The sequence below is a fragment of the Dendronephthya gigantea genome, unplaced genomic scaffold (genome assembly GCF_004324835.1).
Source record: "Dendronephthya gigantea isolate DGI-Jeju-01 unplaced genomic scaffold, DenGig_1.0 000201F, whole genome shotgun sequence".
NCBI lineage: Eukaryota > Metazoa > Cnidaria > Anthozoa > Malacalcyonacea > Nephtheidae > Dendronephthya > Dendronephthya gigantea.
In genome coordinates this window covers 96,987-169,075 of record NW_021163211.1, presented here as the reverse complement: position 1 = coordinate 169,075, position 72,089 = coordinate 96,987, and the positions used below count along the sequence as shown (strand labels likewise).

General features: G+C 37.2%; 4 protein-coding genes across 4 annotated transcripts in view; 1 reads left to right on the top strand and 3 right to left on the bottom strand.

Annotated features, from left to right (window-relative positions):
- The first annotated feature begins 19,903 nt into the window (after positions 1–19,903).
- Positions 19,904–21,025, top strand: LOC114539388. The gene is made up of 2 exons (XM_028560014.1): positions 19,904–20,250; positions 20,478–21,025. The coding sequence occupies exons 1-2, from the start codon at positions 19,908–19,910 to the stop codon at positions 21,023–21,025; spliced, it is 891 nt and encodes a 296-aa protein (XP_028415815.1). The 5' UTR covers positions 19,904–19,907.
- A 4,739-nt stretch (positions 21,026–25,764) lies between these two features.
- On the bottom strand, positions 25,765–39,867 carry LOC114539387 (cartilage intermediate layer protein 1-like). The gene is made up of 7 exons (XM_028560013.1): positions 39,844–39,867; positions 37,649–37,790; positions 33,892–34,203; positions 33,198–33,303; positions 32,402–32,454; positions 26,588–28,276; positions 25,765–25,850 (listed from the first exon to the last, which is right to left on the bottom strand). Exons 1-7 carry the CDS (start codon positions 39,865–39,867, stop codon positions 25,765–25,767), a joined length of 2,412 nt encoding a protein of 803 aa, XP_028415814.1.
- A 1,407-nt stretch (positions 39,868–41,274) lies between these two features.
- Positions 41,275–46,019, bottom strand: LOC114539372. Its single transcript, XM_028559996.1, has 3 exons — positions 45,971–46,019; positions 45,265–45,423; positions 41,275–41,909 (listed from the first exon to the last, which is right to left on the bottom strand). Exons 1-3 carry the CDS (start codon positions 46,017–46,019, stop codon positions 41,275–41,277), a joined length of 843 nt encoding a protein of 280 aa, XP_028415797.1.
- A 23,479-nt stretch (positions 46,020–69,498) lies between these two features.
- Positions 69,499–72,089, bottom strand: part of LOC114539378 (poly(A) RNA polymerase GLD2-A-like) — a 6,027-nt gene continuing 3,436 nt past the window's right edge. Inside the window, exon 3 of the mRNA XM_028560004.1 lies at positions 69,499–70,058. Coding sequence (XP_028415805.1) covers positions 69,589–70,058 — 470 coding nt within the window. The 3' untranslated portion in view covers positions 69,499–69,588. The remainder of the gene's footprint in view (positions 70,059–72,089) is intronic.

Sequence of the window (72,089 nt, the reverse complement as noted above, 5' to 3'; positions counted from 1 at the left end):
AATTGCTTCTATACTTTCTGTAGTCTAGTATAGTGGTTACACATGATCCTTACACGCGCGAGGTCCCCATGCAGCAATGATAGAAAAAAATAGATTAAGTGTTACTTTTTTACAAAACTAAATAAGATATTCGATACAAAAATCAAGGAACCATAGGAATTTGAAAAAAAGAATCATAATAAGCAAATAGATTGCAGCCAGGCACGATTTTGGCATTTCCGCAGTGCATTACGTCTGGTGCCTGCAAAGACGATACGATCATGGACTTAGTCCGGAAGCTCTTCCTTGTGGCAGCCAGGCACGATTTTCGCATTTCCGCAGTGCATTCACTTGGTAAAGAAAATTCAATCGCTGATGCTTTATCTCGATTCCACTTTCAGGACTTCTTCCGCCTGGCCCCCGAGGCGCACGAGGTCCCTCGTTCGATTCCACCAGAGTTGCAAGTGAAACTGACCTCAAATCTTTGAGGGAAAAAGCTACCGCCCTGCTTATCAACGGCTTAGCGGCGGGCAGTTTCACGAGTCGGGTTCTCCTCTCCCAGCGAGCGAGTGGACCTTAATCCTGTTTGTAACCGCGCTGTCTTCCTTCCTCAAGGCAAGCTCGATAAAGGTGTATCTGTCAGGAGTTCGTTCCTTACATGTCGAAAGCGGCTTTGGGAATCCTCTCTCTAATTGTCCCCGATTAGAACAGGTTCTTTGCGGGATAAAACGTACTCAGGGTCTCGCCAGTCGGCCGCGTTTACCGATAACAGCCTCCATTCTTCGTCGGATATACTCGCTGCTTGACCTGCGCAACTACCGGGACGCATTGTTCTGGGCGGCGTGCTGTACAGGGTTCCTCGGTTTTCTGCGTTCGGGCGAGTTTACCACGACCAGTACCCACGACCCTACAGTCCATTTGTCGTTGTCGGACATATCGGTGGACCAGCGAGTGAATCCGTCGGTTCTGTTTCTACGCATCAAAGCGTCAAAAACGGATCAATTTCGTAGAGGACATACACTGCGACTGGGCCGTACGAACACTCCGATCTGTGCCGTGCAGGCCGTGGTCCACTTCCTCCAGCTCCGTGGCAGCTCTCCAGGCCCCCTTTTCGTGCTCGAGAACGGCACTCCTCTATCCCGAAATCACCTCGTCTCGTGGACGCGCGATGCTCTCGCGCGCCTAGGTTTGGAGGGCAATTTTTCGGGCCACAGCTTCCGCATTGGTGCGGCGACTACAGCCGCTATGGTCGGCGTTCTGGACCATCTGATTAAGACGACGGGCAGGTGGCTAAGCGACGCGTACCAAGTGTACATTAGAACTCCGCCGAGTGTAATTGACAGCGTACCAGCTCCTCTCGTTGCGTAGACTATAGTTTTCGACAAAGAAAAAAGAAAAACAAAACGAAACAAAAAAAACAAAAAAACAACGTGTATATAAGTTTGGTTGTCAGTCACAATAAAAGATCTTGGGGTTTCTCGCTTTTCCTCATTCTGTCCGGTCCGCCTGCTTATCAATCCAGTGCCATTGGGACGGGACGGGTATGTCAGTTATCACACTTATACATGCGGTGCTTTCCCCACCTCGGGAAGGGTCAGCCCAGAGGATGGGCGAGGACGAACGTTGTGCTGCCATTCCAGCTGGGAACAACGTCCAGAGCAACACAGTGCAGGCATTGCCTTACCACGCAGTGTGGTGAGAAGTGCAGCGTCTTTGGGTTAAGGTTGTGCTACCATGTCGGCTAGTAACAACATCCGCCGCACAGTTGGCACAATCGTGATAACGATCACCGTTTTTGCTAGCTCGCCCCTGCATGAAGAAGGCTGAGTAAGGGGTAGTTACTTGGAGGGGTAATGTTTCACATCACCCTGCGTGCTCAGCTTAAGATACCGTAGGGATCTCAACCTGGCTCTAAGTAACAGCGCTCGTTCCAAGCCACCCCTCCCGCGAGCGACGAGCTAACACCTAACCATCCAATCGGGTAAGTAAGGTGGACGAAGGTGTTAACTAGCAAGCCTATAGGAGAGTTTGGTGGTCGGTACCATGTTGAGATCAAAAATGGTTTCATTTTATATTTGTTAATTTCAACAGTAAGAATCAAGTCAACAGTGAAGTCTGGTCCGAAAATTAATAGTATTTCTTATGTAGGAACCAACGCCACCGCCAAATCTATTCCTATTCCTCGATACCCAGGTGTAACCTTCAATTAAGTCCATGGGTACATTAGGGTCGAGTTTGGTTTCGTTGATCGCTAGGATATCAATTTGCTGATTACGCATGGATGCTCTTAATTCATCTATATGTTTTAGTAAACTGTTTATGTTAAGACTTGCAATTTTGAGACCACGTATATTGGGCACCAAATTTTCAGCCTTTATTGCATTAAAGAATTTTTATGACAAAAGCGTTCTGTCTGCCTATGTGCGTGTTTCCGGTTCAAGACAGTATGGCAAAAATAAATATAAATATAAAAATAAAAGCTGAGCGTAGCAGCGTTATCTTTATCCACTTTTACGTTGTATTATAGGAGATCAAATAGCGGAGCGGAAACGCTTTCGATGGGTTTCTTAGCAGTAGAAATTTTGGATGAAGACGTTTCAGAAGTCGCCAAGTCTCTACGCAATAATCAATATATTTATGCGAACGTAGATGGGAAAACACAGTCTGAAGCCGGTTTTCCACTAGCGATAATTTTCGCGCGAAACGACATTTTACTTTTGTTTCAGAACTGCAACCATCTGGAACGAATTGCTCAAATACAAAGGAATACATTCTCCTCGCGCGAAAAATATCGTTAGTGGAAAACAGGCATGAGATAAACAATTAAGGCTTAAGAAACACTTATATGCTCTCTAAATTGGATTAGATTTACCACATAATGAAAGAATACAATGCTTGCTATCATCGCCCAGGGGATATTTCAGATGCTCTGGACAATTGCCGCAACAAAGACATTTTAACATTGCGTCCCTTTATTTTCTGCATGCACGCAATGCAAAGGAGTCCTACTCCTTGTGTTTATTTATTTAAGTGTTTATGAATATGCACCACGTCCCAATTAAGAGGTAGATGGGGCTATACGGCCCTGCATTGATAATTCCGGGTTTAATTACGGAAACAGCAAATGAAATCACCCAAATTTTTATTCGTCATTTAACAAATAGCTGTCTAGAATTTGGGAAATTTTGACCATGAAAATTGAAACATGAAATGTGAACTAAGTTTTAGAAAGCCTGTAGGGTTACTTTCAAATGTGATTTAAAATTTGCCGCTTCCGGTTAACGGTTTGTCGTTAACTTCAATCTTAAGGCCGACATGCACAGACCGGACGCGATGCGGCAACGCGACGCGAATTTTGAGTTTTCAGAATTATATAAATTAAATCTTGGAAGTAAAATTTGGAAATTATGGACGCTAGAGGAGTCAAAATGCTTTATTGTTATGTAATCTACAAGAATATTATGATAGTTTAAAATTTATTTGATTTTGAAAAATTAAAAACGTTGAAAATTTGCGTTGCCAATTCGCGTCCGGTCTGTGTCGACCTTTAAGGTCTCTATTTTTTTAGGTATACATTACGATGAGTGATATTCAATTTTATCTTCCTTATGTGCGTAAAACGTATATAATATAAGCCTATAAATATTTCAAACGGTTGTGGTTATAGCTAAATCTACATGTAATGTAATCTGCCTGTATGCATACATATGAACCGTCTGGCAAAAACTTTATCTTAGCAGCTTCTGCAGCCATTATTATTTGGGTTTAAAACCCAACACCACCCCTACTAGCGACGATTCTGGCCTTATTTATGGTTATTAAATTTTTTTGTTATTATAGAACTTACGCTAAAAATATAAAAAGACGACCAATGGAAATAAATTATGAACAAAAATGATCGTGTTCACAATGTGTCCTTGATGTCTAGGTATGTTGCTGTATAATTATACAGTTATAGTAGCTACAACTATCTAAACAGTAATCTTTCGTATGTCAATCCTTCCAGAAATATCACTTGGAATTCGCCATTCTCTCGTCACTAATAATTGAAACATATACATATTAGTTACTAACTACTAGGTTTTTTTAATTCGGAGAGGTCTGGCACATTTAAAACTAATAATTTATTAAACCATTTCAGAATGGTTTTGCACTTTTAAAAAAATCCGGAGTGCATTTAACCCTGAGCAATCTTCTTCAAACAATGCAGAAAACAGGATTTTAAGGTAAACATTCGGATTTCTTGCCTTTCACGTGACGTGCAGTTTTAAATCAGATTCTGGAAGAGATGAACTTTGCGAAACTTGCTAAATAATAATGTGCTTGCTAATATTCTTCTTTCTAACTCTTTTATCAAATTGAAAAGGTTGTTTAACTTTGTATTCCCCATCATGCCTTTAATATTATTGAATTTGTCATATCGGCACCACACTTATAAACTAACCCATCTTCCTGCATTATTACTATAATCAAGTTCTATTTAAGTGTAGATACGTCGCAAACAAGGCATCCAAGTGATCTCAAATAGCGGGAAAAGACCGGGGATGGTTGGCGAATAAGAATCCATGATTGGGCTAAAATATACAATTAATTTTAGTATTAAAATTATGTCAGAGTTATTATGTCTATAGTTCTTTTAACTAACATACTGATCACAAAGTTCCGACTGGTTTCTTAAAGATGATGTAAAGTCCGTTCTGCGCATACATTCTGCGCAGCAACACATTCCATCAGTGGGGGAGCAATTTGGGAATATTAATGATATGCGATATTGGCGCGTTGTATTACAAATGGGGGATAGTTCGGGGGCACAATTATTTTATATCGAAAGGTGAAGAGGCCCTAATTGCGATTGACGAAGATAAGACTGCTGGAAAGAAGCAATATTATGCTGAGAGGAATGCTTCAAGAATTTATTTGTTGAATGAGATGGCGCGACGCTATTTGTCGTCGCTACTTTCTCGCTTGTTCTACAATTACAAATATGTAAAGTCTTAAATAACGGTTTATTTACAGGCTTCGCTTTATATTTTCTTCAAAATATAATATAAAATAAGCATATTTATCACAGCCGGTCGAGCGAGAACGAGAAGAATATAGGAAATTAAAACGGCATTACGTCATGTAAAGATTATATAACAAACGTGAACAAACTTTGTTAAGCGCAGAATATATGCGCAGAACGGAATTTACATAATCTTTAAAGCATAACAAAAAATAATCGATTAAAATACTGCGGAATTAATGAATTTTTATTTCGTCAAGCCCTCGGAACACTGATTAGATAAAATATGAGCACGCGAGATCAACTGCATGATGTTGAAAGAAAAAGGTAAAAAAACTTACGCGTACAGTGGATGATTTGGAGCGATGCATTTTTTTGTAGTTTGCCGGATCCATGTATATCTCTATAAAATTAATATTAATGTTACGGAAATGCGTTATACTTATGGTGCTAAGTAATGGATACACCCTTTCCCGAACCGACTCTCGATTTATATAGTGACATAATTATGTCACTTTCTTTCCCGACGTTGTGGAAAGGTTAGATTTTGGAATGACAACAACACTTTATTTTCAAAATATGCTTTTGGGTTTCGTGTAGATGTATATATGATTAAAAAATATGAATATAGTGAATGGGGTTTAGTGGGATTATCGATCAATTTAAACGACATTATGTAGCGAAAAAAATGGCTTAGTTCGGTTTCAAGTATATAATTACAGCATTGTAAACTCCGGTGGCGTCGTGGCGAACGCAACAGTAAATTAGGTATAGCCAACGTTTTTTCCGATTATGATATTTCCGATTGTGGCAGACTTCCAGATTGGTTTCCGCGATCGACTACCGAAATGGCATAATCAGTCCTTGAAATTTTGTTTATTCTATATTATTTGCTGCAAAACTACTGAGCCAGACGCTTGAGTGCATGGCGTTGCCAAAGTTTTATTTTAGGGGTTGGAACACTTTTAGGCGGGGAGTTTTCTCGATACCCCTCTCTAAAATGTTAGATGCGAGTTTCCGTGTGACGTTTCTCGACGTAAATATAATATATTCCCCAGGTCACCCACATGCAATAGATGAGGTGCTATATTTTTAGGATACCTCATCTGTTGTGGGTGACCTAGGGATTTCCATTGCGAAACAAACACATACGAACACATTTAAAATATAGACACAAACAAAGCAGAGTCGTATTCTGCATCCCAAACATTTGTTAGTGAAGTATACGACCCCAATATCTCGGTCTTTAAGATAGCATGATCGGAGGACTATATATACCTCAAGAAAAGGAAATTCGGCAGTCTCGAGGGTCACTGAAAACGCAGGGTCGAAAAACCCGCTTTGCAATCATGCACTCGATTATATATACAAGATCATACATTAGTTTAATAGAAAGAATTTTAGGGCATTTCAAATAACTCCTCTTATACTTTTTCAAGATTACATTTTTGAGCAGTAAAAAACATACCATCATCATCAAAAGTCACTGCAGTCAAATCGGAATTCAATACCAAAAACGTTGGTCTTTGATTTTTCTTTTTCATTGTCGACTCGATGATCTTTTGAATAACATCAGGCATTTTTGGATGAAGTTCAAGTTTTTTACCGTTGAGGACCTTCAGAAAAAAGCACATAAGTTTTTATGCATTTTTGTTCACTGCATGTAGCCTGGTGAAGGGATGGAAAAACCTTATGCGCAGACCTGTGACATTTTTCATGCAGTACTGGGTTTCTTCACCCTAACAACCACTTGTAGTTCTATAGGTTTAATACCGCACTATATTAAATAATATCACTATTAAATACGGCACTATATCGATCCTGTAACTAATTTCTTCATCAACTGTTACATATGATGCTAATTAGGGCTATTGACATATTTGAACGCACTTACATATCCTCGAACATCATCGTCACGTTCCAAAGACCTGCCGCTTGGCATATTGAAGTAGGGTTTAGAACCAAAAGTGAAAACTTCAAACAATAGTACCCCAAACGACCACACATCAGATGCAAAACTGAATTCCCCGTCTCGAAGTGCTTCAACAGCCGTCCAACGAACGGCAAGTTGGTTTTGAGAATATTCGTTTACCGATGATTTTACAGGACTGGCCTCCACAGGTGTAAGCGATTGGATTGCGAGGTGAAAAACCCCAAGTTTGATGAGTGGGACTTCGAGCGCATCTCGAATGAATACAAAACAGTTCTTGGCACATAGGTCACGATGGATTATCCCGTTCTCACCGAGATATATCATAGCTTTGCAGATATCTCGAGCAATGTGAAGCAGCACCTTAGCTGCGGGCGGTTTGGCGAAGCCTTGAAGGTACGTCCAAAGGTCACTTTTCGTTGTTCTCTCTACTATCACGTGCATCGGAGCCTCAATGCTTGAGCCAAAAAGGGTGACTATGTTTTCACACCGTTCGGGATTGCCATCTAAAATTTTGAGGATTTCAATTTCTTCTCGCAGGGGGCCGTGACCAGATTCACTTCCCAGTATTTCTTCTTTTGTGTGCAGGTGCAATTTTAGCAAGCATTTATTGCCACTCATCAAGGCATCATACGTACTGACGCGTTGCTCCAAGAACTCATTTCGTGACTCTTTTACAATCTCCAATATTTTATCTCTATGTTTAGAATATAACTCAAGAATGGATAAGTCCTCAATGCACCTACCAGCTAGAAATCCCTCGATATCCTGTGTTGTTGAAATGAACACCGCTCTCTCGCAAAGTTTCTCGCAATATTTTGCTACAGATTCATTTGGAACCGCAGTCGAGGATTTATTTTTTTCCCAGTTCCTAAAAACTCCTCCACAGCCATGTTCTCCATTTAAAATTTGCTCAATTATCACTACAAGATGAAAGAACACCAAAATTTTTTTTAACAAAAATATTGGAAATGTTTCCAGATAAATGTTGAGCTGTATAACCAAAATTATTTGAGTGAAACTCTATATTCAAATCTTTATGCTGTGTCCAGCAAGCGGTTGTAAATAAATTTCAAAATTAACTCCAAAAAATTTAAAAGAAGAAATTTGTAGGTTTACCTAACATGTATTTGAAGTAAGCTATAGTTAGGGCTTCATCTAAATTATAAAGAGTATTTTTATCATACATTCTAACAAAACGCGAAAGGAAATCTTTTCTCATTTTTCCTTTCGAAGTGCCAATTTTCCGCTGCAAATAATATTGAATCATATCGTTCATATCGATAATATGATTGTACTGCATTATATATATCGATATGAACGATATTTATGCATGAAATTATGGAAATTATCCATGCTGGCTACGCCACTGAGCTCAGTCTTTTTGGTTATTATAATAATTATTATATAAATATATCGCGATTGTCAAGTACCTTTGTTATTTGATGTTCTAATTAGTCTCAGCATCACCCGATAAAACAACACCTCGAAGAGCCAAGCAGGATTTAATATACGAAAGAAATCCTTGAATTTACGGTTACCGTAGCGCTCGCGATAGTGTGCAACCAGCATCTGTAGGAAAATTACAGGTCTTGGGTTGTCTTGAAACTGATAATGCTATATTGAGAAAAAAGATTACGCCTAGTACTCATCATTTGAACTTCTACTAAATGTGAATATTACACCTAATCTAATAATTTATAAGCCTCCCGCGTTGTTTGATCCCACAGTTAGAATCGATTATCAAAAACGATCGCAACAGTGGTAATGAAAAAAACACACAAATTTAGTGGTTTCCTGTGAACCAAGAAATCTGGTGGAAATAAATGGGCTTTTTCTACAACGGTGGCTCCCTAGAGTTTTGAGAAAATTGTTGAATGCAGGTTTGATGATGTAAGATTGAGCACCAAAATTGTAAACTATAGATTAAAATAAGCTTTAACGTATTGAATACTATGTTCGAAGTAAAAAAATATTGATTGGCCAATTACAGAAGCTGTTGCCATGGGAACAATGACGTTTAAATATGGCCACCAATTATCATTAAATTACCGTTATTTCAGAAACTCTTCGGTGAAATGTCTTTTTTTCCAACTGAACGTTTTGCCAGATGGGTAGTAATTGACAGGATAATTTTAAGAAAAAGTTATCGATAGAAAAAAATTACAGTGTGAAAACATGGTTTTACGCAATTAAAAAAAATCCTATCGATAACCTTTTTTTTTACTTTTTTCCGGTCGCTTACCAAATATCTGGCAAGCATTCAGTTTTGTGCGTATAATTATTACGAATATGAAAATTTGCTGCACAATACAACAGAACAAAAAAGAAAATGAAGCAATGTCATACGGTCATGCACTTGATATAAAATTATATTTCTGGACTTTGGAGGAGTATTCACAAATTTTTTTAGTTCCACAGAAATGAATAAGAGGAAAATAAAGATTAAAAGATATCTTGGACTGATATCAAACAAGATGAACAAATCATGTATTTTCCGATTCACAATTCAATTTTTTAATTATAATAAAAGTCATTTCTGAAAAAAATGAATAAGTAAGTGCAACCAGGTTTTCCGAAAATTTTCCTCTAACTGAAAATACACTTCGGTACTTTTTATGTCAACAAAAATAAGGAAACAAACTTTGGTTTCGCGGGCTGTTTTCTTAACTTTGTAAATATGTTTCTATACTATTATGCTATAGCAGGTAAGCTACATTTTAATATACTTATGTGTAAATTCAAATTTCAAAAAAAAATGACCCAGAAAACCATACAGTACCTTTGGCAAATCTTGCAAAAAAACAAGGCATACGTGGATATCTAGCCAACTGTCTGCTTCACTAAGCTCTCTACAAAACTTCAGCACTTCATTCTTGTTCAACTTGCTTTTCAGAAGGTTTTCACACTTTTGGATGTTAGGTATGAGGGATTCTTTACCATTCCGTCTTCGAAGAATTTGTCTAATGCTTTCCCTGGCAAGATGAATACCATACCGGTACAGATTTCGTTCCAAGTTGTCCTTGTGCCTTTGGAGGGCACCCAGATTTTCATCAAACTCCTTTATTTTTGATTGGATTGGACGGGGTAATTCCTCTTTACCACACTTCAGAAGGACTAACGTGACTAACCAGGCGTATGTTGTCATCCTTTGACACTTTGCTTCATAACTATGCACCTCTATAAACTTAAAAAATGTTGAACGAAGTATCTCTTCGGCCTTCAATATGTTTTGACACCGATCTCTTGATAAATTTGAAATGTTTAGAAATATTTCATTTAGCAGAACATCGAGGGCTCTTTGTACAACACGAGAGCTGTCACAGCAGGCAAGCATTGCCAGCTGGTCAAGTTGTCCATCCAATACTGGAGATCTATTTTCACGCGTTTTCAAAAGATGGAAAATGATAAAGGTTTCTTCTGCGGTTCTTTTCTCGTCTTTCATTTTTGTTAAATTTTCAATGAACTCTGTCGTGTTAGCTTTAAATCCACTTATTTTTTTGTCAATTTCTAAGCAGAAAGACTGGTGTTAGATTAGAACACGGTGTTTTTAAAAATCTTTAATTAGCTGTAAAATTAAGCGAATATAGTAACCCTAACCCTAACCTGAACCCTAACCCTAACCTGAACCCTAACCCTAATCCAAATGTCTTTTAAATAATATATGAGAATCAGAGTTGTGAATTTTTTAAATAATTATGTGAATCATCCCCGAACTCCTGGAGTATAACGTACCCAAACATGATTTTAAACTAAGCAGCTTTCCCAGGTACTCGATAATTTTTTTAAAAAAAATAATTTGTCACGAAGAAGCATATAATAATACTTTTTGTTATATAGGTGCTGTGCATTTTAAATGTGATTGGTTCATTCGTAGTCACATGCAATGTCTCTCGCTAGGGAAACAATGAAAAATGTTGCCTCCACTTTGTCTCGAGAAAACAAAAAACTCACTATTTCCCTCGGGAGCATTCCCTGGCTCAAAATCTCGTCGTTCTTGCTGCAGTTAAATACGGCAAGCTACTTGATGTTGCCACTCTGTTTTTTTTATAATCGTTTTTTAAGGTGAAAGTGAAATGCATTTGAATAGTTCTATATGGGGATTTAAAACAATTCACGTGTAATGGTTGCAATAATGCATCATTTGAAATGCTGGAACATCTTTTAAGCTCCTATCAAATAAATAAATAAATACCCAACCGGAAAAGTATTAAATTTAGGTGTCAAATTTAGACAAGCAGAAAACACATCTTTTGGCGTGTTCTCTGACACACCTTTTGGTGTGCATGAGAACACACGTTGCTATGTGGTAACACATCTTTGGAGATTCTATTTGCACACCTTTTCTGACACACCATTTAGTGCGTTCTTCACACTTTTGGTGTACATGAAAACACACGTTGCTATGTGGTAACACATCTTTGGAAATTCTATTTATTGCACACGTTATGGTGTGTTAAACACACCTTTAGGTGCATGTGTTTAAAAACCTACCTTTAGGTGTGTTGAATTTTGGACAAAAAATGTGTGCAAATTTTACACACATGTTTCACATGAATATTTCACATATGAAAAAGTATCATGAAATTATCAATTCCTTTAATAACTAGCTCCCCAAATCCCATGTTTTAAGATCTTATTATCACATCAAGTTGAAAATTTGCATGTAACGTTGTAGAAGATTTTAGTCGATACAATACCACTAAGACTTGAGTGATCCTCAGTGTTTAGGCCATCGACTCTTGATTGATTGTTGGTACTGGAATGTACTGCAGGTTGGTGGTTCTGTCTAGAACGCTGTAAAGAAGCATCGGTTATACACCTATTTATACGTAATCACAAAAACTACCAATGTGTTTTGATCACGAAATTATTAAGGGGGCTGGTCTCCTGAAAAGTGTCACTGTGTAGCTGAAATTTTAGATGCACTGGTCAGCAGTGTTAGCTAGTATGGTCTGGAACAGGTGTTGATTGGTACCGAGAACTCGGTACGCAATGAACGAAGTATTTCATATGTTCTAAATTTCGGAGAGAGAATGTTTTGCAATTCTAAAGGTGAATGAATAAAAAGATCGATTCTTGAGTTGTTTCGCAAGACTCACAACGTAGGTCCAGGTGGTTATGTAAGGGTATTTTTTGGCTTCAAAATAGCGAAGGCATCATTGCATTCCTAGTACACTTACCGAGCTATAATCCCTTTGTGGTAAGCTGGGACGGCCTAGATAGTGGTAAAATTTATGTGGTAAAATATTCCTCTTTTTTAAGTGCATTATTTATGTAGTAAAACGAACATACATGCTAGTTGGTGCTGAATGCCAAATAAATCGATTTAGTGCTTTGCAAAAAACGAGAACAATTGCATGATAGATGCTAATTAAATCATTCGTACAGTGTACCTCTTTCTTTATTTATAGGCAGTATCAAACCTTGGCGTTTAACGCGAGATTTTTCCACGAGATTAAGCAAACACCGCCCAATTTCTCACACTGATTGAGCCAAAATGAAAATTACGTTTTTACTTTTTGAAAATTTTATCTGTTATAAATAAAATTTCATCTATTATGACCCCATTATGTTACAATAAAATTTCATCTGTTATGACCCCTGATTAAATTTTCTAGTGACTGGAATCAGATAGCCGTAAAACTTTTCATTGAAAATTTTACGTCCGAAACCTATCGCATTCTTATCGGTGTCACGCGAAATTTCTAGGGCCGGTTGTATGAAAGCCGGATAAAGCTATCCACCGGAGAGTGATTTTTCAAATCACCTTAAAATCGCCCGTTTTTTGTTATAACTTTGATTAAATATTAGTATTCCTGAATTGAGGATCCTCTTTAACAATTGTTGGTTATCGCTTTTCGAGCATTTTTAGAACAGTTAAGAAATCATTATCCGGTGGATAGCGCCACCCAGTCTTCGTACAACCGGCCCCAGAGGTCGGGATCTGATCTACTGAAATTCCTGTCCTTCATGGTTTAATTTGTGACATGGTTTTGTGACAAGTGACATTAGTTAAGTTAACAAAGCTTTCTTAAGCTGACAAGGCAAGATAAAAAAAGTTTGCGATAGATAAAGGCTTCTTTTCAAGATCTAGATGTTCTGAACTTTTTAATTAAAGAGCTTTAAAGCGACGACGCCTTTCAAGAGAAATCCCAGCACACGCTCTGCGAATTCATATGACATTATCGAAACTTTTTCACATAATTATAGCCCCTAAGGAAAGTTTATACCATGTCATGATTTCGTATTTTATTCCATTAATAAAGAAAATAGCAACTAATTTGTTTTCTTTATACGTTTTTTTTTTATTTCTTTTATTCTTGCGAAATATCTGAGTCGGTTAAATTTTTAAATTTAGTTGTACTTTTATATTTTATTGCATTTTTTAGCAATTCGTGTTGGTATTGTAATCATTCTGATTAATTACGACTAGATACAGGTGTATGAATCCAGTGGCGTAGCCCGAACGATGATTCGGGGGGGTGGGGGGGGGTGGGGGATATTTTTATATATTATTCGTGATACGCAGGATTGATTTCTTGTCAATTAATCGTCTTTATATATGAATATATGAATATGCCTCCCTCCCAATTATCGATGCTGGCTACGCCACTGTATGCATAACAAAATACTACGGCACCACTTAAATAATTTATAATTAGTTCCACTCTATAATAATTATAGTGGAAAGAAATATTTTATATATTCATTGAAAAGAAGTATGTTATAGATTTTTTGGCTAAGAAAAATACTCTTGACACTAAGGTACTAATAAAAAAAGTATCTTCTAATATATATAATTTCACAAAAGAAACCTGTGTTACGTATCTGTGTACGTAGCTATAATTATGTGGCCTGTGATAAGCATTTCAAAGAAAAACTAATCACGTTAGTGAAAACAATATTTGCCCCCCATTAACATTAATGACTTTTCTAGTATTGTCATGATATAATTCGGAGATTGCTGCTGCTGAAAGACCAAATTAAGTAGCGCATGGTCAAAACTTCTCGGAGGTCGGAATTTCGCTTGACACCGGCTAATATTTCTCACGTTTCTCACGTCTCGATCAAGTCTGAAGTAGCTATAAAAAATTCACCAACTCTGCTTTGTATAGCTTTGTATACACGAAAACCTAAGTTTGCATATATTACAAAAATTAATAGCCAATCAATTATGCATCGTTGTTTTTAGTTAGGAAGTCCTAAATTTAAATATACTTTTCAATATATATCTCCATTTTTATATATTGCTCGACGTATTCGCTAAGGCGGTCTTCCACCAGGCTGAATTTTTCGATCAAACGAAGATTTCCCCCAAATTTCTTTTCAATTGTGACCGGTCAAGAGAATCCCTTACAATCAAATTATCACAATTAAATTAAAAAGGAAACCAGGCGTAAAATTCCGTTCGATAGAGAAATTCTGCAAAATGGAGTAAAACAATTCGGCTCGGGACATGCTACAAAAGCCATGGTTATATCCGGTTACCTTTCTGGACACAAGTTAAAAATTAATACAATACATACCAATGTTTGACTCATCACTTCTTGATTCAAATCTGATATTGTCATCTTTGTCATTCTGAGGGTAAACCTATATGAAACAGCCAATGCTAATATATAATTATGATTTGCATCCCACTGCGGGTTGTATTCGAACAGCAATTAAATCGTTCTGATCTAATCTAATTAAGCTAGTAAGTGGACAACTTGGTGGTGTTCTATATTTTCGTAAAATTCCATTAATAAACTGTTAGCGACGTTTCGAACCGCTTATATTTTAATCAATCTAGTTATTTCATTCGAACTGCCATGCAGAATTTGGAACGAACTACCATCATCTATATAATTATACAATTATCTGAAGTTTTATATGTCAGTTAAAATATAGTTTATCAAACTATTATAAAGATTATGTAACAACTACTTATGATATTGAGAATCCATGAACTTGAAAAACCGTCTGTCCAAAATGTCATAATAATATTGTCCTATGCTAAACACGTAAAAGCAATCACAGTGTTGCTGATTTTAGTATTATTTACGGGTCACTGTTATTCGGGTTCAACCCTGTTGTTGATCCTGACAATTTGTGCATGTTATGTTGTGTATTTATGTGGGTTATCCATACGTTTGTTATTAATTTTTCTTTTGTCAAACCGAAAAAATAAAAAAAATAAAAAACATGTCAGTGGTAGTGCAAACAAACTTACCTCTTCGTATGCATTGTTCTCAGTTAAATCACTGGTGTTTCCATCTCTTTGTTCTTCGTGATCCTCTATGTTAATTTAAATATATTCGGCTGAGCAAAAACAGACCACGTCGACGAAAATTGCTCACGATTTTGCGTAACATTATAAACACGAATTTTTTACCACTATATATAGTATATATGGCAGTATATATCCTTCACTTTAAAGCTTTTCCTGTCGACTGCATAAATAATTGTGCAATCCTTGGTCCTTGTGAGTCATTTTGTTCCGTTTTGATATTTGGAAGGTTAAACTTAACCCTTACTTAAACTGTGAAAGTCCTTATAATCTGCTTGCTTGATGCAGAGTGAAACGGCTGATGTTTTCTTCACTTTATATATAATTTGTCTCTGAATAATAAAAATGTCAGCTTTCGACTCATTTGAATAATTTAGTATTATAAACTTATAGCCTCAGGTCTGGCTAGTTGAGAAAATTATTTTGCTTTGATTGAAACAGAGAAGCCGAGGTGTCCCTGCATTCATGTATTTCTCGTTACAAGACTAACCATCGCAGCTTCTCTCATGACAAATTTGGCAAATTTTGTGATATACCTATGCCATGTCTGATAAAAGTAGACTTCGTGCACTAATGTTTCCTTTTCTCCGCTTTAAATGGCGACCAAAATTTATGCCTATGTCTGGGTACAATACATTTACCTTCATCGTTGCCTCTCTTCATTTTTCCTAGGCCTGTAATGAAATAATTACAATCTGACTGATTCCTTTCGAAATTAATTGTATTTACGGCCTCCAGAAATGAATATAACGATCTTCCGCTGTCTATGAAAACTCTTATTTTCTAGTCCTTTCTATTAGTAACTTCTGTAACTGCAGTGACATTTTTGAATTCGACATAATTATTTAGTTATTCACGCAATTTTTTTTCTTTTCAATGCAAATCTTGTTAAGGTGGCCTTATACCAAAAAATCACGATTTATTAAATGTCTCCCTAATCAATCCTAATTACTATTTCTCAAAAAAATGTAAAGAACGCAAGATCCCGATAATTAAACGAAAACTTTTATTAATATATAGAGGTTTACCTCGAGGAAACGAATGGGGTCACTTGTTAATTACTCTATTGTATTATAATTTATGAATATATGCAAAACTTTTTTCACTCGGAACAACTTGGCTTGCAGAATGGTATGAAATTTTTTTTATATTTTTTGGTATTAGACGACTTAAGGCCATATTCACTATAGTACTCAGACCAAACTCACCAGCCAATGACGGGACGATTTTTGTAAACACGATAACAAACTAGGTTTTAACGCTAAAACGAGGGAATTAGTTTTATTTAGTTCTAAATATTTTTGCCTCGAAGCTGAACCTCAAATAAATAAAACTATTTATTATAAACATTTTTTATTATAAAAGTCAATATTAAGTGACATCCCCCTCCCCCCACTCCTAGTTAGTTCTCCACACCCCTGCATTGTAAGTAGCAGCATCATTTTTGGAGGCATCGCACTTTGAAATCTTAACTAGAAGTCATTTAAGCAGAGATGGTCTATTTACTTCAATAAATGCTTTTTCTCAGTGTAACAAAGAACACTAGCCCGGGTAATGTTTACTTCATGTTACCTTAGTGGGAAATGGTAATGGTTTCTGCATGCATGTATTTCTGGTAGATAATATATTCACAGTGGCGTACTGGAGACAATAGCGAGTTTCCGAAAGCACAACGGCGACGGCGATGGCAACGCAAGAACGATATCTTAATAAAACTGCGCATGAGCCAGTCAGAGGAAACCCCAAATCGACGTTTTCGCTTCACGCGACCGACGTGAAATAAACAAATCTCACGTCGCAGCTAAAACGCGAGATCAAAAAGACAAAACTCACTAAACATGGCTGCTCAAGAGAAACAAAAAAGGTATGTATGTCTTTATTTTGATCTGTGCTTACACCCCAAAATCGTTTACACGAGAAAAAGTATTTTAGCAAGATTGCTTACCATTGAAAGTTGTGGGACAGATAGGGCAAATCTAGGCATAATATCCAAATACCTGCAAGGATATGCAAATCTTTTGAGAAGAACCGACAGAGTGCAGTCAGGCCCGAAACTTTAAAACCATTGGCACATTTCATTTCCTCTGGGAATTTCAGAACTTCATAAAGCGTGTATATGTCATTTTTTAGGAAGCGAAACTCAGCTTTACACTCGTCATTGCAAAGATTATCCAGGTCAAACTGTTCGTAGTCCCAATATGGCAAATCAAGATTTGTTGATCTGTTTACATCCTAGAGCATTAAGAACTCTTCGTCGTCAATGTAACCTTCATCGTGAGCATGCAGTAATGCTATTCTATTTTCTCTAAAACTCATCTTTGTTTAAGGATAGAACCACACAGTATTATAACATTTTTGATGACGTTTCGCGCCAAAATAAACATTTTACGGAATGAATGCTACACGAAACGGCAACGCCAACGCCATAAATGAAGTTGCCGTCGCCGTTGCCGTTGTGCTTTCGGAAACTCTCTAATAATTGGGGAAGGGGGGGGATATATTCATGTTAACAGCATGTAAAGACAATGGTTTAAAAATAAATTAATCTTGCACAACATGAATATATGAATATGTCAGCCTGGCGACATAACTGAAATTTATCCTCGCCGTAAAGTCATTTTGTCATTGTTGTAGTCTTTCTTTACAGCAATTCACAGTAGCACGTTAGCAGGATTTGGTGTTTCGGTTTATATTTTTTCACTAAAATGGGAAGTTTTATGCATTTTTATCACTATGAGTAAGTCCATATATGATCAACCGAACAACAAACGTACATTTCGGAAATTCTTTATGAAGCACAAATCAACAACGAGGAGGAATTTTTAGTACACTTTTCAGGCAAAGTCAATCAGAAGGTTGGGTTCTCGAAATATAAACGAATTCGCCCAGATCTTGATGATTTCCGTATTTCCAGTACGCAATCGTCTGTTTAATCTAGGGGCCGGTTGTATCAAGCCCGTTAGCTTAAACGGTGGATAAGTTCAAAATAGAAAGCAAGTCTTTCGTTTTATTACTATTTAGAACTACATATCCAGGGCATAATATTCAAGTTGACTCATTCAAGAAAGATGTAAAAGTGTTATTTAACTTTGACTTATCCACCGTTTAAGCTAAACGGGATTGATACAACCGGCCCCAGATGTTCATGTGTTATATTTACAGGTAGCCGCATGACGTGGTTGAGTGTATGGCGCGATCATAATTTTGTTTTACACTACTGGTTTAACTCGCATGGTTGAAATGCAAAAATCACACATCAAATATCTGCGTTGTCTTTTGTATCAGTATAGGAAAGTATACTTAAGTATAGTAATCGACATTTATCGCGTGTTGTTGGCCACGCTATCATGCAGAACTTTACGATTTTATTCTCAATTTTGAAGTCAAAAGCTGTAACTAAACCAATTACTTCTCAGTACCTGATTTAATACATTTAATGGACTCTCACCTTTATTACAGTAAACAGCAGTTATTCCAGATTCGTGTAACAGCACTTAATATCTATTGATGAGCTAATCACCCCGTTCAATTGAAAGGAATCCCAAAATGAAACTAAAATTGCAACAGCAAGAACATCGCAAATATTAATTGCGACATGCGGTTACCTTAGAGACGCCATTCACCCGTAACGATAAAAACAAATTAATGTAGGGTAAGATGCCACTGAATAGTGATAACTGCAAAAATTATTGGCTATTACCAGCCTCGTACCCAGGCGCTTTATTGGAAAACATAAAGGTTGCATTCAGCGTAATATAGAGATCTGTGGCTGAGATGTGCGAGCGCGCAGGGGTGCTTGGGGAGGACGCGACAAATGAAGCACCTGGCAGAATATGCAACAAATATGGCGCCGGCGAACGATTTATTCATATATTTCATAGATGCAAATGAGCAAATTGCCGTACACCCTATCACCGGGCGGTACATTTGGGAAAGATTTTGTGCAAAAATTATCACTGCGTTGTATTATTCATCATTTTCGAATATTAAGGCGCAAACAGTTATTTACGAGCGCTGAAAGAAGAGTATCTACTCGAATATGCAATGATTTACATCAGATTTAGGTTGCACATTTCTTCCATCTGTTTGACTTCTTTATTAAGGGACCGGTCATTATTTATGGTGGGGGGTGGCACCGAAGAGAAATGTTTTGCTTGATAAAAATCTTACTGACCCAACCATTAAAAAATTAAAATTTTTCTTTACCCAACCTTGAATATTTAATAAAAAATAAGTACCCACCCCTTGCCGAAAACTGTACAAAATGATAGTGGTATTAAGTTGTCATACATGTCCTTTAATTATAACTTTTGTTTTATGGCTTTGAATCTTGTTTTATACTGTATATTAATAGCTTGATAATAGGGTTGATAATTATCAGTACGCCTGATTATAGTTTTCAAATTGATAGTTTTAATAACGTAACAGCAGGGCAACATGGCTATCTATATAGGCGGGCAATGTTAGCTCATTCTAGCTGGTACAGATTCCATGGCCCAGCATGTCTCCCATATCTTGTGGTCACAACTCATTCGGTATAACAAAACTCAAAAGACCTATCATTTGATATCATGACGTGCTGTGACGTTGTAGGTTCGGTTGCTATGCTAGTTGCTATGCTGTTGACCCTTGACCATGCCCTTGACAACCTTGACAGGTTCGCAGAACCAGGCCCAGTCTCATCAGTGCATCAGTGCGGACAGTGCCACACATTTTTAAAGATGGCGGATGGCTTCGCAAATTTTCTATCGTCTCTAAATTTTACAGCATTGTATTTGGATCGATTTAAGGATACAGGTTATGATGACATTGGTTTGTTAATCGATGCAACCAACGAAGAACTGAACCAGATGTTTGATATTGTGGGTATGTCTACCAAGCCTGGTCATGTTTTGAAATTCAAGAAGTCTTTGGAAAGTCTCAAGCTGGCAAGAACTATTAAAACTGATGCTGATAAAGCCTGCGTTGGTGGATCATTGTCAGAATTATTGCCTGAAAAGGATCTCAACTTGCAAGCAACAAATATTCAGAAACCTCAAGTTGAGCGAATGAACAGACAAAAGAGTAAGTTATAAAAAATTTAATATGTTTATATTATTTATTGTTATGCATTTTATCAAGTTTTGAAACTTACAACCAAGGCTTTGTGTATTGTTTCTAAAACTTCTATCAGCATCCATGATTTTATTGTATTATTTGTGATTTTGTGTACTGATGTACAGAATTTGCCTGTATTACACTGTATGTCTGATTTATATAATTAAATATATATCGATCTTGACAATTTCCAGCTATCTCATTTGTTACTGGCAAGTTTGTTGTTGGTGGAGATGCAGATGTTAAAAATGTCAAACCATGGGAGAAGTTCTACATTCCAAATGTGAAGACAGATAGGTTAACATACTACAACTCTATTACTGAAAATGTGTATAAATCTGCATACTCAAAGAAGCAGTCCTCTTTTCAAGCTTACTTAGAAGGACAACGAAAATTTCGCTGGGGCATTAAAGTGGAATTAGAAAATATCCAGAAAGTATTTGAGTCCTACCAACGAGGAGTGGTTCCAAAAGAGAATATAAACTTGGAAAGGTATCAATCTGCAGCCATACCAGCTGATGTAAAGGTAGAAGATGTTAGCAAGTGTCAAAGAGCATGGAAACATATGGAAGGAACTTTGTTTTCTGTGAGAAACATGAAGGAAAAGTTAATGGGTCGAAGAAAGGGGTTGTTGGATGTAAACATGTTTCCAAAAGTTTGGGCAAATGATGAAATAGGTTTCATAGACACTTCTGTTGAACAACTAACACCCATTTTGAATAGTGTTGAGAGTCTTGTTTAAAACAATCTACAATTTTCGCTCTCTCAATTGAGAAAAAGATTTGATGCTACTTCGGTTTTAGAATTTGAGAAAAGAAGAAGTGCCAGAAGGCAGAAAGAACAACGTAGCAAAGTTGCGAAGAAAAAAAGGATGAGGGCAGCTATTGCACCTAAAAAATCTAACAATTATCATGATAGTGAGTCGAGTGACTCTGACTGATTTTTATGTACTGGATTGACAATTTGACAGTTGACATGCTTTTTATACATAAGTCTTTAATAATTGAAATAGTTGTGCGCAAAAATTACATTGAAATTTTCTTACCCAACCCTTCACATGTTCTGTTTTTCATTTACCCAACCTTTTACTTGCTAAAAATTTTGTTTACCCAACCCTTTTCTCTTTGGTGCCACTCCCCACCATAAATAATGACCGGTCCCTAATTTGGTTTTCTTGCTTCGTTCTCCCGTCGCGTCCTCCCCAAGCACCCCTGCGCGCTCGCACATCTCAGCCACAGATCTCTATATTACGCTGAATGCAGCCTTTACGTTTTCCAATAAAGCGCCTGGGTACGAGGCTGGGCTATTACACGGTATCATTTCCCTAATACAGAACATTAAAAATTAACTTCCTTGTGTCACGTGATAAAATTTTGGAAGCATTTAAAATTTTCCGTGCGTGAAAAAACGCGTTTTCCACTTACGCGTTTTTCATACGCAGGTACACGCACGTAAAAGTCTATATCCTTATACATGTTACCTTTGAAAAAACTAAGTCAATAGATCGAAGGAACTTAGTTTTCTGCATGTTTTAGTATGCACTAGTTAATCTAGATGTTATATAATAAAAATTTGAAAGCATTTCAAATTTTCTGTATGTGCCTATAAAATACGCGTCAGTGGAAAGCAGCCTTAAGTGGAAAGTAGCCCATGCTCATAATTCATACTTTAGTTAAGGACGCTCGTTAACGTTCAGGTTAATGAGTAACGTACTAATGCTACATTCTGGCATACTCTGACACTTGTGTAACAACATGCGTGCCTTTATCATATCCAGATATCCCAGTTCTAAAAGGGATTTTTACAGCATTAAAACAAAATTTCTGCCATTGTAAAATTTTGACGTAAAATGTGTAATTTACAATATATAATTCGATTTCCACAAACATTTGAAAACAGACTACTTGTTCCAAAAATGTAATAATCTAAGCTTTCCAGACTAGAACCGCCTCCTAAACGACCTTGGTCAATATTTTCAAATAATCTGCATGAACCAGCAAATGTACCAACAACTCCAACAAATTTATGCAAACTACTAAAATTCAATCCTCTCAGTGTAGATGATGCTCTAACATTATCTGGGATACTGGCAGGAAACATTGTGCACTTGATCCTATGCGTACGCCTCTGATGTTAGAATGTTTAGACATCCTATTACCTGTTATCATGCACATCTCTAATAAATTCGTCTCTCAAATGTGGTGTATTTCCTGAAATATGGAAAGAGGCTATCGGCTATGCACCTATGAAAAATGTGGACCTTAGCTGTAGTTTCTCCAACCTCTACCTCCGCCTAATCAGCAATTTATCGTACATATCTAAACTCAATGAGAAAGCAGTTTTTAAACAATTAAATAACCACTTGTTCTTGAATGCACTTTATCCCAAATCACAATCTGCAAGTATCGTAAGTACCATAGTACTGAAACCATGCCTAAAGTAACCAATGACTTTCGCTGAATATGAGCGGTCAGCGTGTGTCTCTATTGTTTTTACTGGATTTAAGCGTTGCCTTTGACACGATGTGGGGAATGATCCCATTTGGTTTCGAAGAGAACGAGGGGTGGAGTTGTACGCTCGTACGCAATAAACGCGCGAGATTAGATTATTATTATTATTATTTAAACATATTTATGCACGGTAGCCTTTCAGTGACCTGTTTTTCAAAGGGCCGTGCTCCACACGCATGCAATAAAAGTCTAAAAATATTTCAAAATCATGCAAGTCCTAAGCTTGATATATATATTCATGCATTATATACAAAGTGACAACAGCCAAAATGCTACAATATGTCTCCGCTACAAATAAATTTTGCACGGTTGTTCGGAGTTTTTCATTTTTTTTTCCGGAGGGCAAGTTGGGTACGCCGTGCGTAAAGCAGGTGTATTATTCTGGCCATGTGTTTCAGAATTCTTTCCCTTAACGCATCGTTGGCGAGTAATCGGTTCTGGTATATTTCAACTTCCATCAATTTCACAAACGTAAGCGTTGCGCCGCCTGGTTTACCATAGACGATACCACGATGCAGCGCGTGATCGCAACGTGGCATGATCAGTCCAATGTAACGCAATGTGGTCGTTATGTCACTTGGTGCAGTTACCAGGTCGCGAAGTCCGTCAGCAGTCAGTGCACTGAACGAAGCTTGTTCAACAACGACAAGCCGACACGGAGTTTTTGGGTAGGCTGATGGTCGTTCGCTGTCCTCTCTGTCTACATTCCCACATGCCGAACGACAAAAGCGATTGGACGTATTTACTAGATCCTTCGTAGGTTGGTGGTCGTGATCTTTGACAACTTGAGCAGTTTTCTTGCTTGTCACTCTTTCCTTTGTAGTAGCAGCGCCATTAAACGCTTTAATTTCGATGAATGTCGGTTCCATGTAGGCCTCGTGCATTGTTGCAAATAGCATTTTCTTCGAGCACTTCGCTGTTTCTCGATATACCATGAAATACGCGACGCCCGGATAGGTTTGGTTGGGACGAAACAAGCTTCCCGCGTTGTTTGATGGCACAGTACATACTTTTCATCAGTGAAAAAAAAATCAAAAACGATTGTAACAGTGGTGAAGAAAAAACACACAAAATTTAGTGGGTTCCTGTGAACCAAGAAATCTGACCAATTAACTGACACTGAATCACGGCTTTGTTAATATTTTTAGCACAAGCAAAAATTTAAAAACAGGTCAATTCAATTTAGAAATACAGTCCGCAGATTTTTTGGTTGCAGAGAAAATCGACCGCAAAATTTTGTGCATATAATTATTACGAATATGATAATTTATTGGGTAATACAACAGAACAAAAAAGAAAATGAACCAATCTCATAATGTCATGCACTTCCAGCTGATCTGGGTATAAAAATCAACCAGTCAGAAGCCAGATTTTCGACAAAAATGAATTATCATTTTCTTCATTGCATATGACTTCGACACTCGAAAATATCAAGTAATTTTATTATATTTATGTGAAAACACGTTTATTTTTTTTTAACTGTAAATTAGAATTTAAATTTTTCACTCTTTATATTATTAATTAGAAGAATACGGACAAATAACACCAGGTGCATGATAACTTGAGACGCTTTATGACGTCATGATCTCAGATCAGATAGATACACCTTTAATATATCTCTTTGCGCAATGCCAGTTATGCTTAGAACACGTAGGGAGTACAGCTTCTTACAATTGCTTTCTTGTATATATAGTCAACCTGGACATTCCATTTGAGATCCTCATTTAGTTGCACTCCATGTAGTTTATAAGCAGACACCCTCTCTCCTACAGTGGTCCCTATAACGATTGGTCGCATTGTGAAATTACCATGATTCAAAAAAATTAGTACCACCTCCTTGCATTTACGTGGGTTGAGGCTCATGTGGTAACTGTAATTGAATATTGATATATTTCGTCTGCCGCGTGATTCAGGTAACTGATTGAATTTCTGGGAACGATCTCTAACGCTACAGTAAAGGATAACACCAAGTTTAGTTCCCTGAGGTACATAGGCTTAGAGTATGGGGGGGCTGAGGGGCTAGAGGCTGAGCTTACTGGGGGGGGGACTCAGCCCCCCTAGAAATTTTCCAGAAAGTAATATTTTGCATCAGAGCAATGTTGAATCTTTGAAAAGGCATCGTTACATACACATGAAACGGTATTAATTATCATAGTGAATATAATAATATATTAAACAACTCGGAAAAGCCATTGCGAAATACAGAATTTTCGAGTTATAAAATTATAAAATACATGGCAGCTTGTTCATTTTATCTTTCATTAGCCTTTCTACCCACAACAGGTCATAATCATTGGTAATTATTTTCTCCACCTATCTGCCATATAAACCATGACTACCGATGTAACTATATATCAAGAGGAAATTTATTGTATATTTAACTGTATCTAATGTCAGAAGGTAATGCCAGCTACATATCGTTAATCTAAAGTTTGAGCCCCCCCAGAAGAAAACAAAACTCTACACCTATGCTGAGGTATGCCGCCATTGGACAATTTTCATTCTGATAAATAAGTTCCATCAATTTTCACAGCTTGATGCCAATAAACTTGTTATCTTGTATGGACGAAAGCCATCGATAAACCTCTGCTTCAAAGACAAGGAATTCATTTAGCACGTGCTGAGTTGAGCAAGAAGGTAATGATGGGGATAACGGTGAAAAATTCTCAGTTATGCTTGAGAACTAATCATTAATTTTGTCTGCTAGCATCTTAACATTTTCATTGCCGCTAAGAAATTGATAGTACTAACCACTCCTGCTGGATATCTTGTCCCATAAGCTTTTGCTTTTTTATCTGATTCCACCATTTCAAAGGGTTAGTCTGACTTAATTCTGCCCCTTTATGTGTATAAAAATGCGTCTTGACTAATTTAATTTCATCTAGGATTTTATTCCTCCAATACCTGTATAACTATAGACGATTCCTTCCGATTCATCTGGAAAGCAGACTGGCATTTTCTAATTTACATCTTAAGTTTGTTTGTCATCCGGGCGATCTGACTGATGGATTTTAATTGTCCTTTTTGGAAGATAGGTATCAAAGACAGATTTCAATTCTAATTGTAGAGAAAATTTGAGGCTAAAACAATGGAAAAATGAACGGAAAAATCACTCTGCTCAGTGAATAAACCTTTTTTTACCCCATGTAACAAACCCTACTTTTATTGTTTATTCATCAATCTAAAACACACACACAAAACGTACTTGATTAATTTGGTGACATCGAAAATTAATAGTGCATGATACAATTTCATCTCGGTGCACATTGTGGAATTCTATCGTGGAGTAAGTATTATTGCTTAAGCGTTTCATTATATAAATGGTTATATGTACCTCTAAAAGCATGTAGCTTTTGAGTAGCTTTTAAAAACATTTACGGCTGTCAAATAACTAAATCATTTTCAGAAAATGGCGCATCTAAACCTTATTGCAGCTGTTTCAGAATCTTCCATGCAGGCATCATTTTCTTCCTTTCTTCCATCCTTATCTGGACTCACTCTATTTTGACCATGAAATATTCCGATTTGTGCATTTGTGCGTAAATGTGCCGGTCGGAACACAAACACTCCGTTGTCGTATATGATACCATCCATTCCGTACTGTTCTTTTTTCCTCATAAATGTTTTTGTCGCTAGATTATCTTGTGTAAACCATCCAGGGGAAAGGGACCTAACAATTACAGTCATATCATGGTGATCACTTCGGGTGCATTTGAATTCAGCACAGGCAGTGGGCTTGGATTCCGTCATCGATACTATGACAAATCCTTGTAAAATTTTGGTAGCGCGCATACTTTCAACTTTGAATGCTGCCATTTTATTTGGACACTCGTTGATATTCTCCACCGCAATTTGTACGTAACATACAACGACCCCTTTATTATTTTCTGTGTACCAGTCCTCATCGTCAATTTGTCTAACGTCTTCAATTTTCTTTAATTCTTCTCGCACAGGCATCTCGAATAAGAAACTATACTCCTCTGGACCTTCTAGGCAAGAAGCTTCATCTTCATAGAATGGCGAGGGTCTATTACTCAATGGCCTATTTAACGTTTGCATTGTGAAGTATCCATGCGATCCTTCCGAGATTATTTTTATGAGATGTTTCTTTATAACATCCTCATCCAAACCTGTTTCCTTTGGCGTTAGTGGATATTGATCACCAACGACAGCCCGTATTTTCGCGAATTCATCTGTCCGAAATGTTTTTATACAATGTGCTTTATTCGGTTCGATGTTATACGATCGATATCTATAATTCACTCTACTTTGCGTAACAAATACTGTAATAAGGACTGACTCTGCTTTCTTTGTGGTGTCTTCTGCCATAACTTTCAAATAAATCTCTCCGCCCACCTTATCTAAGTTTAGATCAAAGCGAATAAATTCTCTAGCATTAAGTTTGGTAGTAAATAGTGATATATGTTTATCTGATCTCTTCGATCGCTTCGTTTGATGCTTTTTCCAACTTGTGTCCAAAATGCGCCATCTTCCAGTCTTCTCGTCTAAGTACCAGAGCTTTATATTTTCTACTTCATTTTCAGTAATGTTATACTTATCAATATCAAGTGAAATGTCAATGTCACCTGTAGGTTGCAAACTCTTATCGTTTTCATCTTTAAAATCCATTTTTATCACCCCAAAAGTCTCCAGTTGTTGTTCCTCGCCATCTTCGTCCACCGTGGTGAAGTCTCCATCGGCTTCTTCCACTTCTGTAACGTTTCTCGGATCAACAAAATTGACCTCAACCTTGACCGTCCCGTTATAAATTTCTCCATGTTCTGTCAACAAGCCTTGGGGAGGGACAGCAAATGCTACAGCAGGTTCTAATTGTGCGTCGTCATTGTCAACTACATTTTCCTCGTTTGACTTATTTAATCCACGGGTATTTTGCGAGTTTCCCAGGGAAATCTCAAAGCCCATCTTCGCATCAACTTTAATAGGTTCAGGCCGAGGCTTCAGTCGGACTTCTATATACGTTTCACGGCCAGTGACCAACGGAATTACTTTTGTTAATTCCTGAAAATTGTTATAATTACGTTTATCCTTAAACGTTACAGCAAAGCGAGAAAAATCACCAGGAACTTTAAATGAAAAATCACCCTTCCTTCCAGTACGAGCCAAATATTTATCACCGTGATAAATATATCCATATTTAAAAGGTTTATTGTCTGGACCTCCTCTTGCTACTCCTTTAACAACAGTTTGTTTCACAGGGCAATCGCCGCAACCACATTTTGTTACACTTTTCATGTCAAACGAATGCTGTGAACAAACGACCTTGATGTTCCTTGTAGCAATGGGCTGGCAGCAGAATTTATCTTTACAATAGTTCATATTTTTTAGACCTCGTGCGATGCATTTTGTTTTCGCACAATCACCTACGTCAATGGTAACTGAGTTTGTTTCTCCTGCCGTGCAGCCCTGCGGCAGTGCAATTATGTGTTGAGATGGTGTCGGATCGCAACTATCATCAGTGGTATCTGTTAAAATAAAGTATTCAGAGTTAGAAGGAGTTTGTAAACCAAATTAAAAGATGATGGAAATAAGGCTGGAAGGCGTTCACCGTTCACGAAACAAGTATTTCAATATCGAGACAAGATCGAATGAGAGATAATATATTTTGAAAGACTGAGTTTTGATTTTTGCTCCGATTTTCTTATTTCGAGTGCTGTGAACGAATAATAAGTTACATCAAGAACATCCGTAACACCGATAAGAACATCCGTAAGCTAATTCATTCCTTCATGCCTATCAAAAGATAATAATCGCATAAAATCGCAGAAAAAATTGCAAGTGTATACGGGACTTAACTAAGTAAACTTTGGAGTCCTCACTGCATGCGTGGTTTAAAAAGCAATAAAAGTCGTTCTTTTTTAACTATGTAAATGAAGCAATCTGATTGGCTTAGGAGCGTTTCACATCGGGCCGGTTTTTCTCATCCTGCCCGATGTATGTCGGAACTCGCTCTTTTTGCACTAACCTCGAGCTTGGTCTGTTAAAAAAAAACTCGGTCCGATATTTCTCGGTAAAGACCTCGCGCTCGGTTAATAAAAAGTTATTAATTTTTGAATTCGCTTAATTACGTTAATTTCTGTTTTTGAAATTCCCACAAGCCGGAAAGCTGATTCGACGTAATTAACGTATGATATTCACTGAGCTATATAATAATTCCTGGAGGACCGGTTCGTCATTTTTCGGTAACTTCGCCGCCATCTTTTTGCACAAAAAACATGGCGGATTTTGCCTTCTGCGCACTGCGCAGAAGTTTTGCTGACGCCATATGGTCCCCTTTGCCCAGGGTAATTACCACTGACCAGGCTCAAATCTGAGCCCGCTACAGGAGATGCTCCCCCCTGGTTTATCTAAGAAACAGTATTTCCCCCCTGGTTTTTTTATGAATATCTTTTTTGCCGTGAAACATGTTGGAAACCTTGTTGTTTTGTATTTTTCGATTTATTTTTGTGCTACAAAGCGTTGCAATAAGGCGTTTATTTCAGTTCTATACAATCGTGGACGCTGTTTTGCCAATGCCAGAGAAAATTAATATTAAAACGTAAAAAAAATTGTGGACGAAGGATTTTTATGTACGATTTATAGCTGACAGATTATTTTATTTATTTATCTATTTTCATTATTCATACATTTCTATATAAAATTTTTGAAAATACTTGAATATTTTTCGAGTCTTGTCAGAAATTTGGATTATCTTTCGATATAAATTTGGATATGAATCGCCGACCAAAGGTTACCGGCAGAAAATATGTTGTTATGTGATGTTTTCCTTAGAACATCATGCTTATGCATATCAGCCCATAACTCAAGGAAAAAAAGGCCAAACCTTATGCAAGATGCTGGGCGGCTGATTATATAGTAATAGTACTTCAAGTCATATTTGCATAGGATATTTTCATTCAGGTCATTATAGCTAGCCTAATTATGTTACCCCTATCTTACTGTATCCCAAGTAATGCACTTTCAAATGATTCCATGCTTGACTCAAGGATTTGATATGGAATCATAATCCAGATAATGGAAAGGCTATGGTAAATAACAAAAAAAATATTATGGTACCAAGAAGATTATGGTACTAGTTGTACGTGCTACTATAAACAAATGTCTCATGAATTAATGATAATGCAACTCAGCCTATTCATTCCTCTATTAGTCTATAATCTTTTAACCTTCAATTCCTGATTAGCCACATGATTATATTCCTTTGAATGGCGGGGAGGGTAAAACTGTCCAGAAAATTATAAAAGTTGCTGCAAATTGAAAACAAAATGCTCGTCAATGCATGTCTGTATAAATTTCTTTTCCATTTAAATAACTATCTTAACTATGAATAACAAAGTCAACATGGTAAAATTAACAGTTTAATGTTCCAGTAATTTGAAAAAAGCCATCCCCAAATTCAATAGCATCTTCATCCTAAAAAAGAGAGATCAGACCAAGTTTAACTGTACTCTTTAGAGTACACCCAGAGGACAGAGCCAGAGGGGAGTAAAAACCATTGCAAATTAACAATCAAGCTTGTAGCTTGATCAACAAGGTTACAAGGTGCAAGATGCCAAGAAGTCTATTAAGCCATGACTATTGACTTTGCATTTGACAAGGCAAACAAGATAACATACTAGACTTTTAACAACCACTGTTGAAATCTGACAGAAATATTTTGCATCAGCACTCACACAGTCATCATGTTTAATGTTTTAAATTAATTTAAAATAGACTAGAAAGGATCAATAGAGAGACTAGTAGATTCACTGGGAGGATTGAATATTGATTCATCTTAATTGTTTGACTGAAATTAAAATACTCATGAATTGGCATTAAATATGAGTGAAAGCTCCAGTGCAAATCCCATAAGAGTTCTATTCAAAAGCCAAAACATAGCCAAAACTCAAAAGATCAGTTATTGATCCTTTTTCATAAAATATAGTTTTTCACAGCATAACTGAGTCATGTACCATTGATCAAAAAGGCTGCACTCTGCAGCATATTTGCCGTTTTTAACATTAATTTCAAAAGAAATAACTGCAACAGACGCTTTGCCTTTGGTAGTTTTCTATACCAAAGGCCGAAAAACGAAAATATTATGAAAACCGGCTTACCTGAGGTAAAAATTAATACCCCGATAGGTGAATTAGGCCATTCACAGCATCATATGTAGAGCAAGCAAAAATATATCACTTCTCCATTTAACTTGTTGAACAGTGAAAAAGAGTTTTTTTAGATGAAATGCGGAGAAAATATATGCCGAAAACAATACCGAAAACCGAAAACGTTTTTGACTTTGTATCGTGGTATGTCAGTGGTAATTACCATGGGCAATAGGGACCATGTGGCGTCAGCAAAGCTGAAAATCCGCCATCTTTTTTGGTACGCTTTTTGGTGGCGAGCCGGTCCTCCAGGAATTATTATATAGCTCAGTGATGATATTGCTGTCATCATGGCGCAGAGCTTGGACGTTGGTTTAAAATGGCGATGGTTTTTGCATGCATGTATTTCTAGATATATACAGTAATGCACTAAAGGAGTCAAGTAAGATAATTATTATATACACATGCAAGCGCTGGGCTAACTTGCAATCTGATTGGCTCTCTACTAGACAGATATTAGCTCATATTAATTCATATTAGCTCATATCTGTCTGGTATATAAAGAAACGTGATCAAAATGGCGGCAAGTTTTTGGGAGTTAAGTGACGATGAATTTCAAGTTTTCCTTGAAAAAAGTACACCAAAGTGCACCGGGCGCGAAACTTTTAAGGTGGCTGAACAGAAAAAAAATAATGAAACATTTTGGCAGGTAGAAAAAAATATGACTGCTTGCCCTATCTGGATAATTCTAGTTCCCTGCATAGCTAATATATTCATGATTATAACTTCAAAGTTTCAAAGAACCATGTATAATACATTCAGAGATATTTGCTTTCTTGTTTCTTGTAATACCTTAATTTTTGGTGTCGTCAAATATGGGTTGAGTGTGAAAGTTATAACTCATGTCCCTTTCATCTACTGTTAACAATTTTTTGTGAGGATAATGTTAAGGAATAAACACTTCTTCTCAAAAAAAAATGGTTGCATTTGGTTAAATCTTTTATTGTCATTTGAGCTATCGAAAATACCTATTTTTTCCTGTTGAAAGTGTTGAACGGTAGGTTAAAAATATATGTTTACAAAATATACGATTTTGTTTCAAAACACGATAAGGGATTTAACTATTCAACTTTTTAACTGTATTCATTATTGTTCAAATTACGAATAAATTTGAAAGTTGTTTTTATCCAGCGCCTTGTGCATGCTAAAATGAAACAGTTATTTTGCTGACTCTCATCGCATATCAGCTATCAGCATATATATACGACTCGAGATCGCAGAATATAAATGTTGAATATATGAATATTAAAACAATTTAGTCATTCGCCATCCTTTTCTTCCGGCCAAAGAAAAACATGTATAATGTAGATAATACCACTATACATATATACTTACTAAAAACGGTTATCCTGGCAGGATGTGAAAATTCTGCTCCATGATCATCGTAAACTCTACATTTTATTTCCCCACTCATGTTTTTAAAAACATGAGGTATAATCAATTTACTGCTTTGTATTTCATCATGTTGGTATTCATCTGCTCCACGATCATTAATCGTCCTAAAATATCAAGAATTACCAAAAATTAAAGTGCCTATATCACTTGTGGGATCTTTACGGATTTGAATAGAGCTTGAAAAATTAGTTTATAAGTTCTACAACCCTTTTTGATATAGTTAAATATTTTCGGAAATATTTACATCTAAACATGACGATTTGCTTAAATTTCCGTCGTGCTCGGGGGCCTGGGACTCAGGAACCGAGTTCTTGTCAAACATAATATAATCAATTGTAATTTCACTTCGATCTTCCAATTACGTAAAATATTTTGAGAAAAATTCGCCCAGTTGCTACAGCCATACACAACGTACCGTTCCCGCATTTTTTTCTTAAAAAGCGCCAGTGAAACTATATCGCCAGTGAAACTATTCATGTTTACATGATAAAAGACGGCGTGTTTGCAAATCATTCCTGAGTCCCAGTCCCCCCAACCGACGTATTTTAGAAACTATTTAATTCCATTAAAAAAAAGGTTGTAGAACTTATAAACAAATTTTTCAAGCCCCATTCAAATCCGTAAAGATCCCACAAGTGATATAGGCACTTTAAATTAACGGAATCTTCCGAAGATTTTTCTTATCTTTTCGTATCCTTTCTTTATAAATACATATAGGTAATTAATTGACGAGAAAATTTAGTTATGTGTGCAGAAAAGGGAATATAATAAGATTAATTTTGAAATTAATTGAATGATATGTATTATTCTATGCATTGTGAAATGTTGGCTAAGAAGGAAAACATACCATTCAAATTTTGCCTTTGTACTTGATTTTCCTTCACAGCACAATGTCATAGGTTGACCTTCTAGCCGTAGTTTACTTTCAGGGTGAGATGTTATTTCTGGGAAGACTAAAAAATTGGTATCAGTAACGTAATCAGTCCTTGATGCAGATCGGCAGTTTCTTGACCGCTTCGATTAGGAAAGGGTAGTCGCGCAGGGGTGGATCCAGCACTAGTGCACTACAAAGTGGTTATTTTTTAGCACTTTACCTTTTCGTGTAATGCAAATTAGTGTAGTACTGGATCCACCCCTGTAGTCGCGGTTAGAGTTGTCAGACCATCAAAAAGGATCGAATTCAATTCATAGTCGCTCAACATTATTTTTTTTCGATTTAGAGAAAATCTTAAACGACTATAAGGCATGTTACGCTTTGGTTCACACTCTCCGCCTTTTTTACCAAGATCTTCAAACTGTATCGTATTTGAGCTATTAGTTGTTCACGGTTGGGGGGAGTTCCTTGCTAGGCATTCGGGTTGAAGTGACTGATGGGACAAACAAAGTCCCGCGGGGATGCGTTTTTTCCGAGTTCTCGCTTTTTCCGGTTTTGCTTGAAAACACACTCAAACAAGAATTAACGCCAAAGTAAAGTGTTCACCAAGTAATATGTTTATATATATTATTGACATCATAAAATTACTTCAAATTTTGTCCCTTACCAATTTTCCTCAAGATTGCTGTCACGACTGCTGCAGTAGGGCTAACTTTTGTCGTTCTAATTGTTTGTGGTAGATAGCCTTTTCTGCTAACGATGATGTTGTCCTCTGAAATACAGAATCCTTGCAATACGAATTTCCCAGAAACACCCGTACTTCCTGATACTTTAAACGGAAACTCTGCAAGAGCAATGGTTGCATTCTCTAAGAGAATACCGGTGTTGTCTTTGACCACTCCAGTTAGTGTGTTATCGTCACAAATACAAGCATCGCATGTTGTATCCAGCTTCCCAGTTGTACAGATTTTATTACAATCTAAATATGTTGATATAAATATAATTAGAAAAGGTAACTCACCTTCAACTCAAAGCTGAGTTACAGTTACTTGCCTAACATAACTGAAATTTCTGGTAAGCAATATAATTTTTAACTTTGTTCTATCAATATGGTATTAAGCACTCTCTTAAAATACATATATAATATTATTTTTAACAAAGAGATAACACTTGAACCGTTGCCTCACTTGTCTGTTCAGTTATAGATACAAGGATGGCGTCATTTGTGATAAGAACAAAATAAAAAAAAGGGGTTAAGACTCTTGGGAAAACAAAACTCACTATTTCCCTCGGGAGCATACATTAAGCTGTATAGTATATTAAACTTATAATATCGTGTTTATAGATGTGTCTAAATTATGCAAAATCACAGCATAAGAGCAAACATTAATAACGGGACAAGCATTGCTCGCATTTAAGAAACATTTGGACATTATCGTAACTTATATAATGATATTTCAATGAATAATCGTGAGGATTTGTAGTGGTATTACCTAATCCAACAGTTTGTTAAGTGTCTATATTGTTAATAATGCGTGCTGCAGTTGAGCAAAGCTTAATTAATTATTTTTATACTTGCCCTTAGGCAAGCCGCACACTATTCTTGACGCAACATAAAGTGTTTCACATTTACTCGTGCGCAGTCTCTTTGGCCAAGGAATGTAAAGTCAACCAAAATCTCGACTTGCAAAAATTTCGCATGTCTGTCGACACATTCCGGGGGGTGTCTCATCTGGGAAACAAACGTACTGCATTTTTCGGCGTCCAGTTTATTCTTACAGTGAGGGGGTTTTACAATGTAGAGAATGGTACTATACTTGTATTTGCATGGTTATACTTGTATTTCGTCATTTAATTTCCAATACGCGTACTACACAAGCAAGTATATTTGGTTTTTAATGCGGTAATCCAATGGCAAATTGGCAATATTTTATTATTTACATAGGCTATCTGCATTTCGTCTATTCAAGACACGTTTTCAAATGCCACAGCTGCTCCCATATAAAATATAAATTGTAACATGCGAGTTAAACTGTTTATGTCCTTATTTAAATGAAAGAATGTTTTAGTTAAATGCCATATAATCATGCTCACTGATTTGTGCCATAATTTGTCATAATATTTCTGTTTAAGTTTGCCTTATGTGGCATATTTATCTTAATGTGGGGAAATTTCAGTATGCTTTTTCCTTTGAAAATTTTACCATTACATGAAACTTTGCAAATATAATCAATACAGCCTTTTGAGTGTTGAGGTAGAAATGAAATTCAAATATAGTTTGCTTCTAGGTGATGAAATATCCTATGCTATCAACAAAATGCTACCCAAGTTCTGCATTTCAAAAGTGTCTATGAAAGCGGCACTTTACACGAACATAGAATATAAGATAAAGTGAAAGTGATATACCTGATGAAAGCAAAGTGTTTGTCCAGAAATTCCAGATTGTATGCTTAAAATTTATGGAGTTTTATTCAAATTAATTACTATACATATTCTCAACAATTAAAATATTGAATGGTATAATACATCCCATTATCAATGAGTTTGGCTACCATGTAATCAGTTCATGCAATCTTAGGCATAATATGACCTCTTTAAATTTTTATTTACTCACTTGTTTTACCTCAGTTTTTATGATTTCTATTTATTTTAAATCCAGTAATAAATTATTATTCATATTTTTACCATGGCATGCAATTAAGACTTATGATTATGACAAGTATGAATACTATATATTTACTATGTGCTACTGATTCTTCATTTTTTATTTAAGTTTTGTTCACTGATCTTTCCTAATGCATTTTGTCTTCATTAAGGTCACAGTGATGCCTGCAAGAACATTTCGGAAGTTTCTCAAAAAATTTTAGAAACAACTTATCTTCAATGAAATTCATTTAGACATTTTGGAATTAAACATGCAGAAGTGAAGATCTCTGCTTAAGATTTCCAGCAGCAATTTTTCCTTCTGATATAAAGAACTTCTTGTTTTAGAGACATCGATCCCAAAATATTGTACCGATTTGAAAAGTAATATCTCCATGAATTTCTTTAAAAACACAACTATAACACATCAAAATCTATACTTAGTCTTTCGTCTCGCCATTGAAAGTTGTTTCATAACTTCACTCGATATATAAGAAGTTATTTTGACAAAAAAAAACCGAAATCACATATTTGTAATCACATTACGTTTTTGCGTACCAAAATAGTCCACTACAGTCTGTATCATCCGTATAGGAATCTTCAGGTGGTAGACAAATAACGAAATGATGCCGCCTAAGTAGTTTTGGTCGAAACGTGGTGGCCCAGGCGTTCAAACAATCTGTGGCGTAGCAGGCACGATATTTAATTAAGAGGCAACTCAGTCATGCACATGTTCATGTTGTGCGTGACTAACCCCTTTTAAAATCGATTATCTTTACAGTCTGTCGCAAATTGTTCCAAATTGTTCCAATTTGTCGCAAATCAAAGCATGGTTCCCAATATTTTTTCGCATAACGTAATCGGCGCGGAACATTCTTTTCTGATTACACGTGTTTGCATTGCTGGTGGTGACAGCTGCCTAGCTTGTATGCTATGATTCTTGGTCACGCACTTATTTCTTAGGGAGAAAAGGTGCTCTTAGTGATGCAGTTGCCCATACAACTGTGGTTTTACCTTAAATGTGTCTGGGCGGGAAGTGTTGTGTGGCTGTGTGTCCGACACTCTTACTGAAAAGAGGGTTGAACCAAACGACGTTGCGAGGCCTGCTCCTGCGTGCCAGTGGTGCATGTTTCATGTAGTCTAACTTGTGTCTGTAACTGATGTGCAAATATATAAAGATGCTGTATCATTAAATGATTGCTCGATAGTAATTATTAGAATCTTCAGGTGGCAATCCTAAACGGATGAAACAGACTGTAGTGGTCTCTCATAATGAAGATCTTGTCTTTCAGGAATTTTTTTTACTTTTCTTCTTTAAATCGTCTGCTGGCATGCCATTTTTATAATTACGTAAAATGTATCTTAACGTCCGTTGGAAATCCCGGTGCTCTAGCTATACCGGTGCGTACAATTGGGTATTACATTTTCTTTACCTGGACATTTCCAGTTTGCGCATGCCCGAGACTCCAAAGACTTTTCACCGCATAGAGTGTTGTCACCCAGAACGGAATTAGTCCCAATGCACGTTCTTTGGCGTGTTTGAATTCCATTATCACACGAAACTGAGCAATCAGTCCATTCTCCCCACCTCGACCATGAAGCTTCGACTGAAAAAATAGAAACGGTTTTAATTACGGCCATCTCGTCAATTTTTATATCTATTGTCACCTACTTTACACATAAACCGAACCTATGGACATAACTCCGGAAACTACCTGTAACAAAACAACATTAACAAATATTTCGAAGAAGTAAAATTTCGAGAATAACTACTTAATTACCTTTACACTTTGGTTCTGAGGCGTTCCATTTACCACTGCTTTTACATCGAAGAGCTTTTTCCCCAACCAACACGTAGTGTTTATTACAAACAAAACTTAATTCGTCCCCTTCCAGTGATCCGCCACCAAGCACCTGGCCGTTCTTAATAAATGAAATTTTTCTGCAAAAGGCTAAAAATAAATGTAAAAGAATTTTACGCACAACAAAATTGCACATAACTCTTGTTTTTTCTTGTTTACTCTTAACTAAATATTTCTCGCTATTCAAAAGACTACAGTTATCTGGATGGCAAAAATAAGAAAGACCAAAATACGAACCTACACATTCTGGTGGGATATCTGACCATCTTCCGTCATGACATTTAATACTAGATGATGATCCGATTATCGTATATCCATGATTGCATCCGAACTGAATTAATGCACCGTGTACTCGACTTCTACTGTTTGCAAAACCATTTGAGGGTATTCTCGTCAGTGGTGGGCATGAGGCTGTACATAAAGATTTAATTGAAGAAATAAATTTTAAAATAGAAAACAAGACGAAATTTAGGAAGGTCTCTTCAGGGCCTTTTTAACAGCTTAACTGGAAGGGAAGGAGAATGCGCCACAGTCTCCCTGTGCAGCCTGGTCTCTTTTGTGTATAAATATTGCCATTGTGTCCTTGTCATTTCAAATAAAGCAAATAATATCTAATGAGCTAGTGAGAACTAAGCTTATATTATGGATTGATTACAATGAATCGAAAGCTGATTTTTATTATACTGTAAAAATGAAAGTCATATAAAATACCCATGTTCCCGCTGCATTAAGCAGGCAATTTATCTTAGCTTTAGTAGCGATTGAAAATTCAACAGTAATTCCTCTGGATCAGGGAGTAAATATCAATCTTTCAATTTTGTTTCGATTTTATATACCTTTACATGATGGAATTATTCCGTTCCAAACGCCGCCCTCACAAGTTATTTTCCGAGAATTTTTTGGACTTAGAACTTTGTCCTCAGGGCATTCAAATTCCACTTCTCTTCCACTGTAAAAGCCGTTACCGATCACTTTTGCATTTGTAGTTTTTGAAGGGTCAGGGCACGATCCTATAGAAAGCAAGTTCACAATTTATATTTATCAATAATATAGCCTTATAATAATATCACCAAGACTTTATGATAACAAAGTAAAAGCGTTATATATTAGTAGAGAGCTTTCGCAAACAGGAGGGCACCTTCGTAATGGCGTGTAAGAAATGGCGTGTAAGCGTTGCTTCTGCTTTTGCTAATCTATGCATATATATGGTTAGCAAAAGCGGAAGCAACGTCATTTCTTACACGCTATTACAAAGGCGCCGTCCTGTTTGCGTAAGGTCTCTAGTATTTATAAAAATTGATATGCATTGAGATTTAGATTTACACACAGAAGAATGAAATAAAAATCGTTCGTCTATCCATGCATTGACGATTGGACGTACGATTTTTCACTAGAGAAAAAGTATTTTAGCGGCATTTAGTTTTTTCAAGTTAGCTTGGAAATATAGGAGGGAAATTCAAAACATTATTCTTAAATTTAAAGACATTTTTAGTTTCATGACATAAAAGATAATTTAACAAATTAATCGATCAGAAAAATTTTTTTTATTACATCATATTATTGTATTATTATGCATAAAATTGCGCTTTAGTTGCTCGCTTTATCTTTTTATTTCAAAATGGTGTTAAGGTAAATTTGAAGTTTATAAATAAATTACTATTTCTTATACAATATTCGTACCATTTTTCTTATCTATTCGTTCAGAAGTTATAAACATGCAGAGGTATTGAACAGCCAAATAGCGAGAGTCCAAATTATCTGTAAAATTCTCATGAGCGCATTTTTTTTTACTTAAAGAGGCTCTGCTTTTATACAGAATTTTTTACACATCCTTTATGGGTGCTAAACTGAACGGAGTCGACTTGATTGCATGTACGAGAAACTATACTGCTACTTAATGACGTAGGTGGAAAATGTTTGGATATTAAGTAAATTAAATGAAGAAATTTTTGCAATCAGGAAATGTATATGATTGTAGCTATATTCAGTTACGTTTTACAGAGTTTTTATTATCTCACGACCACACTTCAATCCTTATGACATTGACATCGTTGCTTTCCTCAAATCAATAATAAAATCAATAATTTTTTGGCATGTTCTGCCTAAATACTTACTTTCGCACTTTGGATATGAGGCATTCCAGCTTCCAGCGCTGGTGCACCTCGAAACTTTCTCCCCAACTAATACAAAGTTTGGATCACAAACGAATGCTATTTCATCTCCCTCAATTGTCCCTTTTCCAATTACATGTCCATTCGCAATAATTGAGATTTTACTGCATATGGCTGTGAAATGAGGCAAAAAATATAAAATTAGACAATGTTCTTACCTGCAGGATAATTGTGATTCTCCGAGTATAATACAAAGCACCAAGGATTCATTATGCATTTTTCGCCACTATTCACCAGGCCATCACGGTTTAAAGTTCTTTGTTATGCAAATCGAGCCCTATATAAACGACAATGAGCCCTTCCCAACCGTCTTAATGAGCGGGCATACCTAGGTGGGTACACTATGACAAGTGTCGGGAGGGACATGAATCCTTGGTGCTTCGTATTATACTCGGAGAATCACAATTATCCTGCAGGTAAGACCTTTGTCTAATTTTATATTCTCCTTCGCATAATACTCCGCACTGCAGGATTCATTATGCATGTTTAAAGTGTGGCCTGAGCACCGAACATTAATACACACGTACTGAAGAGAAGTTCAAGGCCATATTTAATTGGACACACAAGCAGAAAACATTCCATTTCATGAACTAAGTATCGTTTTTGCATACACAGCGTCATCGTTTATAGCTTTCTTGTAGAACGTACAAAAGTTCCAGATCGTTTCCAATCTGCAGTTCGTAAGATGACGTCTTTTGATACACCAAGTGCCTCTGCTTTCGAGGTAGAAGCAGATCTAAAACTATGCCCTTTGAATATATCGGTGTTGATTCCGGAAAAATCCAACGCCATTTTTAGCCAGCGAGCAATTGTAGATGCGCAAACAATTTTATATGGTTTGCCAAATGAGAGAAATAACTTTGAAGTGTTCAAGGACTGTCTAGCTTCCGTAGTCCGGGCAATGTACGCCAACAACGTAGAGTATACACACAACTTTTTGTTTTCAGGAAACGCAGGAAAGTGTACCACAAGGGAAGCTTTCCCCGGACGAGATGTCTTTAAAATGTCCGTTACAACGAATTGAATTTCATCCTGCGTCTTAGCCATAGAATCAACGCTTAAATTAATACAGCCAAGGTTTGGCTGCGTTGAGCAGAAACAAGAGCTGCCAGGGTCACAGTTTTGAGAGTCAAAAGTTTTAATGTCAAATCCTTAAGTGGATCCCATAATTCTAAGCACTCCAGCAAGACATTAACGTCCCATGTAGTGGAATATTTTGGTTGGGGAGGACGTGTGACAAACATTCCTTTCAATAGTCGTACAATAACCGGGTGTTCCCCCAACAAGGCCCCGTCTACCGGGGGCAATATAGAAGATAACGCTGACCCGTATTTCTTCACTGTTGAATATGCCTTCTTCTGTACCTCGAACTTATCAGTTAGAAATTCGCTCGAAGAGCATCGTTGTTATAGGCTGCGATTCATGACATAATGATTTGTAAGCTGGCGCCACTTCAGATTTGAGAGATTCCCGTCTCTTCATTAAGAATTCGTAAACTGAATTACCAAGAAGTGTTAGAGCGTCGACAGCCAAATCGTAGACATCCGATACCGCAATAGTATCCTTTTTATCTTTCTTGGCGTTGACCATTTTATTGGTCAGCATAATTACCGGAATGACTCCTTTGATCAAATTCCTTTGAAACGCCTGAAAAAAAACTTCCGGTGACTTGGTTTTATCGTGTAAATCGTCCCACAGTTCTCGATTGACTCTAGGAGCTTTTAAAAACTCACAATTCTCCGGTCGCAAGTATTTCCGTTGAATACTCTGAAATTGCTCTTTAGCAGGTTTCTTAGTACACGAGCTGTTAATACGTTTAGCAACGCCGTCGAGAACCTTAGGACCGCAGTCCTCAGAGTCCTTGAATAAATCGTCGTACGGCAACTCTGCCTCTTCGAGGCTTTTGCCGCTTGAGCCGCTGGTAAGACTCTCATTCGGGTCGAAGACAGAATATGTATCAGCTTGCGATTCTTCCTCAAGATCAAGGCCAATAGGTTCCGTGTTGTTTGCTTCAGTTAATTAACATCGCTATCTGGTTCGACATTCGATAGGACATCAAATCTGGCATCATTAGAAAGCTCTGAATGAACAGGAAGATCGGTTCATCTGTATCAACGACCCCTAGAGGTTGTCTTTCCGTCATTGTAGTTTATAAGTCGACGAGCCTGGTTTTATGCACGCGAAAAAAAAGACGGTTGGGAAGGGCTCATTGTCGTTTATATAGGGCTCGATTTGCATAACAAAGAAGTTTAAACCATGATGGCCTGGTGAATAGTGGCGAGAAATGCATAATAAATCCTGCAGTGCGGAGTATTATGCGAAGGAGAATTAGATTTGGCACTTGAATTTTTTAAAGAGTTCATTGCATGCACGCATTTTCATTATAGGTCGCTTTAATTTACTCCGTGCTTTAACTACGGCTGCACATGGAAACTTTTTACAATAATGACGTGTTGTATATAGATAGTCTCAAACTAATACTACGAGAATTACATTTAATGAACACAGACACTCCCTATATATACTTATTTCAATATTCTTAGGTTAGAGCCGCGTTTCTCAAGAAATTTCTTAAAAACATGCAGTATACAGTACCTAAGCAGCTGGGTATTTCTTCTGACCACTTTCCATTATTGCATGTAGCTGCTGATGCGCCAGTTAGCTGATAACCATCGTTGCATATGAACTGTACCAACGACCCATGTTCACGGTGCTGACCTCGTACTAGACCATTAAGTAATATTGACTCCGGACACGATGCTACAAATAATAGTATAAAAATGAATTGAAAAAGTAAATCGGAAGTACTGTATTGACTGGACTATGAATATATATTATTACGAAATGATAGCAGTATAGCGACGTTTTTCCACTTTTTCCTTAAATTCTACATTTTCCAAAAAAGAATAATGAAATTTGGTTTCTCCCCTCTTCCATTTTACGGAGCGTTGGGGAATTGTGATCGCAACCCCGTTCCCAGGGTCTTCTGTGTTCAAGTTGTGATCGTGGTAATCAATTTAGATCGATTATCATTTCAGATGCACAAAGGAAGCCAAGCCCAATTCCTGTTTTACAGAGGACTATTTAGAGAGATCTACTTACAGAGATCTATTAGCTATTTAGCTAACTTAAATATCTGATTTTGCCCTACTTCACGATAGAAACTTTAACCCGTGCTATAGTAAAATAAACCTCGATAATAGCTATATTAATGGTCTACAACTATTTGTATGTAGGTTTTAAGAAGTGGTACCTACACTGCCTATTTTTATATTACCATTACCGTGACAAAATTGGCCTGTAAAGAAAACATCTAACATATTTTTTCTCAGTCATTTTTCAAGACAGTATATCGAATGAGCTACATAGTACTGTTCAGAAATAACCTGCGGTTGCGGTTCGGCTGCGGTTAGGTTGCGATTCGGTCCCGGTTCGGTTGCGTTCGACCGTTAGAAAGCGCAGAAAAAATACGATCGCGGTTGCCGTTCGCTTCCGAACGGAATGTTATGAACAGCTGCATGAAAATGACAACACAATAATCACATAGAAAACATCTCTAAAACATGAAAAGTCTGTCAGACCGAGTTAGGCCGAGGTTAGACCTCCGTCTCACCGCGGTTCGACCTCGGTCTGACCTCGATTCAATCGCGATCAAACCGAGGTTTGAGCTAGGTTAACCGCTGTTTTTGTTAGGTTATTTCTAGACAGTACTGTGTTCTACTTAACGAATGCCGCTGAAACTCAGTTTGAGGATATTTCAGTTTAGATTCCCCCTTGTGAAAATTTAAAAGAGATTTGCAAAGCAAATCGTTTTTTCAAACCTGGGAAGGCAAAAATCGTCCGTGAAAAAGGCAAATCGAATTCCATTATAATCTGCATGCAGTACAAACCTAAACACTGCGGTAAAGTTTCCGTCCACCCTCCATCATCACACCTTGCTTTAGATGCGCCAATTAGCTTATACCCATCAAGGCACGCAAATTGGACGACAGAACCATGTGTTTTATCTGTACTATTTATAACTCCGTTAACGATCCTTCCCAGCGATGGGCATGATGCTATGTGAAAAATATACAGTGTCGGCTCAGAATTCAAACAAGCTCAACGCTCATATTTTCAAACCGTTATATGTTGCAATTTTAAAATCCCACAATTACAAAGGGAAGATGAAGTAGTTGAATTAACATAGTCTTCTTTATAAAAGCTTTTGAACGATTCAGCTTCGGATTTCGAAACAATTACAGAACAAGGTTTTGGAATGCCTGGATGAAACGAATAGTATAAGAAGGAAAAATCACGACATGCGCCATAGAAATGTATCCATAAATCACGTTGATTATCTTAAACGCGATTTAAGAAATTCTAACCTTTACATGATGGAAATGCTTCATCCCATATTCCACGCTCACATGTCAATTTTCTCGATGCTTCTGGAACAAGTATATGGTCTTGAGGGCACACGAATTCTACCTGCTTCCCGTCATAGAAATCAAATCCTATCGCTCTTGCATTAGTACTTTCGTTCGGATCAGAACACGTTTCTGTGGAGAAAAAGAATACGGGGAAAAGACCTATTTGGCCTTACAAATAACGAAAGCAGCCTGTTAACGGTTCAGTGGGGCAGGAAACCTGGGGATTAGTCCGAGGTATTACAATTTATCATTTCTAAAGGTGGGTTCCAGTCAGCGATGTAAACAAACGTTTTGTTTACATATTGAATCGCAATGTCTCTTAAAATACCCTGTCCTATCAGAATATTTATTGCCATTTCAAAAATTCAGAACATGCGAAGTTTGGGCAACTTTCAAATCATGGAGCCCCCCATGTTATGAGTAGAACCGATGCGCAGAAGCGGCTTTAACCCCTTCTGCGCATCTGAAAATACTGGAAAAACAATCAATGAAATTGATTGTTTTTCCAGTCGGTGAACATGAAAATATTTGCCCCTTTATGTTTTCGCAGAGCTAAAATATGTTAACTCTTACAGTACTGTTCAGAAATAACCTAACAGAAACCGCGGTTAATCTTTATAAAATATGTCAATGGATTTAGACTGTAAATTTCCTAGACTGTAAGAATTAGCGTGTAAGAATTCACGCTAATAAGCATTTTGGAATGGAGCCAATATAATCAAAATATTCAATTATGTGTCTCAAGAGTGTCATTTGCTTCTCTGTTCATAATATATTAGAAGTTATTAACTGCATGAAATCGATCCACTTAAACTTTGTGGCGATAATTTTCAACCAAATCGAACCTCTTTATTTCGGTAAGAGATTCTCGGTATTAGCCGCACGCGTCGGCTTTAAAGGAAACTATGCACTACTTTGATTAAGACGCTGCATGCTATTTATATTCAGGTACCTTTGCATTGTGGTTGTGCGCCACTCCATTTTCCATTCCACGTGCATCTTAAAACTTTCTCTCCAACTAACACATAGCCCTCATTGCACACAAAAATTATTTCATCTCCTTCTTGTGTAAGATGACCGTTTTCAATGAATGAAATTTTCTCACAAATTTCTAAAATTGAAAGAATTAACTGCTTAGATTTTATGTCATTCGTAATACTAGTCTAAGGCTCTCAGATAAGATAATGACCGGGACCTCATCATGCACCTTGCATATGATTTTATAATATTTTTCGTGTTCATAAGAAAGTGGAATGTATCTTATTTCCCATCCGGCCTGGGCAGGATCCTACTTTGAGCAACTAAATCAAATTTAATTATACATTACTAAATAGTAATCCCGAGCCTTCTTAAACACGGGATTTCAATAGTCTACGGAGGCAACAGCTCGTCCTATAAATTGCATTAGCTTAGATAATCTTAATATGATAATAGAGTTGATGTTTGCGGGCATAAATGTGTTTTTGGTGCGACTCTGAGCTCATTTACTATTAACTTTAAAGGCCAATTTTTGTATAAAAAATTATGCAATAGGTAAACACTTCAGTCATTCTTCTGATTGGCTTATACCAGGGGCTAAAATATATTTCAGCCTAGCAAATTAATTATTTTAGCCCGCAAAATACACCGCAATGCCCGCCAAGTTAATATAATCTTACGTTCCTTCTCGAGTCTCTGAATCCGCTCCAGGACACCGCCGGTTGTCATTCAGTATTAAGTTTGTTCCCGTACATGTCCTTGTTCGCACTTGGGTTCCCGTGTTACACGAAACAGTGCATTCGGACCATTCAGACCATCGTGACCAAGTGGCTGTGACTATATACAGAAATAAAGAAAAAAGAAGTGCTACATCTTCAACCTTCACAGCATGTCATTTCCGAGAATCCAATGATTCAAATGATGTAAACTAACTCCTACCATTTTCGATTAATAAATACATTTTTAATTTGAATACAACTGAATTAGTGAAAAATTTATATATATTACAAAATATTTTATCCTCCTTCGTACCATGTCCCACACTCCGGGATTCATTATACATTTTCCATCATTAGTCCCAGTACTGTTCATTCAGAGTTAGACTTAAATGCTCTCCCAGATTCAGATTTATTTAACGACCCAGACGAATATGGCGACGCAATTTCTAAAGAGTTAGCCGACCGGGTCGATTTGGCTTGTACTAAAAAGCCTGCGAAAGATAAACTCAATAAAATACAAGAGTGATATTTACGCCCGAAAAACTGCACATGCAATGTTGGTGGCTCCAAGAGTAAATCCAGAGTTATGGGAGGATTTGTCTGACACAGCCAAAATGCGCGACGTTGGCCTCCAGAATCTTCAAAAATAATTTGTTAAAGCATGTTATCCCATTATTATTCTTGCAAACACCGCGGTGCTTGCGAAAACCAAAAGTTCTGATCAAATTCCCACAGATGCAAATTATAAGTCCTTGGTGGATGCTGTTACACTTTTGGGAAATGCCTTGTATGAGTTCTCAATGAAACGGCGAGGGCTTTTGAAAACCGAAGTCGCTGCGGGATATAAATCCCTATGTCGTGATAACCAACCCGTATCCTCGCTATTATTTGGGGATGAGCTTCCACAGAGTATCCGAGACATCGCTCAAGTCAAACGTATGTCTCTTCGCAAAGTTACTGCGAAACGTAAATTTGTTGGTGAGAATAATTCCAACAGGAAATTTTCTCGTCCATCTCAATATTCAAGGTCAAGCGAGCCTTTAAACTTCGTTCCGACCCGCGCCGTCCGTGGTCAAATCGGCGACCATATCAACAACAACAAGGACGGGGAAGCAACCAACAAGCGTCGCAGCCTCCCCGCTACAGTGCGGCTCAGTGACCTCGGATATATCTAATGTTGCGACTTGTGTTCAGGTTGGTGCTCGTTACGTTTATTTGCGTGTCATTGGGGGAAGCTAACTTCTGATCCTTGGGTTATTCATACGCGAGCCTATGCAAGCTCAATTAGGGCCTGATAAAAAACAGTTCAGCCCTCCAGAACTAAAGATATTCGACTCTGAAGTTTCTAAAATGATTGACAAAGGGGCTATACGTAAGTGCGCTTACGATCCAAAACAATTTGTTTCTGGACTTTTCCTTGTCCCTAAGAAGTCGGGTGAAATGCGCTCTGTGATTAATTTAAAAGCCTTAAATAATTTTGTCGAGTATTTGCATTTTAAAATGGAAAATATAAACTCGCTAATAGATTTACAGGGTGTCCCAAAAAAAACGCAACACTTAAATATGCAAGAATATTTTAAATATTGTTCGGGTTTGCACCATAGTTCAGCTAAAATGACTTTTAGCATTGTAAATGAAGGATTAAGAGCCATTTTCAATTCCCAGAGGTGCTTATACAGGGTGTCCCAAAAAAACCGAAAACTATTGAAATCACCCATAACAATGCAATTGTTGGAGTTTGAATGCCTAAGAACTCTGTTGGGACCTACAGGTGTATAAATGTTTGCCATACGCATTTTTATGCATGCATGCAGTAAAATTTGCCTGTACGCAAAAATGATATTTATTAACAATATTTACAATTTACAAATATGGATAACAATATTTAAATGTGCATCTCAAGGACCATGACCTTCGACATGTCCCCTTTCTCTAGCAACACAAAGCATTTAGCAGTTTATAAGTTGCATTAAATCCCCACGGGCTAAAATTCGTGAACACGGCATTCAAATTTTAACAATGACTGATTTCAATAGTTTTCGTTTTTTTGGGGACACCCTGTATATCTACTGCGCTTTAGAGCTGTATTAATGTTCTGCATATTTAAGTGGTTGCTTTTTTTTGGGACTCCCTGTATTACGGCCGAATGATTTTATTGCTACCATTGACCTTAAAGATGCATATTTTACAGTTTCTATGCATTTAGAATACTCAAAATATCTCCGTTTTTATTGGAAAGGTATTCTGTATGAATTCGTGGCCTTGCCCTTTGGTTTATCTTCAGCCCCACGCGTTTTCACCAAGTTGTTGAAACCTATTATTTCCTTTTGCCGTGGCAAAGCAATTAGAATAATGATTTTCTTGGATGATATCGCTGTTTTAGGTGACTCGTTCATCGATTGCTCAAAATTTAATAAGGTCTCGTTTGTTATAAAATTGTTACAAGAGATGGGATTTGTAATTAACTATGATAAATCGGAGCTTGTGCCTCATCAGTTACCTGTATACATTGGTTTTTTGATTGACACGTGTAAGATGCGGGTTTCACTTCCTCTCGACAAAATTACTCTGATTTCATTGCTTGCCAACGATTTACTTCGGCAAAAACACTGTTCTGTACGAATTTTAGCCAAGAGATTGGTTTGATTGTTTCTTCCTTAAAGGCTATTTTGCTTGCTCGGTTGCATTATCGGGCACTAGAACATTTAAAATTGTCGACTTTACGAGTTAACAACAACAATTTCGATATCGATGTCGTACTTACGCCGGCTGTGTTCCGAGATCTTCACTGGTGGGCTACTAGTGCACGATTTTATAACGGTGTTGACCCTCAGAAACCGATAGATACTTTTTCTATTACTACAGACGCCTCCCAAGTCGGTTGGGGAGCAGTATGCGGCACAGATAAAACTGGGGGTGCTTGGACATCCGCGGAACACAGTTGCCATATTAATCATCTTGAACTATTGGCAAATTGGTTTGCTATTAAAACCTTTAGATCAGTCCGAGCTAAGTTTATTAAGGTTTTTTCAGACAATACCACGGCTGTAATGTATATAAATAATATGGGCGGTATGAACCAATTCTGGGAGTGGTGCATTTCACGCAATTGCTGTATTGAGGCTTTTCATTTGCCAGGCCGCCAAAATGTTGATGCTGATTTCTTATCACGAAACAAAATATAAATTTGGAGTGGCAATTAAACCTTACTGTTTTTCGCAGTATTATCGAAACACTTTTTTTTCAGTTATAGATCTGTTTGCATCACGTGTTTCCAGCTATCCCGTTTTGTATCTTGAAAGCCTGACCCTGACGCAACTTTTTTCAATGCGTTTTCTGTTCCTTGGGACCAATATATTTCATACATATTTCCTCCTTTACCTTATTGGGAAAAGTACTTGCAAAAATTCAACAGAACAAGGTGCTCAAGGCAATTGTGATAGCCCCGTGTTGGACAACGTGCCCCTGATATCCAACGCTTCTATCCCTGTTTATTTCTCAGCTAATACTTTTTCCGCACCAACAAGATCTCCTAACCATCAACAAGACACAGCTCCATCCTCTACGGAACACACTGGTACTAGCCGCGTGGCCTGTCTCCGGAGTCAGCTCGCACATTCTGGATTTTCTCCGCGGTCAGCCGAGCTCATCATCAATTCATGGCGATCCGGCACAAATAAACAGTATGGATCGGCCTGGACGACATTCACTAGCTGGTGTGGTTGAAGGTCACTTCATCCGTTTCCAACAACTACCTCTCAAATAGTTGAGTTCCTGACGCGTGAGTTTGATTTGGGTAAAAGTTATAGTACCATTAACACTTACCGCTCTGCGCTGTCTTCGGTCCTTCCTCCTACGGAGGGGAAATTAATTGGACAACATCCGATAGTCATCCGCCTTTTAAGGGGAATGCATAATGAACGGCCATCGTCTCCTAGATATTCGGGATTTTGGGACGTAAATACAGTCCTTTTGTACTTGAAGACGCTACATCCGGTAAGAGATTTATCGCGTAAAGTACTATCTCTTAAACTTAGTGCGTTGCTTGCGTTGGTTTCTGCGCAACGAGCACAAACTTTGGTTGCTCTTGATACTGCTAAAATGTCTATATATATATAGGTATTGACACTTCCATATTTAAAGGTCACAGTTTTCGTGGGGCCGCCACTTCCGAGGCACATTGTCAGGGAGTTTCAATTGACTCAATTTTAAAAGCCGCGGACTGGTCAAATGAAAGTACTTTTACCCGATTTTACCGTAGGGACATTTGCCCTGATTCATTTGCTTCCACTGTATTAGGAATGTAATTTTGATTCTTATTTAAAAATGTCTTCATTTACAATGCTGTTGCGCTTTGAACATGCATAATGAATCCCGGAGTGTGAGACATGGTACGAAGGAGAATGAAAATTATGCAAAGGTACTTATACCTGCAGTATAATTGAGATTCTCCGAGTACCATGTCGAACACGTAGGGATTCATTACCCTCCGCTATCTCTTTAGAAGGAGGTTCTGACGTTTTGGAACGTTTCTACATCGCCCTCCCAATATGGGGGCAACAACATTGTTCTTCTAGATACGTTCCGGGAAGAATGGCGGGGTTGTGTGTAGCTGCCAGCTATCTACCTGGCCTTATTTGCATCACAATGGCTTTAAACGTCGTGGTGAACTGGGACTAATGATGGAAAATGCATAATGAATCCCTACGTGTTCGACATGGTACTCGGAGAATCTCAATTATACTGCATGTAAGTACCTTTGCATAATTTTCATTTTCCTCTATACTACGGCCATTAGCCCCCTAAAATTCCCCATACCTGATCTCGCTATGAGAGCATTCAGTCCAGCTGGGTAACCATGGGAGCGGTATTCAGCTTCCCCAAATACCAAGGCGCCAAATAATGTATTACGCGATCTATGGGAAATTTTGCACTTGCTTGAGATTTGAAGAATTGTCCACGAAAATTTAGTTCCTTCAATGTTTTGCCATTGGAGTGAAGTCGTGTTTCTTCCATTCACCAGGAGGCCCTTTTTCTCAGAAGATTTACTCAGGAGAGTCACAGAATGTTGGAAGCCGTCCTTTTTCGTTCCAGACAAATATACATTATACGTATTGAGGAAATGATCGATAGATGGCATAATAAGCAGTGATGAATCAACCTCAATACCTTCTGTTCTTAAATATCCTTTGATGTATTGGACAACTTGGCAAGGCTTACTACACTCGAAGAATGCAGCCAACTCGTCTCCTAAATCATATTCAGTAAATTCCCCCGATTGTAGCAGACGATATCCATCTTTATTGCGAACACGAGTATCGTTTTCATAAGCAAGAATACGATAAATGTCTCCAGCATTCTTGTTCATCCGCCCTGTTGTCGCAACTACAAATTCTGTGCCCCAGTTCTGTACGGGAAGAAGAAATTCGATGAGATGATCGCAATAGCGAGTGTTAACTTTAGCACATTTATCACCGGATAGAACTGCTATAGCCTTATTTGCTTCAATAATTGTCCCAGAAAGATCTGCATTGTGATCAATGTGAAATGTTTCCAACCTGTTCAGTCTCAGCACTATCTTTTTTCCTTTCCTGTATAGCTTTCGACCGTATCGAAGAACCCCGTTTGCATTGAGTGTGATACTGACAACTGTGTTGTCTTCAGTTGAAATTATCCCCAAATTTGTTTTTTCATAGGATGCAACCACGTACTTTCGACCCAATCTTGTCGTAGGCAATGCAAGATAACTGTCAGAAGTAAATCGTGCCTGGCTTAAACAAGATACAGCCACATCCGCGGTAGATGTTACCAATATGCCCTTAATGTCTACCCTTGTTGAACGCATTCTTATCCATGTTGGCATCTTGTATTTGAAAACGTCCCCAGCTTTTATGAACTTGTTTCTGAGACGTGCACTTCTTGATTTGTGTAAAGAAATATTGACATATGTATCGACGAATGCAGATATTGATATTTCATTCACTCCACTGTAAAAAAGGCTTTCTATATGAGCGGTGAATCCCAGGACAAAATGTTTTCCACGGTGTGTCACACCTCCTGTGAAAGACGAAAGATATATTTATCATTTATTGACCTGGTGCAGTGAGGGGCTTTCGGCGAAATATTTGCAGAGGTGATGATATTTCCCGAAGGCTTTGCCCGAGAGAAATACCATTACTGTGGAAAATATTTTGTAATGTTATATCTCAACAGTAAATCATCCAATCAGAAAGCTCGATTTGTACCACGTGATCAGTAAATTAATCATGGAGTTCCATCGAATTTTTTCACATTATGCTATAAAAGTCGAATACCCCGCTGCAGCGGTGTATTCGAGTTTGCGTGTACCACGCGTGGATGCCTCGCACACGACTCGAGGTTGTCAACAATTTCAAAATGGAGGCAAAAGAAGCCATTTCACCCAGCTTTTGCGCTGCCTACACGTTGTTTCGATATAATATATAATTTATACACCTTCCGCTCGGGGAATTCGACGAAATATTACCCCCTCGGGAAGATATATCCCTCGGGCGAAGCCCTCGGGATATATCTTCCCTTGGGGATAATATTTCGTCGAATTCCTCTCGCTCCAGGTCTATAAATGATAAGAATCCCCCGGGCGGAGGGTCTATAAATTATATATTATATGTACTTATACCGAAAAAATATTGTGAGCTTGTAGAATAGCCAAACATACAGTACAAAGGTTCAGAATAGATTTATATATAAGGCACGAGACAAAATTTGAAATTAAACCAACTTCAATCTTAAGGCCGACACAGACAGGCGCGAAGCGGCAACGCGGCGCGAATTTTCAGTTTTCAGAAGCGTATAAATTAAACTCTGGGCTCAAAATTTGGAATCTATTGACGCTAGACCAATCAAAATTTATTATTACTCCGGCGTCAGCGACGGAGTTGAAAATTCGCCCCGGTTTTGTTTTGTTTTTGTTTTTGTTTTTTTTATTTTTTTTTTTATTATTTTTCGTCGTCGCAAGTCTGTAATGGCGCGAAATATACTAGTATTTAAAACAAGTATGTGACCGTATTTATCTACGTCCCAGTCTTATCTCCCAAGACTTGTGGTGCACAGCTTTGGCTAATTTTCCAATGCGCGATTCGATTTCGCTCGCATGATACGGCAATTCCTCCAAGTGGAACAAATAAACCGTTCTTTTCATGCTGTTCGATTACGTTTAGATTGAATTGGGGTAAGAATATATTTAATACATGTAGACCCGGTCCTATTTTAATAATATCGCTGCTATTTTGCCGTTTAACAAGATGATGTGGTCGTGTATGGGCGCGTTGACACGTCGCGTAGTTTGCACAGGATCGAAGATTTAATACAACTATATAAGCGCGAATTCCAAAGGCAAAGTGTAAGACGAAGCGAATGTATCATGCGGTTTATTTACATTTTTGAACAATTGAACTTCTATACTGCGATGTTCTTCTGAATTTCGCGATCGAACATTTAGGTTCGCAAGGCATCTAAATGCGAATATGTATGCGAAACAATACGCGAACTGTATTGTTTATGTTCAGAAGCTCTATATTGAAGACTGGCACGTGCGCCGGAGTTAACGCCAGAACGGCGTCTTGTTTTTATGTAATCTACAAGAAAATTTTAATTTCCCGCCCCGGTTTTGTTTTGTTGTTTTTTTTTTGTTTTTTTATTTTTCATCGTCGCAAGTCTGAAATGGCGCGAAACATTCTAGTATTCGTGTGGACAAAAGACGATAAAAATTCAAGATATTTCGAAATGTGGCTTCCAAGTGCCATATTTATCTTAACGCTCACCTTACATACAACTGCAGTTGCACACGCCGAGCACAGTAGCCCTACACTAAAAGATGCCGAGCGTTTTCGAAACTGGGTGCTCTGTTGCTCTCATGCTTTTAAACTTCATGTTGAACCAAAGTTGCTTAATATCGCTATGAATTCTCTGATCAAACTGAATACAATCTCAAATCAATCTCACGAGTTCTCACTAGTACTATCAATTGAAAACAATACAACGACGTTGTCAATGAACTGTGCCATGACGTGCTACGAATATCTGAACAAGACTAACTCCACTGTGCAACAAGACTAACTTCACAGCGCAATTGAATTTATCCAATGCTCTCCCCATTTCCACGCCCGTTACGTTCCGTTGCATAGCTGAACAACTATGGCAAGCCCAAACACACGCCTGAGTAAGCGTCTTTTTTGTCATAGCCCTAGCTCGACTCAAGCAATGCGAGTTTCATGCCTAGCGGGCATCTTGTTTTATTTTATGTCGCAAGGCGAAGAGGCTCGAATTGCGAGTGATGAAGATAAGGCTGCTAGAAGAAAGCAATATTATTGTGAAAGGAATGCTTCAAGAATTTATTTGATGAATGAGGACCCGAAATGGCGAGGCTATTTGTCGTTGCTACACGGCTACACTTTCTCGCTTGTCCTACAATTACAAATATATAAAGACAGTTTTAAGCAACGGTTTATTTACAAGCGTCGCTTTATATCCTCTTAAAAATATAATAATATTTTCTTTAAAATATCATATAAAAATAATAAGCATATTCATCACAGCCGGTCGAGCGAGAACGAGAAGAAAATAAGAAAATTAAAACGACACATATATACGTCAAGTAAAGATAAAAGATTATATAACAATTAACAAACGTAAACAAACATTGTTATGCGCGGTCTATATGCGCAGAACGGACTTTACATCATCTTTAAGGTTTCTTTTATACGTGATTAAACACCGCGGAAAAATATCTGCGCACGCGCCGAAATATCAAAATATGATGGTAAATGTAAATATCAACTTTTGGAACAAAACATGCCCATTTTTTGACAAAATATAAGTTAAGAAAAGGCAAAAATATACAAGACGGCCAGACAGAACATAAATTAAAAGCCTTCTAGCATTTAGAGTATCGAACGAACTGGAATTCACGGTAAATTTTCCTTTTTTTACGGGGTGGCTTTAGAATATTTTTCGAAAACAAAAGTTTAAACCTAAAAGTTAAGAAAACCCGCGGAAAGTTAAGCTTTCTAATGTATTTAAATTGTAAAATACATCTTAATTTTCAATCATTGAGAACACGCAAACGTCTCGTATCTGGCGACATGTTTTTTTTTAATAAAACGTGTCTCAATTAAAAGTTCGGAAACTGTCTTTGCTTATTTGATAAACAAAATGTTTGAGACAAAAAATTTGTTAACAGTCACCTTTTACAGGTGTTTTTGTAGGATGCCACTTCTAGGACTCTCTGGACGTTTTTTCTCTTAGTTTCTATCATGCAATGTTTATTTATGCCCTAGAAATATGGATTTGAAGACACGAATGAAATCACTCCTTTTTGCCGCCATTTTTAGCCTTCGGAAACGTTCGGAACCGCTTTTTAATTAATTTTAATCTCACTTACAGGCAGAATTAACGCGTGCGCAGACGTTTTTCCGCGGTGTTCGTGCATTATGAGTCTTGTTTAAAAATTTCACAATCATATGTTAGTACTATTTCAAACTCATACGTATTTCAGCATAATTTTCTTTCCTATTAATTTTTTATATGAATGAAAGCCTTATATAGAGTGAATTAAACTGAGAAAAGTGGTTTATGTTTTTTTGGGAAGCATATTCTGTGAGTAAATGTTGTGATTTACGAAAAGGCGAAAACATCAACAATCCGTCACTCTTTAGCTTTCCGTGTAAGATATCGCTTATTTTCCTTGTTAATTTAATTGAAATATAAAAGTATCTCAATACAAAACATTTGTATTACACCTTTCATTGAAGTTAAAAAATACGAATTTTGTTGACCACGCACATAGGAGGACTGAAACTGACGTACTATAGCGCCTTAATATCCGCCATCTTTGGCTTCACTTTTTGGCCTCACGGAAGTCTTAAGTTCTTATATGTGGAGCTCACTGCGTGTATCCTAAAATGATTTGTGCGATATAAGAAACTTAAAAATTGAACTGATGGATGTGACGGTCAAGATAATTCACAGCCATGCAAATCGAGCACAAGTGATATAGCGAAAAAGTTAATGTGAGAAATAACTTGGAGGAAGCTCGCAATTTAACTGAAAAAAGATTTAGAACGAAAGTTGTTTATTTCGAGCACGAGAAAGTCAATCTCGCTACGGCCTTGCATGGTGCTTCAACAAATCTTAAATCTGCTGAATATAACACGATAGCTGAAATGTCTAATAACTTCGAAATCGTGCATAAAGCTAAAAGCGGCCATGCATCGAATGCAACAAATAGGTATAATTTCATCTAGTACCAACAGGCTCAATACAGGAAACTGTTTTTACTGTTAGATCTCTCCCCCAGTGCAATGAAACAATGCGAGTAAGGCCAAGAAGAATTTACGGGTGAGCAACAAAACAAACAACAAAATCTTAAATTAAGCGGGTGTAATCGGTTCGGATATCATTGTCATTAGTGATTCGTTAAATTAATAAAAAATATTCAACCAAGGAAGCTCAGTAGGAAGAAGGTATATAAGTATATATTCCCTAGTTTAGATTCGCATGAAATTGTGCATCCAAGGACGAACAATCTTCCCCTAGAATTGAATGTGCTCAGAACATTGCCTCCTGTGAAAGTAAAATCACTATTCCCAAACTCAAAAATCGGCCTGTCAAGAATTACGTCACGACTCGATGTTGCTATGCCTGATAAGATTGATGAATAAGGAACAATAAGGAACTTCAGCATATTTGTTGGGTGGTGTCGCAGCTCCTCGCAAGAATGATTTTCATTGGCTGAACTTTACAATACATTTCTGTTTCAACCAATAGCATAGCTTCGTTCTTTAGAGAAGCATAGAAAACCATTATCCAATTGGACGAAAGCTTTCGAGCACTGCGACATGTCCCTATTTGTTCGAAATTGGACGTCTGGTTTATTGACAATACGACTATAGATGACACTTCCGTTAAATGGCAGTAGCTCCATTTAAAGGCGAAGGGCTCGGCCCTTCTAGCAGTCCACTTCATTAAATTTCTCAAGGGGGACAGTGCATCAACTCCTCCAAGAAAACGAAGACAAAACTATGAGGATTTTCAGCGATCAGTAATTCAGAAACTTGGGGATCTGTTAAAGATAAGTACGTGTCCCCTCTATAGACAAAAGCACCCGGATCCGTAGAAGAAAATAACATCTGATTTAATTCATTGCCGGACTCTACCAAATTTCCTATTAACCAAATGGTAAACGGTGTAGCCCCATTACAAGGTAACTTTAATAATTCATTTAACGAGTTGGAGATTTCAAGGCTTACGATTCGGGTGCTTGAATATTAATAGCCTGTTGAAAAACATTGACCAGCTTCGTGGTTTGATCATGCATGCAAAACATGCCAATCGATATTTGTGCTCTAAATGAGACAAATTTCTTCGGCTCACGGAGTCCCTAGCCCTTCTACCAACCCACCTATTCTTTTCAAATTTTCTGAAATTAATGAGGAGGAAGTTATTACTATAATTAATACATCGATTGCGTATATTCTCAAAATCTCAAAACCCACAGGACTAGATCTATATTCCTGCCAAAGCTATAAAAATATCTGCGGACATTGTTGGCCCTTCATTAACCTGGATATTTAATCTCTCGATCAAAAAAGGCATGTTGAAGACCAATATATGACTTATAGATGCGCGATGCTATTTACGAAAATATGGACAATGGTCTATTGAGCGGCATTGTTTTTCTTGATATTCGTAAAGCCTTCAACCCACTGGATCATAATATTTTGCTTCATAAATTAAAAGATCAATTTGGAATATCGGGCACTGAGTTGAGATGGTCTGAGTCTTACTTAAAACAAGGGAACAAGTCTGTATTGTCAATAATATAATGTCATTGTAAAAAGCATTGTTTCTGGAGTTCTGCAGGGATCTATTAATTTTTAGGTCCGCTGTTATTTTTACTTTATGTCAATGACCAACTCGATTGCCTTCAGAAAACTACTGCTTACCCATATGCTGATAATACCCAAAATTGTTGTATGTCCAATAGTTGTATGTCTGAATTAACCGAAAACCTTAATCACGATTTGAATGGAATTAGTGAATGGCTTTCTAGATATAAATTACAACGCCATCGAAATAAGTCCAAAATAATGTTCATTGGCTCTAAACATCGTATCCATTCAATTACTTCTGATCATCCACTGATATTAAATAACCAATGGATCTCCAGACTCCGGAGTTCGCTTTTTTACATGTCTTGGGCTCAAACTGGACGAAAATCTTAACTGGAATCCATATATTGAGGCGATTTGCAAAAACATTGGTGAAGGCTTGAGTACTTTGAGACGCATTAAACCCTTCGCTCCAACAGCCTCCCTTCAAAAAATTTACCGGGCTCTGATTCAACCGTACTTCGACTATTGTTCTAGTATTTGGGGTCTGTGATCAAAACGTTAGGGAAAAACTCCAAAAATTTCAAGTCCCGAAGTGTAATAGTCGGTGCGAGTTACGATATTAGATCTGCTGATGTTCTAAGCTATGGAATAGACTCCCTATCGACACCAAACTGGCTGAGTCAATTCATGCATTCAAAAGCCACTTAAAACTTAACTCTAAGGTAATGAACACTTGAGATTTCAGAATCATATTGTAAGTCATAGTCTTTACTTTCATAAAACTTTTTGACTAATCTTGTAGACGCCCCCCGTGGACACCAACATATTGTTGTCGGGACTAGAGTCTTTAAGTAAAGTTTTACATACATACATACATACATTTTCCCTATATTTCATGGAAAATAATCACGTGCGGCACACGTGGACATGCGACCTTTTGTCGACATTCCATTTGAAATTATATCTTTAATTTTATGAATAATATTTCGTTGTTTACTTTGTTGTTAGTTTTTCTTTGACAAGTGGTATATAATAAAAAAATTGGCTTCGCCCCGTGAAATATCGACTGGTCAAGGCTCCACGATGCGGTCAGCTCGACATCGCTAGTCAATTATTACTCCGGCGTCAGCGACGGAGTTGAAAATTCGCCCCGGTTTTGTTTTGTTTTTGTTTTTTTTTTTTTTTTTTTTTACTGCTATTTGCAATCAAACGCGCCGCGCGCCGAATTTTTATCGTTGTTTACTCGCAGTCAACGTGACGTTTACCCATACTCAACGTTACGTTCACCCCTACTCAACGTTACGTTCACCTATTGCCAACGTTATGCGTGTTTCGTGAATAAATACTACAGCAGACGAACATTTTACAGTATACGAAGTGTTGTTCTTCCTCGAACCACAGGATACGTCATTGTCAGCTGACTTTTGTCTTGAGTATTAAATATTGGAAGACGTTTGATTTTTGTTCACGGTGGTAATGTGCTAAACTGATTTAATGCGATCAACTTCGACTGTGAAATATTTTTTGTCGTCCCTTGAATTCTTTCCTTGAAATGGTGCAAATTAAAAATAAATAGAGCAACGATTTTATATAGTTTACTTTAGCGGTGACGTGCGTGTTCCTCGCGCATGTCTTTTAAAAAACAACCGAGAGGCGTGGCAAATGCATTTTGCGTTCATGCCTCTGCGTTCATACGTTTCTTTTCAAAATGGTGAACTACCAATTTAAAATTGAGTACAGTCCGGGAAAGTTTGTTATTTGTTTTCGTAATATCGATACAAGCTCGTACACATTTTATAATCTCGTTGATGACATCAAGAAACGCTGTCCTGGGTTTGCACATCTCACACCACAAACGATCCGTATTAGATTCCTTGACGACGACGGCGACTATATTAACCTGACAGAAGACGATCCTCAAAACGTAGATGAAATGTGCAACAGGCTAAATTTGTTGAGGAAAGGAACGTAAGAAAAATCCAGCTTCGTGTATCTGAGCTGGATTCACCTTGCCCAGTTGTAAACCGATCGCCAGCGGACAAGAAACGCAAAATAGACACTGAACAGGGGAAAGGTGCCGTTGCGTTAAAGCCTCGTTCCTTAAATTTCACGTCCAAAACATCGCAATCCGATACAAGAAAAAGTAACGCGTGTACTAGTGACGACAATTCGCCGTTGAGCGCCCTTGAGACATACGTGTATAATGCACAAAAGAAAGTTGATGTTGAAAAATCCAAGTTGGAACAAATGCAACTTGAAAGACACGAGACTCTACAAAGACTTGAAGCTGCAAAGGTTTGCTGCTGGCGATGCTGATGCGAAGACTTGCGGCAACTGCCATCTTCGTTTGGGACATTCACAAAAAAAGTGTACGTTAGAAAAATGTACAGACGTATTCTGTTGCGGCCAGGAGAAGCGTCATCCAGGGCAATTCAACAAACGCCGTCTTGATCAGGAGATTTCGAGGCAGGAAAAAGTTGTTTTGGAGGCCGAGGAAGAACTTAAAAGGCGAACGTCATCGGTCCAGATCGTGCAAAAATCTAAAACAAAACAAATTGAAAATAACCTCATTGATAACCACAAAGCTGATTATACTAACGAGCGGGGAAACCTTGACTGGAACTTAATTCGAAAACATACATTACTTATTGAAAACTATTGCAAAAAGCACATGAATGGCAAAATACCTGGAAAGCAATCTTTGTCGAACATTTTGAGGAAAGCCACCCAAGATTATAAGGAAAGCAATTACGGCAAAGCATTTGGGCGCTCCAAAAAGCGTAAAGGAAATCCAGCCAAAAAAACGTTAGAAGAACATGGCATTGATTTTCCTGGTGCGCCTCAAATATCATCAGATTCAGAGGATGAAGATTATTACGATCGCTTACCAGAGGTTGTAAGTAAGCAATCAACAGACTTGACGTCAAGAGCCATGCCACGAAATGTCGAGGAAGAAGAGAGTCAGTTGGAATTAGCCTTACAGGCTAGCTTGCAAACAAAGAATTATGTTGTCGATGCAGATAGTTATCCTCAACGTAGCGCCATAAATCCAGCTGCAATGCCAATGGCAATGCCGATGTTCTCGTATGATTATCCTAGACCTAACTATAACAACTGCTATTCTGCATCCTTAGTGCCACCTTACTATAACTATAACTATAGTCAACATGGACAGTCTGGTGTTTATCAATTTAATGCCGGCGCAAGCACTATCACTAGTTCACAAGCCATATCAGTAAATGACGCTGATGAGATTGATACAGCTATAACATCCGTTTCAAATGATGCCAGCCCTGTATTTGAGGATACCACTACTACGGAAGCCGAATCTGTAGCAATGGCTTTACTGAATCTCAACAGAAAGGAATGAAAATCTATCCAGCATGTATATGTAAGTTTTATAAACATGCAGCTTGTATTGTTTCAAATTGTAACAATTGAACTGAACCGAAACTGTTATTTTCAATTGTAACCTTTTATTGTTCAATTGTAACAATTGAACTGAACTGAGAATTTTACTGTTCTATTGTAACCTTACCTTGGCTTGTTTTAGGCTCAGCCTAGTTTGTTTTGTTTTCATAGCTCTAACAGACACTTGTTAGACGTCCTACTTGCCATTTCACGTCATGGGACGTAAACAATACAGAGCCAGAGGCGGGCGAGTCCCAATTGACAGTCACCTCGAAAGCATAAATTAATTAAGGCAATTTGCAATAATTTAGGCTGAATTTTTCGTTTGATTTTTTTTCAATGTGACTGATCAAGGGAATCCTCTCCGTCTTTAGTTTTCGAAGGAATATTAAATGAACACATTTAGTTTTTCATATTTATTTAACTGATAACAATGTCAATTGTTGTAACATGCATTATTAGCCCTTATGAGGTTTTTTACATTACTTATTACTTATAACTTACAAAGGCATGTATGGCCGGTTTGCCGAGTACTCTTGTCCCAAAAATTGGCGGTTGCCATTGTCATTGCTTGTCGAATTTTCGGGAAATATTATGTAAGCCAATGGTCCCCAAATTTTGTGACTAAGTGTTTGAGGTGCTCTCCAATGCCCGTTCTTTATATATATTGCTAAAATTTTCACATGAATATTGCATCGGTGGTTTGGACTTTCCCACGCAAGTATAAGAACGCGTAGTTGGAAAACAACGACAACAAATTTCGAGTTTATATTAATGTATGTTTTCGTTTACAAACAATCATAGGAGAGAGAATATATGTCTAAAACAAACGTTTATTGTATAACGTTTGCTTCTATCTCTGGGCTCTTATACAAATAAATAATCAGTGTTTTTGTAGAACCCATGCATATCATTTGAACTTATGAAGTTAATTGCTTCATATACTGCCAACTTGATGTCATAGTGGACTACAGGAAGAAGGTCAAAATTCAAGGCATTTTTAACTTTCGAGAAAGCATGTTCCACAGGATTAAGATCAGGCGAATATATCGGTGTGTAGAGTAATTCTATACCCATTTCATGAAAAATGTCCTCCAAGACTTCCCCACCTTCATAATGATGACAACTCAAATTATCCATGATCACCGTGTCGCCACACTCAAGCAACGGTTGTTGTGTTGTCGGCGATGTATACTGACAAACCTCGTCAAAGAAATTTAAGAATTCAACAGTATTTGTGGGTCCATCTAATATGTTAAAATAAGCCACTCCATCGTACAACGACGTTAACGCATTCAATGTGTAATTCGGACTAGGGCACTTACGAGTTATTTCCACACAACGTTCCCCAACAGGGGCATGTCCGTAAAGCCTAGTTCCTACTTCAGGAATACGAACACCTGCTTCGTCGAAAAACTTAAGGGTATATGGGTTTTTGCTGCTTACATAATTCATAAATAATTGTGTGTAAAGCATGTTTTCGGGTGTAAACCTTTCTTTGGCTAAATGGGTTATCTTTTTCCTTGAATATTGTTTACCAGATGGCATCTTGTTTTTTATAGCCCGACTGATTGTGCTCAGTGAAATGTCTTCCTGCAGATCCATAGCTTCTAACTCCTCACAAATTTCAAGTAGAGTGACTGATCCTCTTCGAATTTTTAAAGCTTCGATCATTTCTAGATCTTCATTTGTTAACTTTTGACGATTACGGTTTGCCCCACCTTTCGGCATCGCAGACTCCATAAAGTCTTCGCAAAAATTTTTCCATATTTTTCGAACAGTACTTCTAGAAATACGAAATTTGGTCGCTATTGCCTCGTACGTTCCTGGGAAATATCTCGTTGCGATATTCCCCCCATTTAAAACGATTTCATCGATAATGCCCTTCCTTAAGTCTGTGCTTAACGCTTTTCCACTTTCGTACGTCCTACCACGCTTACTAAGCGGCATGTTAAAATTAACTTAAGGTATAAACAATGTTTTTGTCCAGACTTTTGTGTAATTGTAATATTGTATCTGTGGATTTCGTAGTGATGATTTGAGTGACGTTTTTAGATATTAAAAATTTTTCAACTGTCAACTCATTAGAACTGGCCAATCAAAACATACGCGTTTTATTGTTGGCTAATTTTATTCAGTAAACACTGTGCTGGCGAGTGGCGAAGTGTGCAGTAAATGTAAAAAAAAAAGTAATATACAGCATTTCTTACGTTGATAACAACCCGTGAATCGTTACGTTGGCAATAGGTGAACGTAACGTTGAGTAGGGGTGAACGTAACGTTGAGTATGGGTAAACGTCACGTTGACTGCGAGTAAACAACGATAAAAATTCGGCGCGCGGCGCGTTTGATTGCAAATAGCAGTATTTTTCGTCGTCGCAAGTGTGTAATGGCGCGAAATATACTAGTACTTAAAACGTGTATGTGACCGTATTTATCTACGTCCCAGTCTTATCTCTCAAGAGTTGTGGTGCACAGCTTTGGCTAATTTTCCAATGCGCGATTCGATTTCGCTCGCATGATACGGCAATTCCTTCAAGAGGAACAAATAAACCGTTTTTTTCATGCTGTTCGATTAAGTTTAGATTGAATTGGGGTAAGAATATATTTAATACATGTAGACTCGGTCCTATTTTAATAATATCGCTGCTATTTCGCCGTTTAACAAAATGATGTGGTCGTGTATGGGCGCGTTGACACGTCGCGTAGTTTGCACAGGATCGAAGATTTAATATAACTATATAAGCGCGAATTCCAAAGGCAAAGTGTAAGACGAAGCGAATGTATCATGCGGTTTATTTACATTTTTGAACAATTGAACTTTTATACTGCGATGTGCTTCTGAATTTCGCCATCGAACATTTAGTTTCGCAAGGCATCTAAATGCGAATATGTATGTAAACAATACGCGAACTGTATTGTTTATGTTCAGAAGCTCTATATTGAAAACTGGCACGTGCGCCGGAGTTAACGCCAGAACGGCGTCTTGTTTTGCTAAAAATCAGCTACGGGGAATTAATTATGCTGCCAGGACTTTGAAATAATAATACAAGCGTTTCAACTGTGCTAAGAGCCTCTGATGTCTAGCTGATATTGCAGTTCCATATAAGCTATCAAACAGCTATCGCGTTGCAGCCGCTTTCGACAAGAAGCTGTGAAAATGCCTCATTTGAAGGCGTTGTAAGAAAGAGACCAGTGTATTTCACTACTAGGTTTGACCAACAAAACACTACTGATTAATCTTTCGACGTTACGGATTATAATAGATTACCATTATGATTGTCAGTTCAAGACTTCGACCTACACAAGAGTACATAAGAAATTGCACCTTTTATAACAATAATTCCTAGTTCTAGTGATCTTAGCTGTGATTCTTAGCTGTGATTCTTAGCTGTGATCCACTTGCGTTCGGACTGTGAAGATTTCTAGCACATATTTCTAAAAGATTTCAATACCAAAGTACACAAGTTTCGCGCACTCTGACCGGACAAACATGGTGGCATACTATTCTTTTAGTGCACTTTTCTTGTTGTGGGGAAATTGCCTCTAACCCTCACTATTAGCATATTATATATTTTTATTCGGACGGTATAGTTAATAAATTTTTAAGTATAATTTGAAATATAGTGTCGCTTGTGCTATTTTTATATATTGTATTTATTATAGATCTGTACATGAAAACGAATTCCGATTTGCTGTAAACCGCAATGTAAATATTTTTGTCCATTGCCTAGTACCCCGTCCACGTATCCCGTGGTTAACGCCTATACCTGGCGTCTTGTTTGACTATAAATAAAACGTTTGAGACTTACGATTCGATTCAGCCGCTGCAATAGCTAGCTGCCAATTAAAGAACATGAGAACAACTGCAACAGATACGATTCTGAATGACAAACAGATCGCCATTTGGAGAATGCAGTTATACCTAGACCATGAACAAGACCATGAAGAGTTTGCAAACCAGGTGTAAGACTTGATCGTTTCAATGCAAAATTCTGCTAAATCTATCGTTTTGAAGTCGTGCATGAATTTATTATATCGGAAATTTGATACAGAATGATGTAAAGAAGATTTGATTGGATGGCACCGTGATATGTTAATTTCATCAGCTGTCTGTAAACATGCTTGTTTATTAATGATTGATAATGAGAAAATAAATTTATTGATAGCTCACATAATCACCATTATTCTTCAACCCAGCAACACATATAGCGATATATTTCTAAAATTCAAATTACTCACAAGACAATCCTCCATTCTGCCAAAGGTGAGCAATATAAATGAAACTATAACTTATACACCCATTTTCGTAACAAATAAATATCTTATTATTTTTAAATTTATCATTGTAGTTATAAATAACAAAGAGAAAACAACTTGGCAAATACTGAGGAATTTAATTGCCGGAAATCATGATTTTAAAAAACAGGAACTTTCGCATGAACTTCAACTTTGGTTCAAGCCCCCGTTTCAGCAAACCATTTTAACTTTCACATAAACATTCCGACATTTTAATCAGCACTCGAGATGTGATTTTCAAAGATTATATCTTTTTATATATAGATGTATGGTATTTACTTGTCGCCTAAAGAAAAAGGCAAGGGAAGACGATATATATTATTTATATTATTTTCTAAGGGCAATGGCAAATAATTATAAATTCGGAAATCGCAGTGATTGAGTTATTTCTTCTGTGAGGAACGGAAACACCTAATTACATTAATTAACTTATGGACAGGGAAAGGTTTTTTAGTGACCTTTATTGAATGAACATTGGCGCCCAATTATTTCAATATGTTTACAACTGAACTTATAATATGCGGCTTATTACAAGCATTCTATATGAATTCATGAGTGATTTTGTTTATTAAAACGAAATAAAGACCATGCATGAATTATGGCTCGAATTGTACGAAGAATGTAAGAGAGGCGGTTTTCATCTTTGAAATTTTGCACGCTTCCTAAGTGGTTAAGTATATGATTTGACTGATCTGCAAATGAGTTTCTGAGAAGTTGAAAACTGAATTAAGAACTTAAATGAGGATCGCTTGACCTGCATTATATTCCATGCCCAGTTTGTTACATCGATAGCTTCTGACTAAATCAATATTACGCATTCCTGGCACAGTACATTATGATTTCAAGTCTAACAGGAATCTTATCGCAAGAGCGTACTCGAGTGCTCGCATCTGATTAAATTAAATTCCAGGCCATATTTTGATTGGATGACGACAATCGCAGTGACCTTGATCAGACCACAATGATCGTTATTAAAGACTGCGCTTTTTTACAGCTCATGCGTTATTCATAGAACACTCGAGGCGCCTGCGTTAGAGTTATTTGTATGCGCGAGATCATACATTGGCGTTTTGGTTGATTAAAAATGCGTTTCTAAATATAGTACTGAAAATATAATATCAAAATCCAAGTAGTATCAAAATATGTGCACAGAGTGAGACATTGAAATTCAAATGTATTAACTCGTGCATACAAATTATCGTATATTTTGCATGTTTTTTGCGTAACACGATCTGAATTATTGCGCTTTCATGCATGCTTTCTAATAAGTTTTCTTGGTTGAATACTAAATGAAGTAGCTTCATGCTCTGATGAGAGCACATTTATGAGGTTTAGGAGATATGACTAGATATATGTCTTATTAGTTTATCACCAGATCACGGCATAAACATGCATGTCTTTCTTGCCGGTAACCCTGAAATTAGACTAGTAATCTACGTAATGGAGTACTAATCATTAGCTTCGAAAACAAAGACAATATTTTGCTGATTTTGAGACTTTTATTGAAACAGAGATTCTGCCTAAATCCAAAAGAATTTGTAACCAAAACCTGGATTTTCAATACGATTCAGGCATTTAGCTTATACTTCAATTGTCGCTTTTTTTACCCACCTAGCAGGGAAGACGTGCTACGAGACATTATAGTCTTGTGTATAGATAAACACTGAATATGCTTTGCTGGTATCATCAGAAATAGGCAAATTATACAGTAATATATTAGGGTAAGGTAAAAAATAATACGTAATTTCGTGCTTACTTTTACTGACACAGTGGCATGCAGTAAGCACTATAGCACTAAGGGAGGAAATATTATTAAAAAGAAATTGGCGCAGCTTAAGGACGTCATTGTGTAACCCATCTGTAAGCCGCTAATCCATCTCGTTTTGATGGACTTTCTGGGAATGATAATGTACTTTCCCAAATGTCATTGTGTTTTTCAAATCAAATTGCAATCTCCTTTTATGTAATTTGAAACCAAATCTCGTTTCAGCCGAAGTCGTACACACTCAAGTTCTTGCGTAAAAATTATGCTCCGTCGCTACGAATTAAGGTGGGAAACAAACATTGTTTACTACAGGCGGCGAGTCATTATGTGTAATAATTGCCTTCAATTATTTTATATAATTTTACATAATTTGACCACAAAATCAAATGTAAAATATAGACAAACAGGAAATGACTTTGGAACACAATAACAGCATAAGCCAAATGCGCATGCAGTAACGTGTCATTGCCTGCCACAAATAAATATTGACATTGCGAAGGAATACTCAATAAAGTCGAGGTGATGGCGGGTTATAACTAGAAGAATAACTTATGTCGAAAAAGAATAACTAGCGAAAACGATCGGTGTAAAACTCTTTTCTTTATTTTTAAATAACTTTACCAATTAACTGATCAAATATTGAGATATACACACGAACATTAGTATGAAGACCTTGGCACAGAAAGTGCAGAAACTTGGCACAGAAACTCTCTAGCTGGCGCCAATAACAGATGACTGATACATGTAAAGATTTGTGGAAGGAGAAAGTTGCAAGGAAATAGGTTTTTCAACTTGTCCTAAAAAAATTTATTGATCGCAAGCTGATTGTTTATGACAGATTTATATTAGGCAAATAGTTTACTCAGGTATGCGCATGTAAGATGCACATTATGTGCATCTTCATGCACGGAGATTGATAGACCAATTCTGAACAATCATACGGAATAAGACAATAGAATCAAGAATCGAAACTGAAAGATTTGAACCATCAATAAGACATTAGAAGTTCACTACTGAAAATATCAATCTTTTAACCATGGCTATCAATGACTGCAGATGTACACATCTCTAGACTCTATTGGGAATTCTACTAGGCATGTCTCATAAAATCAATAAAAATCTCTGAAATATCCAAAATTCCTTTTGCCGACACACGATGATCGTTGTTGATTCAGTCGAAAAATTTTTTTTTTAAATCCTTCATTAAGATTTAGTGAAAGATTGGTAACATATTTCAGACCTTTAAGACCTTTTAAGCTTTTAGTGTTGAGTGAGTACTCATATATATCATTTGGCTCAAAACAAGTCAAGTCGACTATAAACATAAATTAACTTCAACAGGGGTTCAAAATCTTAAGTGGTTGTACGAATTAGAGTCAATAAGAGCACAATATGCCCGACTGATATATTTTCTCGTGTCATGGGGTAATGTAGTATCAACGGGAATGAAATACGATGACCTGAAACGACCGCTTTCAGTAATCTAATTTAAGGATACAAATTCCCTTCTCTCTCTTGCTGAAGCAAATAGTCCACCCCCACCAAATCACTCAGGGAATAGACTTCGAGTTCAGCATACAGAATCTAGCTCTGTTTAAAAAATTTGTTTGCGAGCTAAAATTTAAGGACTTCGTCCTATGTGAATTGTATAGCTAATACCTGACGCTACTTCTCATTTGTTTTAATATTAGTACTTTATTTAGAATGGATCGCGGAGCAATTATAGATGGCGGGTTGTTTTTATCAGCGCGGTCGTTATCCGTGAAGACAAAAATAATAGAAATGGACTGGCACTAATCCAGCATTTTTAGCTACCTCAATTCGAGTTGAATTGCAATTATCATTCCAGCATACTTAGAATTCACTCTAATTTCTAAATGTTATAAACTTCAAATCTCCTGTCACACACATTCGTAGGTAGAGCAGCTTTTAAGACGACTTCCAAATGCACGTTTTACTCGTGAAAACACCCCGTCCGTTTTCTACAAACGTTTTATGCTGAATGTGTTCAAAGGACTAAACTACTTGTATTGAGTAAAATAATTTTGCTTACAAAGCACAATGATCAACAATAAACGACTGTCACAGAAAAAGGTTATAAAGAAACTTCATGATAAAATCCTCTTTAAACACATTTTTTTTTCCAATAACGCTACCGACCTTCAAAATAGCAATGGATTTTTTACGTACAGTTGATTAGCTACATCTGTCATCTTTTTCATTTACAATGATCACATGATCGCGGTCAAACTTGGATCTCTTTCTAACTCCCTTGCAGCCTTCCCAAAAGCCTCCTTGATCATGTAAGAAACACTGATCTGGTAAACTGCTTTAGTAACGTTGCCACGCTGATAAGGATCTTCTATTCTTATTTGAGGTTTTCTCCATGTGCCTTCACTATAGTTACTTAATGGAATATAATCCCCAGTGCGAATTGAGATGACATTCTCCCAATAAAAATTTGAGTAAAATTTGAAAAATCCAACAAGTAACTCCCCTAACGTCTGGGTATTTCGTGACGAATAACTTCGCACATCGTAAGGGACGCTATCTTTTTTCGTGTTTGAAAGCTTTTCAGCAAGTGAAAGGACTGACGAACTGCTAGCAAAAAACCGGGGAAATGTTGCTTGCAAGGAAGGTATAACAGGGTCAGTGCATCCTTTCTGGAGGTAATGGAGAATAAGCAGGATCACAGCAAATCCTAATAAGGAACAGGTAGAAAGATTGTGGTTAAATTGCTTCTATACTTTGTAGTCTAGTATAGTGGTTACACATGCGTGAGGTCACCATGCAGCAATGATAGAAAAAATAGATTAACCGTTACTTTTTTACAAAACTAAATATGTATTCGGTACAAAAATCAAGGAACCATAGGAATTTGAAAAAAAGAATCATAATAAGCAAATAAATTGCATCCATAGAATGTCTTATGCATGACAGGAATCGCTTCAAAAATTTTTTGGTTTAAAAATTATCTTCGTCTATTTTAAAAGAACGTCATGAATGTTTACAAAATTCGCTTACGTATTTTTGTTAACTTTATTACTTCTCAAGATATTTTCGAATGAAATTGTCTTCTATCCGCCATTTTGGACATGCATATTCTTGGTCGGATCATAGAGATTATAAATGAGATTGAGACACTGGAGGAGGCATTGGTATCGAAAACATCAGTCGAAAAATGGAGCGCGATAATGGGGGGCAAATTCAAGTTCCGGATGCTAAGCCAAACGCTGATTGGCTAGATCAATGCCTCCTTAATTAGCAATCACGTAAGCAACAACTAAAATTTGTATTAAAAAAATGATATTCGATTTTTAGGTTGCTTTGCCGATTTTTTAAGGAAAAACAGTGCTTTTTTGAACTGGTTTTACTACCTTAGACATCCTGAAATGATACTTTATGGAAAAAACAGGAATAGAAAAAACTCGTTTAAAACGACATATTTTGGCCTCGGACATCGTGAACATCCGGAACTTGAAATTGCCCCCGATTAGTGCGCTCCCCAATTTCTCCTTGATGCCCCCTCTAGTGTTATTTGTAATCTCTTTGGATCGGATATGCATGACATAGCCTGGGTGAAAATTCGTTTTGTAACTTCAAGTTAACGATTCAGTGAAGTGATAGTTTCATAGTATCACAATCGCACGTATCTCAAATTATAGCGTTTAAATCATATTATTGTTCATAGAGTTCTAAACTAAAGTGTAAACATGTAGTTATTTTTTGAGCATCAACCCGGCTTTTGACGTCACGTAATTAGATCTCAATATAAAACAAGATGGCGGATGTATCTCGATAGGATGTTTTTGATCACCAATATATTGCGAAGTGAGGAAGATAAACAAATTTTGTAAAAAGGTTCTATAAGAAGAATAAACTTCCTCCATTGTAATTATCACTACTCTGGTTTTAATAAATGAAAGTAATCACCACACAAAGATTAACTTTCACGACCCAACGTTTCGACACTCCGGTCTAGTGTCTTCATCAGGGGTGATCTGATGTTGAAACTCGGTTCCTTATATACTCTCAAAATGATTGCGAGAAAGAATATCTAGGTCAAACAAAACGCCAGTTCGACACACGTTTAAAAGAACATCAAAAGGCCGTTTCGAACTTAGACAGTTCAAAATGTGTGTCAAACTAATCATAACATTGGGTGGAACGCAGTGAACTTTATAATATAGAGTTCACTGGTGGAACGATTCAAAAGTCATCATCACTAATGATCGTTATGGACAAAGGCGTTGTTTGGAAGCCTGGCATATTAATGCGAGTCTTTGTGCCCTAAATAGGGATGACGGAAGCTATTTGCCAAAAGAATATTTACATCGATAGATGACGTCATTTTGAAAGAATATAAGGTACCGAGTTTCAACATCAGATCACCCCTGATGAAGACACTAGACCGGAGTGTCGAAACGTTGGGTCGTGACAGTTAATCTTTGTGTGGTGATTACTTTCATTTATTAAAACCAGAGTAGCGATAATTACGATGGATTATATACCTGGTTGCCGTGAACTCGACATAACTATAAATTTCCTTTTCAACAAAGCAGAAATAATTATTATTTCCATATCCCCTTAAAATTTTGGAAAACGTAAAGTGTTAAGGTTTTAAAACTAAAATTTCGACGTCTTGATATTCAGTCATTTAGTAATTTAACAGAGAAAACTTTCATCTTCACACGTGCAAGATCCGTATAGTTAAATCCTAGTGCATTTTAAC

Bases quoted from the DNA above. Each gene is read 5' to 3' on its own strand.
- LOC114539388 (XM_028560014.1), top strand. From the start codon at position 19,908: ATGGCGGATGGCTTCGCAAATTTTCTATCGTCTCTAAATTTTACAGCA. The intron at 20,251-20,477 runs GTAAGTTATAAA...GACAATTTCCAG, and splicing joins GCGAATGAACAGACAAAAGA to CTATCTCATTTGTTACTGGC.
- LOC114539387 (XM_028560013.1), bottom strand. From the start codon at position 39,867: ATGCCTCATATCCAAAGTGCGAAA. The intron at 32,455-33,197 runs GTATGTTTTCCT...TTGATATTTTAG, and splicing joins ACAAAGGCAAAATTTGAATG to GACGATTAATGATCGTGGAG. The intron at 28,277-32,401 runs GTAAATTGATTA...TTATTTTAACAG, and splicing joins ACATGATGAAATACAAAGCA to ATACCACTGATGATAGTTGC.
- LOC114539372 (XM_028559996.1), bottom strand. From the start codon at position 46,019: ATGACAACCGGCGGTGTCCTGGAGCGGATTCAGAGACTCGAGAAGGAA. The intron at 45,424-45,970 runs GTAAGATTATAT...TTTCAATTTTAG, and splicing joins TCAGAGACTCGAGAAGGAAC to AAATTTGTGAGAAAATTTCA. The intron at 41,910-45,264 runs GTACCTGAATAT...AATTAACTGAAG, and splicing joins CGCACAACCACAATGCAAAG to CAAACAACACGGAACCTATT.